This window comes from Lissotriton vulgaris, chromosome 4_1 (genome assembly GCF_964263255.1).
Source record: "Lissotriton vulgaris chromosome 4_1, aLisVul1.2, whole genome shotgun sequence".
NCBI classification, from domain to species: Eukaryota; Metazoa; Chordata; class Amphibia; order Caudata; family Salamandridae; genus Lissotriton; species Lissotriton vulgaris.
The window spans coordinates 869,011,310-869,083,398 of NC_141691.1; positions in this window are offsets into that span (position 1 = coordinate 869,011,310).

The window sequence follows — 72,089 nt, forward strand, 5'->3', positions numbered from 1 at the left end:
AAATATCCATGGAATCACTTACATTATTTTCTGAGAGAAGCAACTTCCAACATTAAAGGTATTATCTATGAAGGTTCAGAAAGTGCTTAAACGTAGAGTTGTGTATTTTTCTTTAGATGTTAAATTCAACATTGAATATGTGGGTGTAGAGATAGATTTGGAAGAACACTTCTTATTCTAGTGAATTGTGTGCCCAAGTAAAACTAAAAAATATGGCAGGAACTATTGGCTGTAAATAAGGTGATTTGATTTTTGATTTGATTTATCAATTTGTATAGCGTGCGATTGCCCATGGGCGTCTTGGCGCTGTGATATATCCTTCCATCCCTTGAACGGTGTCTAGAGTTTATGAAGAAAAAAGCCATGTTTTTACTTCCTTTCTAAAGGATTCTAAGGATGGGCAAGTTTTTATGGCAAAAGGTAGCTGATTCCAGGTGCGTGCCGCGTGTACAAGAAAGCTTCTACCGCCCCAGTTTGCTCGTCTGAATCTGGGAACGGTAATTAGTTTCAATTGGCCGGATCTCAAAGGTCTCGTTGGTTCGTATTGTTTCAGATCATGTCTCAAAAATTGTGATCCTTTTCCCTGAAATGCCTTAGAGGTTAGGCAGAGTGTTTTAAATTTCACCCTCTTTGCAACTGGCAACCAATGCAAAGTCTGTAGTTTGTGACTGATCGGCTCAAATTTGGGAATGTCTAGAACCAGTCTGGCGGCTGCATTCTGCAGACGTTGTAATTTGTTTGTGACTTTTGTCCTAGCTCCGGCATATAGACCGTTTCCATAATCCAGTCTCGCCAAGGCCAATGCTGTTACTACTGTTTTATGTGAGTCCTGTGGAAAATATGGAAATTATTTTTTTATCATTTTTAGGATGTACCAGAGTGTTGATGACAGCTTACTGGTTTGGGCTTCAAAAGATAGATTCATGTCAAGAGTGAAGCCTAAATTCTTCACTTTTTCTGATGATCCTGGACATCTACCTAAGTCTTTGGGCCACCAGGTAGGGGACCAGATGTTTGTGTCACCCCCTAGTATCATCACTTCACTTTTATCTCCGTTGAGCTTTAGGCAGTTTTTTTCCATCCATTGACTAACCTGTGTCATACAATGTTGGAATTTCTCCGCTGTTTCCTTTACTTCCTTGCTGATGGTCACTACAATTTGAGTGTCGTCAGCATAGGATATTGGGGTGAATCCACAGTTTCTTATTATTTCAGCCAGAGGGGCAAGGTAAAGGTTAAAAAGGGTAGGACTCAGCGAGAATCCTTGTGGGACCCCGCATGGTAAATTAAAGGATTTGGATTTTGCTTCGCCTACTTCTACTGAAAAAGTTCTATTGGCTAGATAGGATTCGATGAGGGTACATGCCGAGTCATTTATTTCTGCTCTTTTTAAACGATTTAGAAGAATCTCATGACTGACCGTATCGAAGGCCGCCGATAGGTCGAGTAGTATCAGGGCATCCTTCGATCCATTGTCCATCACTTTTCTGAGTTCTTCCACGGCTGTAATTAGAGCTGTTTCTGTTCCGTGTCCTTCGCGGAACCCGAACTGAGAGTGGTCCAGCCAGTTGCCATCCCTCAGATGGCGGGATAGCTGTTTGTTTAATAGTTTTTCTAATATTTTAGCGGCGAAAGGAATCCTGGCTATCGGTCTGTAGTTACTTGGTTCTTCACAGTCCAAATTTGATTTTTTGAGTAATGGTCTGATTGATATCTTCTTCCAGTCCTCCGGAAAAGTGCTAGTTTTGAGTATTTGGTCAAAGAATGATTCTAGTAGCAGGCTTAATTGTTCTGAACAGACTTGCATTATTTTGGGTGGACAGGGGTCATTTGGACTACCTGAATTAATGCTAAGTAGTTCTTTCTGAATTTGATCCTTTGTTGGGGAAGTAAATTGGAACGATGTAATATGGACTGACTGTTCCGTTAAATTTTCTAATTTTGAGGTAGTCTGGTCTAACTGATTAGCTCTTTCTATATTGTGGCTTTTGAAAGAATCGTATACTGAGGAAACTTTTTTTACGAAAAATTCTCCTAGAGTATTACAGAAGTCTGATGTCATTTCTTCTAGGGTATTATTTTCTATTTTTGAAAGTTTTTTGACAGTAGAGAAAAGAGTTTTACTTGAGTTTTTTGATTCATTAATTTTTTGAATGAAGTATTTACTTTTCTCTGATGTTATTAATTTTTTATAACTAGCTAAAACTGCTTTATATTCTTTTCTTTTCTCTGCGTCGTAATTGGTTCTCCACTTTTTTTCCGCTCTTCTACACGATTGTTTTTGTTCCTTCAAAGCTTCTGAAAACCATGGTTGTGATGGGGTCATTCTTTTAAAAGTAACTTTCTTTTGTGGGACTGTAAGTTGGACTGCATCTTCCAGCCACTTATTGAGTTGTTTACATGCTTTATTGATGTCTGCATCTAGAGTTGGATACGACGAACATAGGGTATCCATAAATGCCTGGGGTTGGATTTTGGATAGTCATGATATGTGTTTTTTTTATAGCTTCAACCGGTCTTCCTGTATCTTGTGCGGTTTCTAAAATGAATGAGACCATCTTGTGGTCTGACCATAGGACTGTAAGCGTATCAATTTTATTTATCTTCTGACATGATGTAAAAATACCATCCAGGGTATGGCCGGCGCAATGCGTTTCTAAATGTACTTTTTGTTTTAAATCAAAGTTTGTCATTTCATCTATGAAAGAAATTACCTTGGGGTCAGATGTTTTTTCCAGGTGCATGTTGAAGTCTCCTAGAATTGTATAATCAAGATTCATCACACTTGATTCTAGAAAAGGACTTAACAACTCAATTAAAGGCGTTTTAGCATTAGGTGGTCGATAGATCAATAGGCCATTAAATGTATAATTGTTGGTAATTTTTATTTGAAAAGTTAACGTTTCACAATCTGGGTTGCTTCCTTTGTCTGAGCTTTTGTTCATAAATTTCTCTTTAGCTATAATCGCTAAACCTCCTCCGCGTTTCATTCTTCTATCAGCTTTGTATATGGAGTAGCCCTTTGGAATCGCCAGGGTCAAATCGGCGTCAGATGCTTCATCTGCCCACGTTTCGGTAACAAATAAAAGATCTAGCTTTTGGCTTTCAATTAGCTCTGCTGTATGAATATTGTGCTTGACCATAGATCTAGCATTGATTAGACCTGCTTTAATAGTTGATTTTCTGTGGGTAGGTATTTTTGGTTGGTTATAGGTCATATTAAGAGCTCTAATTCGTGCGAAAGCAAATGTTTGTGAACACGATGGACAGGTCTTACCTTCCTCATGTAGATCAATCGTACTACATATGGCGTAAGGTCTTAATGATTGGAGCTCCTGGCTTGAATAGGTCCATCTTCTTCTATTGATATTAATTTGGTCAGGGGGCATGGCCCTGGGCCCGGTCCCGGCGCGGACGGGCGCAGACGGGCTTGCCCTAGGCGCTCCCATGCGCTTGTCCGCTGCGCGTCCGAGGATTGCACATGACTTATAGGGGGAGAAAGGTCAGCGGGGGGCGTGGCCTGTCGCTAGTGGGCGTGGCCTGGGGTGTTTGGGAAATGGCGGCAGTGTTCTTTCCCAGCCCGTGACAGCGTTAATATCCGCTGTGCGGGTATATCCGATGCGTTTTGTTCAGAGTTTCAGTGCTCAGGGAGGGGGGACAGTGCAGCTAAAAACACAGTGAGTAAATGCAGAAAATATTTTAAAATGACGAACGCTCTCCCGGCTTCCGCCTCAGGAGAAGGATCTATCTGTTTGCGCTTGTATTCAGGGCTCTTTTCTACCTTCGACGGGGGCGTGGCCTGTCGCTAGTGGGCGTGGCCTGAAGTATGCTGCATTGCATCTTAAAGACAATAATATGTACTATAAAGATGTAGATGTTCTTAAACATGTAAATTGCATGGAAGAAGAAATGATACCTTCAAGTGGACAGTTTGAAAAAGTGGATAGAAGAAGATTTGAAGAAACTTAAAAGCATTACAGTAGCCATCCGCTACATTCAAAAGAGGTTATGGGGTTGCTATTGGACTGTCTCGGGTGAAACCAGCTAATGGTATTCATATGAGTGTCTGGAGAATAACTTAGAGGCCCAGGGCCTCATTTACAATATTTTGACACACGACAGCTCAACAAGCCTTCTTGCTGCGCTGCCTCAAAAGAAAAGGACAGGATTGTGCTACATCTACAAGATACGGTGCATTCCTGTCCTTTTCCCTGGAACTGGCACACAATGGGCTGCCATGCACCAACGCAGGCACCCTTACATCAGTGTGAAAAGGTGTCTGCATTGCTGGGGTGATTTTTTTTATGCCGGAAGGGACAACTTCCTGCACACAAAGAATCACAAGAGGTGTTATCCTCTGTTTATGTATGTTGCAGAATACAGCACACATAGAAAAAGGAAACACAATGTATTTCTCCTTGTTGTGTGTGCATTACACCCCCCCCCTGGGGAGGCATAGGAATCTGAAGAATTTCCACGTTTACAAAATCTTGTATATCTGGGAAATTATCAGGTTCCATGGATGTTGCATGGGAAGACCCACAGAAACACCACAGAAACACACATGGAATGCCACTTTCACACAGGGTAATACATAAAAGGGGGCCAAATTCACAAGGTCATGAAAAGTCATGCAGGGTGGCTTTATGGGGCCTTGTAAATGTGAGCAGGCACACTGCTCCACCAATGCATTCAAAAACTTGAACACCCCAATGGCACAATGGGTTTGTAAATAAGCACCTAAATGGTTTCCTCAACTATTTCAAACTGGAGTAGGCAGACAGAATGATGACCACCATGTTCAAATACCTGCAGCAGGGTACAGGTCTACAAGATTGAATACAAAGGAACTTAGATTTCATATTCCATTTGTATTCCATCTGTTGTTTGAAACAAGTTGCTTATTCTCAGTTCTCTTTGAAATAAAAGAAAAAGTATAAAACTGTTAGAAACACCTCCTTAAAAAAAACAACACTTTCAACAAATTTGAATTTCCTCAATGATGTGATCAGTGATGTCAACGACCATGTCATGAACTAACTATACCAGCCGAATTTCTCTGGTTTTGTACGAGTGAAATGTCCAACTAACTATAACGTCCCCGCTAATTTCTAACTATGCCAACAGAAGTAGGACACGTGCAGAAAGAGGCAGAAAGGCACAGAAAGAAGCAAGAGAAATGCAGAAAGAGGCAACAGAAGTCCAGAAAGACGAAGAATGGTGAAAAAAGAAGCATGAGATGTACAAAAAGAACCAACAGAGGAGCAGAAAGAAGGCCTTGTAGCAAAGTCATCCAGTACCCCAATGTTTTGCTGAGGGGTACTGGTGGTATCTGGCTCTGCCTAACCAGGCTTTGAGACAATGCTATGCTAAAAGACACTTAGAATACAGTGAAAATACCTACATACACTAGGGAACACTATGTGTTGGGGTACCCCTGTGATTGGCAGGACCTCCTCTGTAAGGCCTTAGCACATATTAGGGCAAGGGGATTAAAACTACCTCTAAATCAGGGGTGCGGAAAGCTTGTTCTTTAAGTTGTAGTCACAATTGCAGAGTGGTGGAGAAAGGGTGCTGGGCCTCCAACCAGCACTCAGAAATTCCACTGCATAGGACTTACAGGAGGTACCAGGAGGACTCCCTTAAGAGTAAATTGGACTTCATCCCCCATCCCGTAGTCTGCCAGGCGGCTCGTTTGCAGAGTGGTGGAGAAAGGGGGGCATGTCCTCCGAAGACGTCTAAGCAATACCACTGTGTGGGACATACTGGAGGTAAAAAGAGGGGTAGTTGGCCCCCAAGGACAATGTTGGGGGCCAACTATCCCTCCTATTATATCCAATAAGTCCCACACAAAAGGATTGCTAATTTATCATAGCAGGCCACGCCCGCTTTGTCTACCACTCTGCAAATGTGCTCCCTGGCGTGCTTTTGGATGGGGATTGAAGTCCCCTTTGCTGCTGGGGGTCCTTTAGGGGCCAACTAGCCCTGTTCTAAGTTGGAGCATTACTGGAGGTACCTGGGGCTAGTTGGCCCCCAGGGACCCTCAGTATTCATGGGGACTTAATTTTCCAACTTACAATGCACCAGGTTTGCAGGGAGAGGGCGAAGCCTCCGGTGAGATGGCAGTTTTTTTTTTGTTATTTGAAGGGGGGTGGCCCCCTTCTTTTACTATTTTTGGGACCCTGGGAAACTACATCCCACAGGGCCTGACCCCTGTTTTACTTTAAAAAACGGTAAGGGGGTCATGCGTCCCCTCTCCTGAGGCCACCATTAGCCCCGGGGACCCCATCCCCTGGGGCCGCACAGCCGTTTTCTTTTTGAAAATATTAAATTGGAGGTAGGCCGAGTGGTCCCACTCCCAGGCAAACTCTGCCCCCGGGGCTAGCACTCAAGTTGGGGAACGTGGGGGAGCCCCAATGCTCCCTCAGTCCCGCCAGCTCCCCGCCTCCTATGGGAGCTGGCATTGCTTTTGTGAAAGGGGAGCTGCTAACATGCAGCTCTCCTTGCTCAGGTTTCCTGCTTTTGCTTCAAGAAACAAAGCAGAGTTTGCTATGACAGGGCAGGAGCTGTGTTCCCGCCCTGCCATAGCACAGAGCAATGTCCTGGGGTGGGCACCCCAGGATGTTGCAGGATCCAGCCCTGGGGGTGGCGGTTCCCATGGCCTAGGAGGGCTCCAGGAGGAAGGTTGCACAGCCCACCCTCCAAGCATTTAACGTAGCCCTGGAGAGGTAGTGTTTCCCGGGGCTTGGGAAACCCGCGAGGCCCTCTGCAAATAATTGAAGAAAGCACCGGGTGGCGGTCACCGGGGCTTTGGGGGGTCTGTGAGGCCCCCCACCCATGTTTGTATAAACAATTAATTTAAGCCCCAGGGAGGTGGCAGTCCCCGGGGCAGGGGCCCACGTTCCCCTGTGCATATTTAGAGAAAGACCCACAGAGGTGGTGGTCCGAAGGGCTTGGGGGGGCCTGGGAAGCCCCCTGCATCATATCAAGTAAGCCCCGGGAAGGTGGCGGTCCCCAGTCTGCAGGAGCCCCTGCGGCTCCCACTATTTATTTTGCCATTGCCCCAGACCTGGCCCACCCGGGAGCTTTACAGATAACGAAGCGCAGGGTTCATTTTTTAAAATTTTCTCAGCAGGATTCACGTACCTGTCGCGAATTGTGCTGATTTTTTTTAAAGCTTTTTTTGGGCCTGGGGGGCCCTCTGGGACCCCATGAGCAGGCCTAGGGGGTCAGGGGGTTTCTACCCTGCCCCCTTTTCTGTTTTTTCACCTTTTTTTCTAGTGATTTCTTGTGATTCCATTACCGAGTCACAAGATGGCTGCCAAACCTTCCTGGTTTGGAGTGTTGGCAGGCATCAGAAGTCAGCTTGTGCTCGGGTGGAGTCGCGACTACTCCTGGGTGCTCAGATATCGGTATTTTTCTTTTTTTATTTCCTCAGGAACTACTGAACAGATTTTCACCCTTTAAAAAAAGATCTCTTTCTGAACCAAGGGCTGCCTTTTTGCCAAATTTGATACAATTACATTCAGCAGTTTGGGCTGTAACCTGTTTCAAAATTCCTCTAGAAATTAACATGGGGAAAACATGTTTTGGGACCCCCTTTTATCTCGGCCCCCGCTTGACGAATCACCCCAAAACTTTAAAGACTGACCTGAGTGGAAAATTAGTTTCACAGCACCAAAGATATTGGCAAAAAAGCAATACTTTTTGAATAGAAACGAGGTCCTAACTGTAACTACCCACTTGCAACACCCAGTAGGATATATATATATATATATATATATATATATATATATATATATATATATATATATATATATATATATATATATATATATATATATATATATTACCTACTGGCGGTCACCAGTAGGTATATATAGTTAGGATTTTTTTCCTATGGGATTTTTGAAAATTCTATGTCGAATAACTTTGGCGTTTGTGGACGGAATTGGCTGAAATATTCAGGAAAATGGCACATTTTGTTTCTGAGCAGCCCCTGAAAATTTGGGGGGGTTTCGTCAAGGGGGGGCTGAGAAAAAAGGGGGGGTCCCAAAACGTGTTTTTCCCATTCATTTTTCCATAGGGCGGTTGGAATCACTTTTAGCTCGAACGGCTGAATGGATTTACACAAAACTTGGCAAAATTGTAGATATGGTTTGCCCGACGTGCCTTTGCTATGTCTCAATATATGTGCTCCAGTGGATTTTGAGAAATTAACGTTTTAAAAAACAGATATATCTGTAACAGCGCTCCGGTTAGCGCCCCGGTTCGAGTACCTGACGCGTAACGGAACTTCGCGAAGTGAAGCTGATTGGCTCTCTGGTGTCTGTCAACATTCTAAACAGTCCGGACCGGCCGCCATCTTGTCTCTCGGTAGGATCGAGAGACAAGAGGTGGAGAAAAACGAAGGGGGAATTTAATGAAAGGGGGCAAGGTAGACCCCTCCTGACCCCCTAGGAATGAGGTGGGGGTTATTAAAGGCTCCCGTGGGGCAAATAAAAACAATTCGATTTTTTGCGGTAGAAGCGCTACCCGGTACGCGAACCGGGTAGCGTTCCGGATAGCGTATCGGGAACCTAACCGGCAGCATAACGGGAGTCCGCCATCTTGTGTTTCGGATGAATTTAGACACAAGATGGAGGATAAAGAATGTTGGGATAGGGTATTAGGGGGCACGGGAGACGTATCCTGACCCCCTACGTTTTCTGATGGTGGCTGAGGAGGCTCATATATGTTGGAAAAAAAAATTTGCATTTTTCGCGCGGTTAGCTGCCGGTACGCGAACATAAGTGAAAATTTGTGAAAAAAGGTACATTCGAAATTTTAAAAGAGTAATTAGAGTTAAGGTAGCTCTGAAAAGAGCTTTTGGGTTCTGTGTAAGATCTAGGTACTTATAAGTAGGTACCAATACACAGTCTTAAATTTTGTATGAAAACTCTGTTTCCCTCATCTGAGAAGTGCACACCATCTCCTCTGTAGATATCTTGCATGTAGTAACGCAAGTTATTTTTGTAGATGGCGCCCATTCCATGGTCTCTCATATAAGCTGAAACAGACTTATTTACATGCTTCCTCGCTTTCTCCTCCATTTCTGTCTTTGGCATATATTGGAATATACCAAGGCAGTTTGAGGAAAAAGTGCCATTAATTGCTCAAAGGTGTCCTTTAAGAGCATTTCCAGACCTACCCCAGTCAAAGTGCCCAAATCATTTCCTCCACAGTGCACTATTATGAGGTCAGGGTTTGGCAAATGTAAGAAGGTTTTCACCAATGGTATCAATTGGTGACATCTCAATCCTCTTTGGCCAATCCATTTGATTTCCACATTTTGTAAATTGAGGTTGTGTAAATTTCTGTTATCAGCATACCTATGAGCCCAGTGGATGTAGCTATGTCCAAGAATCCAGACAGAAAACATGGTGAGAGGAGGTTCTGCAGCAGTGAGATGAAGTGTGGGAATGAGTTTGTAAAGAAAAAAAACTGTGGAGTTTCAGTGCTAATGTTTCACTAGCAGTGATTGGTGGATTTCCATTTCTGAAAACAGAAAGTTAGGGTGCATGGATGTGTTCTTTGAAAGATGTCATTTGAATGGTTAAGTAAAAATGATTTTAAGAAAGATTAAAGTGGATTAGCAGGTGCACTGAGAGTTCAGAGTTCATTTGAAACATTGTTGTGTGAGCTTGTAAACATGAGAGGTCTTTCAGGAGGTAGTTGCTATGGAAAAAGGGCAGAGGGGGGATGGCTGTTGATTTGAAAAAAGTGAGGGAAGAGTTTTGATTGGGTGACATGAGAGATATGTGTGATGAAATACAGCATTTCTGTGCCTTTGTTGGTTGCAGCCTCTGGAGTGCATACCTTTTGCCCTGCTAAAGAAAAATTGGTGTGTGTCTGAGACTGTTTTGAAATTCAAAAAGCATTTGCTAAGGTGAGAAAAAATTCATTTATTTTAGATAGAGACTAGTATAGTTTATGGAGAAAATAAAGAAGCCAGCTGTGCATTTAAAATGTTGTTTTGTGTCAATTATTTTCATTATTTTTTCCAAAAAGATTTTGCCTATTTGACAAATTATAATTATAGATAATGTGAAGTATTAGTACTGACAGGGTGTGCTTGTACATAGGAGGTGTGCTGTGTTTACAAATTATGACCAGAAAATCGTTTTTTAACAAAAAGACATGCTTTTTACATTTATGAGAAGGACAACATGGGGTGTGTTTTTTTAAATAAATATTTCACTTCCCAACATGAATATGGGAGAATAATTTGCTTGTTTGTTGGTTTAAAAACTCGTTTCTTGAAGTCATTTAGGTTTCCCAATATGTTCTGCAAGAGTTACATAGTCAACATGGGGGCATATTTACAAGGCTTATGAGACACATTCATGTCATTTTCCCCATTTTAAAAGTGACTTTAAAGGTGGTGCAAGGTCCTTGTAAATACACCCTCATGAGTGCTTTGCAAATTTAAGTAATTTTCCCCTGGTGCATGTGCCTTGTAAATACGCCCCTATGTGTGCTAGACAATTTTAAGGTACTTCTGCCATGAATCTGGGAGACTAATTTGCTTACATGATGTGTTTAAAAATCGTGCTAAGGTGAGAAAAGATTAATTTAATTTAGAAAGAGATTAGTATGCTTTTTGGAGAAAATAAGGAAGCCAGCTAGGGTGTGCTTGTACATAGGAGCTGTGCTGTGTTTTCAAATTATGACCAGAAAAAAATCGTTTTTTAAAAAAAAGAAATACTTTTCACATTTATGAGAAGGACAACATGGGGTCTGCTTTTTTAAATAAATATTTCATTTCCCAACATGAATATGGGAGAATAATTTGCTTGTTTGACGGTTTAAAAACTCGTTTCTTGAAGTCATTTAGGTTTCACAATATGTACTGCTAGAGTTTCATAGTCACTCTTGATAATTATGATATACATTTAGGACTGTTTAGGGGGCATGGATATGCTGAGGCTTCAGTAATTGTCAAAGGAGGAGAATTATGTACATTGCACTGCTGCATACAGTCCTCACCTTCCCTTCTGAGTACTCTTGGATATGCTAGACTATATCTGCTCAATGAGATACCTAAGCTGAGGAAACACAGGTGATGTGAATTTGAAATGAGCAAAAATATTTGCACGTTTTTCAATTACATCACCTGTGTTTCCTAACATTACTAATCACATTGTACAGATGAGGTTTAGGCCTGTCCAGGGAGACAGAGGAGGTCTGGCCTTTGTTCAAGTGTGCAGTGGACATGACTCACTTCATCTGTTGGCCTGCACATGTATTATGTCCTCTGTACTCTTCAACAAGCCAAACTTTTATCTGCAACCCTGAGTAGGCCTCACCTCAAACAAACTTTTGTTACTGCAAGACCTGCCTTTTTGCTCCTACATATTTCTTGGTTTTACCATGGCTGCCAGACAATCCAGCATACCTCTGGATAGGCCACACCTTATGCTGGTGCAAGGGCCTTGTAAATACGCCCTCATGTGTGCTTGGTAATTTTAAGTCACTTCCCCCTGGTGCAAGGGTCTTGTAAATACACCCTCATGTGTGCTTGGCCATTTCAAGTCACTTCCTCCTGGTGCAAGGGCCTTGTAAATACGCCCTCATGTGTGCTTGGCAATTTTAACCCTACTTCCCCCTGGTGCAAGGGTGTTGTAAATACACCCTCATGTCTGCTTGGCAATTTTAAGTCACTTTCCCCTGGTGCAAGGGCCTTGTAAATACGCCCCCATGTGTGCTTGGAATTTTAACTCACTTCCCCCTGGTGCAAGGGCCTTGTAAATACGCCCCCTTTGTCTATGTTGTTAAATTACTGTAGGTAGAATTGACAACTAGTGTGTTAATTGTTTGCCTACTGTTATTGGTTTACTGTTTGGTAATAGTGGTTAATAACAATTTTTTAAAAAAATTTCCACAGATTTAACTGAAGATATTTTGAAAATTTTAAAAATGCCCTCAAGGCAAAGGAAACAAAAAGAAGCAAAGCGACTTACACTCCACCTTGGTAAAGATTTGCAGCAGTCCTCTACTATAAAATTGTTTCAAGTCGCCAAAAAAGCTCCGGGTAAGAAAATGAGGTCATTTTTAAAAAGAATTTGCAGACAAAAAAATACCAGTATTGAACATGTTTTAGTGCAGAAGAAGAGAGACAATTTAAAGGAAAAGGAAAGGCCCATCAAAAAAGTTTCTGATAAAGCAGGAGATAACTCTGTGCATGGCAGTAGAAGGGAAAATCAATTCAGGGACATTCGTAGGCGAATGTTCCGCAACAGGATAATTGTCAATTTATTAAAATTTTTTAAGAAAGGCCAACAGAAAGTGGCATTTTATAAGAAAAAGAAAAATGTAGAGAAAATTATTGATCAGGCTTTCGAAATTAAGCGAAAGTTATTTATTTTGGTAATCAATAGAATTAGGAAACTAAACAAGGTAATTTATGATTTCAAATCAAATAGTAGATGGAAGAGAGTAGTTAATCATAGTAATTTTTGTGAAGTTTTCTCAGGAGAATGGATGCATAGTTCAAGTAGTGAGGCATTTTTCAATGAGGTGAGTTACTTCCAGGACAATGATTTGGTGCATGCAGTTGACACCAGTGGTCGAGCATATGAGGTGAAAGATGGTTGTCCGGTTGAAAAAGAAAAACTTGTGACTGCAGATGCAGAAGAGGTGTTAGGTAATGACGTTTTAGGGAGACGTCTTAAGGGACCAGTGTACACCTGGAAGTGTAGTACTATTTGCAGTGTGCGACAGGATTCCATCAATTTGCTTTGTGATTTTGTTCGTACATTTAATAAGAAAAGTTTAAAACAGAAAATGAAGTTGTTGCAAGAATTAGATCCTTGCAGAGTGAGAGAAGTAACAGGTATGCATGGGCATTCACTGGCTTGTCTTTTCAGAAGAGTATGCCAGAGTGTTTTTCATCATTTCAGGATGCTTGCAGTGCATCATAATAAAGTGAGGAAATTAGTGAGAATGTTGTATTATGCTAAGAGTCCAGCAATTATGCTTTAACAATTGAGCAGTGCTCTTTTGCATGGTTCAGAACTACACTACATGTGAAGAATATTTGTGAAGAAATTGAGTTCTGTTACTTTGCTAGTAAAGAGAACAATGTTGAAATTGACCCAGTAGAAGAAGGTAATGTCGAAGAGAGTGTACAGATTTCTAATATAGATAAGTTTCACAAGGAAATTTCCATCTTTCAGGTGAAATCAAGTGAGAGGCCTAATTTCACTTGTGTGTGTTGTCGACTGACTTATTATAAGAATCAGACTAAGTTAGTGGATTTATATGCAAAAAGTGAAATGGAAAACAATAGTGAATGGAAGGATTTTGCCACATACTTGATGGTAGAAAATTGTTTTGATTTGGGATCGGACCAACATATGTGTACTTATTGTTTTAACAAATTAAACCAAAACCGGATGCCTGCTAGAGCGGTTCATAATAATCTGGAATTGGTTAACGTTCCTTCGGAATTGAAGGATTTAAATACTTATGAATCTATTTTGATTCAAAGTGTGCATCCCTTTCAGGCTTTTGTACGAATGGAGCCAAAGACAGGGAAATTGCCTCCTTCAGATTTACAGAGAGAATTAAAGGGAAGAGTTGTTTATTTGCCTTTAGATTTGAAGAAAAACATTAATACAATTGGAGTAGAGAAAGTGGAAGAGGAACCTCTGGTTATCCTAGTTCATGGGGTTCCGACAAAGAGTAAGAAAATCTGGCAAGATTTAGTGGATGTTAGGAAAGTCAAAAAGGCAACATTGTATTTGATAAAAAACAATGAGTACTACAAGAATGTATGTGTTACAGAAGAGGAAGTAAGTGAAGAAGACAGCGAATTGTGTGCTGGACAAATTGAGACAGTAAAAGCCTCTAAAAATGAGGAAATATATGAACATTATAATGTTCATCCTTTGCATTCCAAGGAAGTCATGGGGAATGCTATTGAGTTGTTTCAAATGAAACAAGCCAAAGGGAGTCCCATTAGTGTTTGGGAGGAAAGTTTGGAAGCTCGGTCTTTTCCACAGTTATTTCCCACAGGTCGAGGAGGACAATATGATGAGCGACTTGATCAAATTCCTGCTTCTGAATACCGGACTTTACGATTGTATGCAGAAGATCCTATGTTTCGTCAATGCATTCCCTATTTGTTTCATCTACTGTTTGAAAGTGATCTGTCTGGACTGTCTTATGCAGTGAACCACATCCTGAAAAGTGGTGTACAACTGCGAAATATCTCAGCAAGGGACTTTATGGATAAAGTGAATGTGCAAGACAGTATTTTGGATTCTCATTAGATTAATCTGATGGCATGTCAGCGTGGTACTAATGAGTATCGGTACCGTCGTCATGGTGACTTCAAATGTATGCTGAGGAACATAGGAATTCAAGACACCCGGAGAACTGTGCTCTTTGGATCCAGTGAATGTATGCAGGTACTTCAATCATAGATTTGAAGCTATGATGTCTTTCATCACGGACAAGAAAAATCCACCTCTTGGAGAGGTGTTGGATCTCTTCTGGAGAAAGCAGTATCAAGCAAGAGGTGCTCCTCATATACATATGCTGCTATGGATCAAAGATGCACCCAAATTTGGAACAGATCCGGATGACTTAGTGATGAATTTCATAGAACAGTATTCTACATGTGCTGTTTCAAAGACAAAGGAAGACAAAAGTCTAAGAGAACAAGTTTTACGGTATAAGAGCCATCGTTGTGGAAAGTACTGTCATCGTAAATTCAGAAACAAGAACAAGTACTATACAAAATGTCGTCGGGGATTTCCACAATCGGTGATATCTAAAGGAAGAGTGAACAATTTGATGTCTTCGCTGCGACATAATGTGACAAGGAAATCACACAAAAATACATACAATTTGAAAAGAAACGAAGAGTCCAAGAACATCAACGACTACAACCCAGTGATTTTGTCCATGTGGAATGCTAACATGGATATACAGTTTGTGGCTGACAACTGTATGGCTGTGGCTCGGTATGTGACGTCGTACATCACAAAAAAAGAAAAGACAGAACTCAAGGATATGTGGGAGGACATTTCCCATGAAAAGAGCCTCAGTAAGAAGTTGTACTGTTTCAGTCTGAAGATGTTGTCGCATCGAGCAATCGGAGCTTACGAATGTTCTGGAGGATGCGGTTAACTTAGAAGATTTGGAAAGACAACTTAATGTTGAGCAGAGGAAAATATATGACGAAGTTACCAGCCAAATTGATCATGGATTATGTCATGAGAAGAAAGAGTGCTCATGTACGTCGTTGAAGCCTGTCCGACTGTACGTGAGTGGAGAAGCAGGAACTGGAAAAAGTTTCCTCATTAAAGCAATTTCATGTTATCTGCAGAAAAGGACTGAGTCATCGCTGTCTTGTGTTGTCACCGCTCCAACTGGACTGGCAGCAAAAAACATTAAAGGTATTACTTTGCATTGGCTACTGATGCTGCCAGTGGAGCATGATAACAAATTACAATACCACAAGTTATCAGGAGATGCTTGTTGTGAAGTATCTAGAGTCCTGAAGAAGATGAAACTTCTTATCATTGACAAAGTAAGCATGGTTTCCAATGTCATGCTTGCCTTGGTGCATTTGAGAATGCAGGAAGTTCTTAAAACAGAGTATGATGTGTTATTTGGTGGCAAACACATCATTGTTTTCGGTGATCTTCTGCAGCTGACACCAGTGAAAGGACAACCAGTGTTTAAACTGCTTACACATGAAGATACCAGGAAGTGCCTAGGGAGCATTGGCAACGTTAACATATGGTTAAACTTCAATTATGCTGAGCTGCGTGAAAATATGCGTCAGGCGAAGGATGAAGATTACAAGAATATTCTACAAGATGTTAGAATCAGGAAAGTGACCGAGCGTGGGAAAGAAGCTTTACATGCACGATTACTGTCAAATTTGTATCCAGAAGAAGACGTTCTGCCAGAGAATATTTTTCATAAAATTACTGAGAAGAAATCTGGAATATGTTTGATGCCAACTCTTGCAGAATGTTCCATCTTCAACAACAAAATGTTGAATTTAGAAAACCAAGAGATTGTGAAACTGGAAGCTATTGACAGAATAGAGCATATGGGAGCAACAATTATTTTGTCTGAGAATTTGAAATCTAAATTGGATTCATTAGAGAAGACTATATCTAAAACTGCTGGTTTTGAAAAGACTCTGAATGTGTGCTTAAATTGCCGTATCATTTTGAGAAGGAATTTACATGTTGAAAGAGGTCTGGTAAATGGATCAATGGGTAATGTTGTTGATTTTGAGAAATAAAGAAATAGAGATGGAATTGAATTTTTAAAAATTAAATTTGATGGCATTGAGGAAGTACAGCTAATTGGGCATTGCACAGCTAGGTTTTTGCTTGTAAAAGACTTATATGTTCGCCGTAAGCAATTTCCTGTTTGCTTGGCATATGCGGTGACAATCCATAAATCACAAGGTTTAAGTGTAGACAGTGCTTTGGTGAATATTGGCAGTTCTGTGTACAAAGAGGGTATGGCTTATGTAGCATAGTCACGAGTCAGAACTTTATCGGGATTGTACTTGATTGAGTGTGATGTCACAAACATTTGTGCAGATCTAGATTGTGTTAAGGAATACAATAGGTTAAGAAGAGAGTATGCGCCACATTTGCCTCAATATCCTTTGTTTGAGAAACGTGTGGTAGGCCGGAAACGAAGAAATGTCACCAATAGTAGGGAGGTTGTAGCAAAAAGACCAAAAGTCAATGAACCCAAAATTGTAAGCAGAAAGAGAATGAATTCTGTTGAAGATGCTGTTGGTTTTCAATTTACACAACTTATTTGAAGTCTGGAAATGGCTGGTCATTCTGCAATGATTTTGTTTTAACTTTCAAAAAAAGATTACCTTTTCACCTTAAGAATTCTTACCTGGTGTACTTACAACTAAAATTTTAGGGAAGGAATCTCGGGATTTGTTCTGAGGAATTTCAAGAGGTTCTAATGGCTCCTACACTATAAAGCCTTGTGGATAAGTGTAGCACTAAGCGAAAATTGTTTGTTTTAATAAGCTAATTCAAGCAGCAGTTCGAAACAAGGAGTAGAGGTAATGTAAGTCTGCAATGCTGTCCACATTATTTATAGAAACTTATGGGTGAAATGTCATTTTACAATTCCAACTATATAAACCGGATGTAAATAAGTTGTCAAGTCTAATTTAAAATGTTTTGGCTACACAGTCGTCAATTTCAGGAAGAACATTTGTAACTGCAGCTATTATGTGATATGATGGTCCTTTGACAACATCAGGATATTACACAGCTTATTTGAAATGTAAAAAAGGCTGGTCTTTCGGCAATGATTACCATTTGACTATGAAGCAATGTTGCCTTTTGACTTGTTTTCAGAAGTGAGAATTTAGGGTAGGTAACTGGACTATAATGATTCTAGGTGTTGCTGTAATTTAGTGTGCTGTTTTAAATTGCTTTCTATGTCACATTTTTGTTAAAACGATGGAGCTTATCTTTCAGAAAGTGGCGGGCAGAAAATAATAACAGCATAAGCTGTTCATAGGACATCCTTTGACGTCATGGAAAGTAAGTTACTTTTGAGGAGTTCTGATTTCTGATTGGTTATATTATATGGGATTTTTTAAACACAATCATTTTGATAGTGTTTTTTTTCCCCGCTGTTATATGATGAATACCTTCAACTCACTGTTTTTAGTGAAATTTGATATATTCTGAGAACAGCAAAAATAAACCATTTAATATGTATAATTAATTCTGTACTTTGAATTGTGATTTTTAATATGTACTCATCTTGTCTCATGCTCACTCATCTTTTACTACCTTCTATCAATTTTAAAATTTTTGTTCTTTCTTTCACAGATTGAAACTATAAAAATAACAAGTGCCTAAGTTAACGTCAATTATAAGGTAAGTGTTTAGTACTCTTTCCGTTACATCTCTATCACATTTAACTTTTATTAGTTCCACTGCTTCATTTCTTTAACCCTCAGTTTCCTGCCTTTGCTGCTTCCCTCATTCCTTTTCTCTCTGTTTCCTTCCCTTATACTCATTCTTCCTTTTTTAAATTTTTTTTTTTTGTTTCGCTTCCGGTTCGCGTACCGGCGCGCGAACCGGGAAGCGAATCAAAAGAAAAAGAGGTTGCCAGAGTGCTAAACATTCTAGCAATTTTTTATAAATGGGAGGTAGTTCTGAAAAGAACTTTTTTTATTGTTTTTGTTGTTTTAATTTTTTTTTTTCTTTTTATGAACATTTATTTACTTTTTTTGTATTTTAAGAACGGTTTTATATTTTTTTTTATTTTTTTGGGGGGGAAACGAAAATCATTCATTATAAAGCGCTCAACAGGAGCAACAAAAAAAAGATATTTTACTTTCTTGGCCGTTTAGAACATTTATGATTTTCATAAGCTAGGTTGATCAGAGTTATACTTTTCTCTCCATAAGAAATCAATTTGCCGCAAAAAATACAGGTATGCTTCATATCACCAAAGTTCATCTGTATGTTTGGGACCGTCTCCCTTGCCTCTGGTCCCGTCACTGCCTGTTGAGCTGATGTACTGGCCACAGGAGGGGGGTTTTCCTGTAGGTCACGTACCTGTGCAGCACTGTAATTAATAGGGTGCCATCTGTCCATATGGCGATGCATGGTGTAATTGCCATAGCTGTATTTTTTATCTGTTCCTCTGGATAGTTCTTTGTCACAGATCAAACATGTGACATATCGGGCATTAACTTTTTTTTGTCCCCGGGGATATATGAAGAATTGCCAGATGTAATTTACTTTCACATGGGACCTCCTTGGTTCTTCTTGCAAAAACGGTCTCCTCACTTGCTCCTCTTCCTCTTCTTCTTCCTCCTCTTGATTTATGAGGACCTGAGGAGGTGGTCCATCCTTTTTTGGTGGTGGTGGTGGTGGTGGAGGGGCTCCAGCAGCTGCAGCTACAACACTTGCCATTTTTCCAAATTTCGAAAGTAAGTCTTTCTCTCATAAAAATGAAAGTCAGAGTGAGGATAAAAGGTGGGGTTTTCATCATTTGTGAAAAAAAATGTAATAAACCAATGAAAAGTGTTATTTTCAGTTCATATGACCTAGCCTTACATCATTAGGAAACCAAAAGTAAAATGAACCAATGAAAAGTTTTATGAACAAGTCACATGACCTGTTATGCTTACGTTACGCGTCCCGCTACGCACCTGGAGCGCTTCCGGGGCGCTGCGCTTCACGCCTCGGTTCGTGCTCCGGAGCACTTCCGGGTGCGCTAACGCGGCGCGTCATAAGACGCATTACGCGGCAATGCAATATGTCGTGTTTACGCGATGCGTCACAATGTTGTTTTCTTGTGCGGCAGTTGCGCTAACGGTACATTTCCCTGGTTCGCGGACCGGGTCGCGGCACCAAATTGAGCTAACGGGAAGCTACCTGGTGCGCGGACCGGTAGCGAAACAAAAAAAAAATGTATACATAAAAAAATTATATTACAAACATATAAAATATATTTTTCCATTAAAATAAGAATACTTTTTACAGCTTTTGATATTTGCTATTAAAAAAACATTGAAATTCACTGAAAAAACCATAGGTTATAGACCATATATAGTTAGGAATTAGCATTTACAAAACCTTAAAAATTCTCTGAAAAAACCATAGGTTAAATAAGTGTCTTAATGGATGTTTTTAAAAAAAAAATGAATAGTTAACTGGCTTATTAAGTGTATCTTAGTGAATACATATATTAGCGAGTATTGTTTAAATATTTAAATGTTTGTATCAGTGTTTCACTTTGTGTATAAGTGGCTGCATGGGTTGGTGAGTAGCTACATGAGTAGCTACATGTGTGTGTATATGGGTTATTAGATGTTTTTTTAGTATCAGTATGAGTGTCTGTATGGTTTAGTGGGGGTGTTACTTAGCACATAGATGCATCAATGACTGACTCACTGTTTGTATGTGTTTTGAAGACAGCATATGTGCAGGACTGTATGGGTGGATGAGTATGTATATGTGTGTGTTAGTGAGTGAATTATTGTCTCACTATTGTCTTTATCAGTAACTACATATGTTTTAATCTAGTATATGTGAGTATTGATGTATATAAGTGAGTATATGTGAGAGTGAGCGAATGAAAGAGTTCTTGTTTAACCCTATTAGTGCCCATTGAAAATCCTTCAGTGCTAAGCCATTTAATGACTTTTTGGGGTGCTTTGCTTTAACGTGCTGTAGTTTGTATAATTATGATTATAATGTTGGGAAACTATACATTTTTGGTTTCAGTACTTCTTGAACTATTAATTTGCATATAAAACTTACATTTATAAAACACCCTGAAGTCACATGACTCAATTCAAGATGGCCGCCAGGTGACTGAGAAAATGATAAGTGTAAATGACCGCGTTGGTAGGGTAATAAAAAAAATAGTGTTTTCCAAAAGCAGATACTCAGAAATATTTATTAGTTTGTTTGCTCAATGGTAATAGGGCAGATTTTGATTTTGATTTTGTTTTTTGTGTTTTTTATGGCTCTTTGTCAAACTATGACATAGATATAAGCCACAAACATCTGTCATGTTTTTTCTATTGTTGTGCAGAATCTAAACTTATAAGCCTAGCAGAATTGGTTCACAGAAGTAAAATGGATGGTTCAGAGACTACCGTTAGTAAATTTATGAAAATACATATTTTTGCTGCTTTTGACAGCACTTTACATGCTACAAAATGGCCGACATGCTGTTTCGTCTGTTGGGGTTTTTCATATAATGATCTCAATCTTGTTATTGGACATATGTTCAACATCTCAAAATATATTTTCTGACTTTTATGCACAGTAGTGATGCATATTTTGTGAATGGTTGGCATATTATTTCATGCATATAACTCCTGAAGGTCACAATCCTTGACCTCTGACCCTAAATGGTAGCTACTGGAAGAGTGCAAAGGATATATCTATGTAACAGTGAATTTGTTTTTGCAAAGTGAGGTATCTTTGTAAAGGTCGTTGTCTGATCTCACAGGTCAGCTAGTCAAATTTTACAAGAGGTGAAAAAAACGTGACCTTTGACCCCTAGGTACACTTTTTTTTAAACCTTTTTTCTTTTTATTCTGTTACCGTTGGATCAATTTCAACAAGTGTGGCATTATTGGACTCGGCATGCAAAGTACTATGTTTTCCCTTGTTCAAATTATTGTAGAGGTCATAAAATTTGACCTTTGACCTCTATTTGCCCTTATTGCAGATGTATACGGAGTTTATTCCATTACGGTGAGACCATTGTTTACAAGTGTTGCGGTGTTTGAATTGTAATGATAATTACTTACATTTTTGTTCATTAAATTGGTGGGAGGGGGGTCATGTGGTTTGACCTTTGACCTCTATTTACACTGTTCTAAGTGTTTCATGGCCTTTAATCCATTACTGTTAGATCATTTGTAACAATTGAGGCATTATTGGAATTATAATGATGAGTGCCTGCATCCTCTTTAGTTATAGTGTTGGAGGAGGTTATGCTTTATGACCTTTGACCTCTAATTATACTTGTTTAGGTGTATCAAGGTCGTTATTGCACACTACTCTTCGATAATGTGTTACTAGTGTTGCTTTATTGTAATTGTCTTGATAAATACTTGTGCTTTCATTGGTTTCATTGGTGTCGGGGATCATGTCTGTTGACCTTTAACCTTTTTTTACACTTTTCCAAGTCTTTCAATGTCATTAATGCATTATGGCTGGATCCTTCCTGCCCATATGACCCTCTACACCTCTACTTACCTCTGCTATCATGGGTCTCTCGCCTGCAACCTCCGGTGCCACACCTGCAGACTTTTTGGCAAAAGAAGAAACTCTATTGAGAAGCATTGGGTGCCTGGAACTTAATTGGCAACCTGCACTTGGCCACCCCTGTGCCCCTGGTGATGTATGTTTGGTTCTACTCTGAAGCCCCCCCCCCCCTGTGCTTGTGCTAACCCCCAACGCTTGTACAAAAGGGGGTGGTGATGGACAGAGCATCTGAATCAATCAAACACTCACACCCAGTCAAATGATCTGGGTTTGATCCATCACCGTTCTTTTGCCCACTCTGCCACCCCAGTTCAGACATGGCTATATGCAAATCAGTCTGACCCTGTGCCTCATGGGAACAGTCCAGCCCGAACTGCCAAGCCATGTCTTCCCTGGACCGGAATCAAGCTTCCGAGGACCGGTTTCTGGCATTCCAGCCGTCTTCAGCCCGGCTTGCTTGAATCCAGTGGCAAAGTGAGCGAGGGACTCACGTCTGAGCATACCCTGCCACACTTATGGCGGCCAAAAGCGGTACAAAAGGGGGCCAAATTGCAGGCAGAAATGTCTAAGTATATGAGAAAGAAAGGGGTATTGGCATGCGCCTTTAGAGAAAAGAAAAGCCAACGCAAGCCTGTTCTACTGCTGTCCACCTCTAGCCTAGCAGATGATGTGACTGTACAGACAAGGTCTGGGAAGTCAATCATCAAACCTCAAGTCATTCTAGACTACAATAAAGGAATGGGTGGGGTTGATGTAAGCGACCGCAAAATATACGAATTCGCAGCAGAGAGATCAACACACAGATACTGGTCCAAGGTTTGGCGTAATCTGATTGATGTGTCGATCATGAATGCTTACGAATTGTATAAATTGAATACTGATCCATGCAATGTTCAGAGTCGCCACAGTTTTATAGTGAGTCTTGTAGAGGCACTTTGTCTACGGCAGGATGGTTTCTTTCAAGAACAAATACCTATAACACCACTACTTTCTCTTTGTAGTGAGGAGCACGGCTTTGCGCTGTTGCCTGGGCGAAAAGAGAGAGACTGTGCTGTGTGCTCTGACAGGAGTCAGCCTGGGGGGAGAAAAAGGTCCCGCCACTGGTGTCCTGCCTGTAAACTTGGTGTTCATGAGCAATGTTATCCCCAGTTAAGTCACTGTCATCCCTCTTCTAGTGTTCAGGAGGAACAGAACTAGCTTTTTGTTGCCCTACAATTTACTTCATAACTATCATAATATTTTACATTATTAGTACTATATTACCATTTTAAATATTTCAGTGTTTGCAGTTTATTTGAAGTAGTTGTAGGTTGAGTAAGTAACAGTTAAAAAAAATATCAAAAATAATAAACAAAAAAAATAAACATGTAAAAAATAAAAAAAGTGTATTCTTTTTTTGTTCATTCTTTATAGTTCAAACCTGTAGTATAGTATATGTAAAGATTTTTTGAGTACCTTTTACGGAGGTTGCCTTGAACCAACTGTACAAAAAGGTGCTGTGGGTCTCCTGCCACCAAAAGCACCTCAGTGAGGGCATTAGCACAAGGCAAGCTGCCATAAACCTACAAGCTGTCCCTAGGCTAAGCATGTGTACTTGACGGTTGTTGAAGACCCGGTCCACCTAGAGGGAAAAAAGAGAGAGAGCGTGCCTATAATCTGACCCTTTACTAAACATTGTTGGTACAGCCAGGATAAACCAAAGCAGACGTAGGTTGCCTTGAACCAACTGTACAAAGTGGTGCTGTGGGTCTCCTGCCACCAAAAGCACCTCAGTGAGGGCATTAGCACAAGGCAAGGTGCCATAAACCTACAAGCTGTCCCTAGGATAAACATGAGTACTTGACGGTTGTTGAAGACCCGGTCCACCTAGAGGGAAAAAAGAGAGAGAGTGTGCCTATAATCTGACCCTTTACTAAACATTGTTGGTACAGCCAGGAGAAACCAAAGCAGACGGAGGTTGCCTTGAACCAACTTTACAAAGTGGTGCTGTGGGTCTCCTGCCACCAAAAGCACCTCAGTGAGGGCATTAGCACAAGGCAAGCTGCCATAAACCTACAAGCTGTCCCTAGGCTAAACATGTGTACTTGACAGTTGTTGAAGACCCGGTCCACCTAGAGGGAAAAAAGAGAGAGAGTGTGCCTATAATCTGACCCTTTACTAAACATTGTTAGTACAGCCAGGAGAAACCAAAGCAGACGGAGGTTGCCTTGAACCAACTGTACAAAGTGGTGCTGTGGGTCTCCTGCCACCTAAAACACCTCAGTGAGGGCATTAGCACAAGGCAAGCTGCCATAAACCTACAAGCTGTCCCTAGGCTAAACATGAGTACTTGACGGTTGTTGAAGACCCGGTCCACCTAGAGGGAAAAAAGAGAGAGAGTCTGCCTGTAATCTGACCCTTTACTAAACATTGTTGGTACAGCCAGGAGAAACCAAAGCAGACGGAGGTTGCCTTGAACCAACTGTACAAAGTGGTGCTGTGGGTCTCCTGCCACCAAAAGCACCTCAGTGAGGGCATTAGCACAAGGCAAGCTGCCATAAACCTACAAGCTGTCCCTAGGCTAAACATGTGTACTTGACGGTTGTTGAAGACCCGGTCCACCTAGAGGGAAAAAAGAGAGAGAGTGTGCCTATAATCTGACCCTTTACTAAACATTGTTGGTACAGCCAGGAGAAACCAAAGCAGACGGAGGTTGCCTTGAACCAACTGTACAAAGTGGTGCTGTGGGTCTCCTGCCACCAAAAGCACCTCAGTGAGGGCATTAGCACAAGGCAAGCTGCCATAAACCTACAAGCTGTCCCTAGGCTAAACATGTGTACTTGACGGTTGTTGAAGACCCGGTCCACCTAGAGGGAAAAAAGAGAGAGAGTGTGCCTATAATCTGACCCTTTACTAAACATTGTTGAAAGGGTAAAAACTAGATCCGGATTCCTAGAGCGTATACCAAGATGCTTCCCAGGAGGTCAACCGACTTGGTATACCTTCTAGTCACCGACTTACCTGACAAATGCTTCTTTGGCAACATCCAACAGTCTTTCCAGCGTGACATGATTATTCATCTTCTTCACCTTCATCACAGACACTATCCAAGTGTTCTCATGAGTACGGTTTCCAGCATGTGAAGAAAAAACATGATTTAATGATTATGTACTACTAGTCACACATCCCCAAAATGCACAAATCCATTTATTTGATACTCGCCCTCTTACTATGCAGAGTTGGATTGGAAGTAGCATTTTCAGAAGCATCGCATCCCATCAGAAACTCTCATGCAGAACACGGTTGGTATTAGTGAAACCATGTAGTGCTAAACCAAGGGCAATCAAATCACTTCTAAAAAGTCATTGGTCACTCTCTCTCACCCCACATCAAATGTGACTGACTTTGCACTGGTTTATATCCACCCACTTGTCAGTCAAGACAATATGCTTCTCTTTATCCTTGCCTGATAAGTTAGACTGCTATTTATTATGCAGAGTAGAGCAGTTCTATTTACTCTGCACTGTCCGCAAGGCATGCAAGGCTAAGCTCATTATTTATCCAAGCTGAGATCAAAAGATAGTCACATAACAGGACCCTGCCTTCTAGACTAACAACCCATCTGACCATCCCCCTGCCAACAAGATACCAAGAGACCAAAGCTTGCTTCGGGTTCACCAAATGAGCCATGTAGCAAAAGCCCTATGCACGATATCAGATATCCATGTTATGTCATGTTATCCCAGAAGGGTATCCTGGTGCTGAAGCAGGAAATATTTTGGCCAAAGTAGGTGCTAGATCAAGAGTCAGGGCTTCACTTCCTAGTGGAATTCAAGAACTGAGGTGGTGGATCTGATGCACAGGGGCAGATCATTCCTGACTTTAGGAGGGAGGAGAGAGCATGACTGCCAGATCTGCCTCTGTATATGTAGGGGTGTGTGTGAGTCAAATGCCAAGGTTCACAAACACATAATAAGGAGTCGGGCCAAAAACTGAATTTCTAATGAGAGACTAAGTGTGGTAAACTGAAAAAGATAATAGTGAGTAAAAGACACAGAGAGAGCAGTAAGGTTGTTTATGCCACTGTAGGTAGAAGACAGTTGGAGAAATTAGCTGGTTAATTAGTGTGGTGCATGACTTACCTTGAGACTGTCTTTACCTGCCAATATGCCATCAGATACCCTAACAACGCCAACTCCTTTCACAGGTGGCCCAAGAGCAATACTGTACCAGCACTCCAAGAACTCTAAAATGCCTCTAGGCTCCCTCCACAGAATTCCAACCTATACTCGTCGAAACAAATGCTTCAAAACTCCATCAGGGGTAGCAAGGACTATATCAATGCAAATCTTTTTCCCTCTCTATCTCTCTCTGCTATTCTCCTCAATCAAAATAACTGACTAATATCCACCACTTAAATTACGTTCATATTTCACCATACTAATTATCCACTAATCCTTTATGGTTTCTAGAGTAGCGTGCTACTCGCCAAAAAAGCACTGGCTCCACCCGTCCCATTTTATGCCCCACTTTGCGGTTGAGGAAGGTTACATGGCCCGATAACCCACGCGACTTATGTTTTCATGACAGTGAAGGCGCGGGAGGGAGTTCCATCAACAGTGGATTGTACCGTCCTTGCATGGCACTAAATAGCCCGTAACCTTGCTGTGCAATCCCCTGCTGCAAGTAACGTGCGAAAGCATCTGCCGAAAGATGCTTGAAGACCTTAATTATTCTACTTGGGGAGACCTTTACATGGGAGGGCAATTTTGTACTAAAGAACAGTTCTTCACTACAAGTACACCGACCACAATGGATACATTCTTGTATATCAGGCTCCGACAGAGTGTGAAGGCTGTCACACCAGCATTTCCGGAAGGAGCCACCTACGTTGGAGCCTCTTCATGCTTTCTCACAGGCAAGCCCTCCCAAACATGCCATCTCCCTTCTGTAGAAACACACACAAGCTGCGACCCCATCTCGCCCTATTAGAGCCAGGAGAGAATGGGATAAAGACCTGAACACCCCACTGATAGATGACCAATGAGAACACAGCTGCGGTCATGCGGTTGCTGTCACTGGGAATAGCAGACTACGACTTGTCCATTTTACATTTTTAAATAGACTGTACTATACCCCGACCAGACTCCACCCGTTCCACCTCAGGGATAATGATAGATGTGCTCACTGTGGCGGGGGGGGGCGGCTTTCCTGCATTTGGCGTGGTGTTGCCCCCTAGTGGCGGAATATTGTACACATGTGTTTGGTTGCCTCTCGGGCACGTTGGGGTACAGCTGACACCATGCATACTAGTAGAGCTATTAGGCCTGTCTCATGACAACAACACGGCCCATAGAAAATTCCTTGCTATGAGGCTCCTTTTGGCTAAACGACCTGTAGCTTGTCGATGGGGGAGAGGACGTGCGCCTAAATTCAAATTTTGGATACACACAGTGTCTACTTGGCAAGAAAATCTGAGCTATTATGCAGAACTATTGCCCACTGAATCACACCCAAAAGATATTTGGGGCCCGCTCACCTCCTACTTTCTTGCGCAAGAGGCGGAACACGAGGGAGAGGCAGAAACTGAAGGCTTGGATGCTGGTAACGAGCCTGGGCCGTGAGGAACACATGGGCCGAATAGATGGGACTGGCTAGTTAAAATCTGGCGTGATATTGATGACAAAGGAGAAATTTGATGTTGATTTGGTGTGTTGATTTATCCGGATGTGTTGGTGGGGACGTACAGAGGGGCTGAAGAGGGGGTGAAGAGGAAATGTGTGAGGTTTCTGTGCTTCATTGGCCGGGATTACCTGCCTTTTGTATAGCACACTATTGTTGATTCTCTGCACTACACGACGTGATTACTGTTTGTTCCTATTAAAGTATGGATTGCGATGCTAGAAAGTTCGCCAACATCATGGACACTCGTGGGAGGGGGTAGTTGGGGTTTTAGATAGTTTGATGCGGGAAGGTGCTAATCTCTGTAGACTATACTGTAATGTACGACTCTCTGACTTTTTATTGCACTGATGTACTGCTTAATATTTCAATAAACCACACAAGATGAACGACACAACTGACAGGCGCACAATAAACGCAAAATGAAACTTTGTGGCAAATCAATGCAGAAGACAAAATCCATGTAAATCTTCCGATATGCAACTTCACCCTACTAGATACAATCATGTTGAGAACAATAAGGTAGTAAGGTTCAAGGCTCTGCACCGGTGCCTCCAGAAGGAAGCCTCACTAAATGCCACCTGTAGATTGCCACACTCCCAGGTCATTCACTTTTTTCCTTATATCTATCCAGATGCATAGGCAAATGCTGAAAGCTGAATTTCATTTGGTGCAGAGCATTGGGGATGGGCTAAAGACATTCAAAATTGGAAATCGTGAAATGACATTTCGGGCAGTCACATTCGATACCACCCATAGGATTCCTGACTCTCCTCCTGCAATCAGACACCCTGAATAGATGCCAAGTGGCATCAACACAATACAGCTTGAAAAGGCAGAGATTGGCAGGAATAAACCTGGTAGACAAGTCTGGAGAGAACAGATCAAGCTGCAACTCAACGTTTGCTGTCAAACAGGAGAGTGAAGCACACTATATTGCCATAATCTTGACTCCCCAAAATTTGAGAAAGTGATCCATATCCATTTTGTAAATAATTTGTAATACTTCAGATGGAAAAAACACTGCTCAAGAAACAAAATCAAGCGTCATCGCCTGGGAGCGTGGCTAGGACAGGGAGCGTGGCTAGAACAGGGAGCGTGACAAGGTAGCCACGATGGCCGCGTGTCGTGCAGGTGCACAGCTGAGCTCGACATTAACCTCTCAACGTGATGTCTGAGCAGTGCAGATGGCAAAAATTGCAATGTTTACTTTGTGAAAAGTAAGTGCCTCGGCCCTCAACAGGAGGTCACTGCAGCATGCATCACACATTGACCCTGCCATGCTTCCAATGATAGTACCAACACAACTACTAACCATCGCACTCCTATAAGTGTGACAATTCTGACTATTCCAGGCTCCAAAAGCTATGAGCAGTACTTGTGTGGCAGGCATCAGTCATTTTGAATTAATATGGAATTAATAAGCTACTGTTGGGCTCATTGCTAAATTCCGCAGAGTCCAGCAGGCGTGCACACTCTCAGTCCTTGGACACCAATTGACAGTTGCTCCGCCTAAACTGCATGCCTGGAACCTGGATCTGTTCCACATCACTGAGGCATATGGCAGAACCCTGGGCCTGGTGGAGACAGAGGTGACCTGGGGATGTAGGGCCTCTCTAATTATACTGGTGAGGTGCACCAACCTCCCCACCTGCTACTGCCTCCAATAGACTCCCATGCCCACCTGTGCTACCCGTCGTGCAGCCCTCAGTGTCCGAGCACTGGGATTAGACATGGAGGACACATTGCTCGGAGCATAGGAAAAGCTAAATATTACCCCAATCGCCTTGAAGACACTAAGGTCTCAGATGCCTCCTCACACTCTATATACAGTGTACTACTTCCTCTTCAGAATCATAACTGACACACAGCCACAGTTAGCTATACAAACATCTAGAGGCACCCTCATACATCCAAAATCACAAAGACTATTACCTCAGACATGACCCAACATCACAAACACCTAATATCCATATGCCTACCCACAAAGAGCAACACGGTCTATCACCAATCAGTACATATGAAGCAACACATCTGAATACTCTCACAATGGCCAATTTTATGAAAAGTAGCACATCACTGGTTGAAAACACCGATGCGTCACTTTTAATTGTCAAATCCTTGCAACACTATGGATGTGATGTATTTACACTACAGAGCTCCATGTATCAAGGATTCAACAGATACGTCAGGAATCCTGTCGTACTATTTGGCACAATAATGACGCATTGCTGGAGTCGGATACTTAACGCACCTCCAATAATGTGTCATTACAAAAGTCCCATGTGAAACGCCCTGCATCACTCCATAAGTCTGCTTGACGCAGGTGTGAGGATTGTTACACAGTCAAGTCGTAGGAGTGGTATAGTGAAATCTCATAGATTTCACTACGCCACTTCTACAAGGTTTTTGCAGGGAAACACCCACCCTCCATACATTATACTTGACGCAGGTATAATGTGGTGCAGGCATTTACAAAATGACGCATCTGCCTCGGAACGTCACTTTGCAAATAGGGTGCAGTGTGGCACATTGTTTACAACACCGGAGTGTCACAAAAAAGTGATGCAAGCCCTCATAAATAAGGTCCACAATATATATAACATGCTATTCATAATAAGAATCACCTCCGTCATAAGTGGAGAAAGAGGTTGATGGGAAGAGGTACAGGATTACAAAAAAATCACATGAGTGATAAAACCAGCTGAATTTTTATCAGACTATCTTCGCACACCACAGCCTTATGATTACACAGTTCCCTCCAACAAGGAGGTCAGCACATTTTAGCCTGTGAAGTGATAGCTAAGGATGTTTTTCATTTTTGCAAAATGATCAACTTCAACAATGATAAATTTTGAGAGCAAGAGAAAGGTGCCAGTCCAGCCTGATGCTTTCTCTTCAAGTAAAAATATAATAATGCAAAAACCAAATTGGGCTGTCCTTTTGTTTTTTACAATTTTCAAAGTGTATTCGTGCACTAAAATATGGCATATACCCATTTTTTTTAAATGAGGAGAAAATCAAGCTTGTCAAGAGTAAACAGAGGCTGGTTGATATTGCGGTCTGCAGTTGGGCCTTGGTCTGTAAATACTAGTGTGTCTTTGCATGATAGCAAAACATGTAATTTCGAATTATTAGGATAGCAAGCAATAACATCTAACAGACACACAAACAATACTCACATACGCTTACCTATGCCCCTATTCATCTGCTAAATGGTAGTTAATAGGAGTAAAGGTGTCTGCAGCGACACTGGTTGCGTCATGATGTTTTTTACAAGCAGATTCCTAGGTTCTGCTAAATGGTAAAAGCTTGTACTGACAGGGAGAAAGACATGTGAAGCGCTAACTCAAAAATTGGCTGAGCAAAGAGTGTTAGGGACATTGCACTGCTGCCTGTGACTGGATGCAAGACCCTTCGGAGCATATTTCATTGCTGCTGGTGAATGTCAGTCCACCTCCAAGCTTGTCAGTGTGCCTGCCCCCTTCCATCAAACCTCAACACAACTCTCCAAGAAAGTACAGGTCTTTTTCATAGCAAAGGTAATCTGAAGCCTATCAACAAAGATGGAAACACTGCATTCGTCAACCCATCCATCCAAAATGAAATAATCAAGTTAATTCCCTTCCCACATATTATTTATGTTGCTTACAAAAGCTGTAGAACAATGTACGTGGTACAACTTAGAAAAGTGAGCTGCTTCTCAAAACACAGACGAAACACACAAACACAGCTTCCAAACGATAGCCTTTCCTTTGCAAAGCTGTTTCATAGTACAGACAGTTACGAAGCAGTAACTTTTATTTTCATTTCAAGGAAATACATTTTCCATTGCATGAGAGACTTTTATCACATAAATCGTTTTATTGCAGCTTGTGAGGGCACTGTGAGAATTGAGTGAGGGGGAAGGCCGAAAAGATTGCAAAACTAAAAACATTACATTATAGTCAAGTTTATTTTCAGTCAGAAGAGTTCTGATTTCAAAGGCACCGTCTACTAAAATTCACCCATTGTGCATGAACCACAGGCCTCGTTATGGCCACTGTTACTTGCTCTCTTCATTTATTGTTATGAATTCCCTGCACGCTAGAATGCTTACATTTTCTCACTATATATTTTATAATATTGCCTGCACATGTGTGATAGATACTTCCTTCCTCCCAACCGTGTAAACTGCCTACTCACGTTATTTTCATCGTGGCATGCTCCGAAGGCCTGCTTTCAAGGCCTGCTTTCAAGGCCTGCTGCCACTGCTATGAGAGGAGAGAACGACCTTTAGTAACCGATCCCTGTCTAATAAAGTGTAAATAAGGGTGGAAGTATTTAGAGGGATCGGTTGAAAAGAGGAATGCAATACAAAAAAAGTAGAATAGGCAAAGTGAACATTTAATTTTGGAAACGAGTCGGAGAGTCACCCAAGATTTTAAAGTGACGTGCAATTTCTCATCAAATGAATCCTTTTGATTTTAGATAAAATAATTGGTACTGTGAGCCTTACCTGTTCTGGTTTGTGGATGTTTTCAGCCCGATTGCCAGAAGCTTCTGCAGTGCAACACTCCAGCTCGGAACTTGCTGCACTGTCTCTGGGGCTGCCGGCAGATTAGAGCCCTCTGCTGGTGAACAGGGGTTTGTGCAGCTTCAAGCAAACGCTCGTTTCCATTTCCTGAACCCGATTACTGCCTTACTTTTAGGTGAGGAAATATGTGTGATTGAGACTGAATATGGGCAAATACAGCTTTCACAAGAAAGATCAAAGTGTTCCAGATTGTTATTAGATGAAAATATTGATTTTCAAGCAACATAACTTGAAAGAAACCCCTGCCAAATGAGTGTCTGCTCTTGGGCCGATCAGATCGGCCAGAGCACTTTCACTTTTAACACAGGGCCGATTAGATCGGCCCGTGGCACTACTTAGGTTAAATAAGTAGGTGTTTCTATAAGTGATTGTTTAAGAGAGTAAGTATGTATAAGTTTCCTTAGAAGTAAGGTGGTAGTGTGTGTATAGCTGTATATGCAAATAAATGGATGTTCAATAGTTTATTTGCTTGTGTGATTATGTGTGTGAGTAACTTTTGGATGACTGTCGGTGTGTAACAGTATGCATAGATGTTTCACTACATATGATGAGTGAATATATGTATGAGTGACTATATAGAACTGTTGGTGAATGAGTGGATGTGTATATAGATGGTGGTATTACTGAATTGGTTGTTGTAACTGGTATGGGTATCTCTATTTTTTTCAAAATGTTTGTTTCTATTTTTGAATATGTGTTTCAAGGGTTACATTACACTGAAAGGAGGTCTGTCACTCTGTCACAAGGATGGTGTCATCAGTGATATCATGAATGATGTCACTGACCATGTCATGAGTGATGTAATATATGACGTCATCAGCAGTGAATTGCAGGCGCGCAAGTTATAGTGAGTCCAACTAACTATAACGTGGGAATTTCAATGGTTTTATGTCAGTAACATTTCCAGCTACCTATAACTGGTGTCAAACCTATGTTTTTTTCAGTGAATTTAATAGGTTTTTTAAATGCTAATTCCTAACTATAACTGTTGTGAAACCTATGGTTTTTTTCAGTGATTTTCATAGGTTTTTTAAATGATAATTCCTAACTATATAAGGCCTCAAACCTATGTTTTTTCAGTGAATTTCAAAGATTTTTTTAATGCTAATTCCTAACTATATAAGACCTGAAAGCCCACCAGGAATCTCTAGTATGCGCCAGGGGACTGCATTGCAGAGAGGTGTAATGAAGCCACGCCCCTTTTTACACCTCTCGCAACGCAGCCCCAGTGCATGTTTGAAGAGGGAGAAATAATTCTCCTTGCATACTGGGGGCCCCTGGGGGCCAACTAGCCCACCTGGAACCTCCAGTATGCGCCAGGGTGCTGCATTACAGAGGTGTAATGAGGCTATGCCCCTTGTTACACCTCTTTGCAACGCAGCCCCCTGCCGCATTTGCGGAGGGGGAACTAATTCCCCTTGCATACTGGGGGACCCTGGGGGCCAACTAGCCCACCATGAGCCTCCAGTATGCGCCAGGGGGCTGCATTGCAGAGAGGTGTAATGAGGCCACACCCTTTTTTACACCTCTCTGCAACGCAGCCCTGTGCATGTTTGAAGAGGGGGAACTAATTCCCCTTGCATACTAGGGGTCCCTGGGGGCCAACTAGCCCACCTGGAACCTCCAGTATATGCTAGGGGGCTGCATTGCACAGAGGTGTAATGAGGCTATACCCCTTTTTACACCTCTCTGCAACGCAGGCCACCGGCGCGTTTGCAGAGGGGGGACTAATTCCCCTTGCATCCTGGGGGTCCCTGGGTCATATCTGCTCAAACACCGATATTCCGAACGATTGAAAATGACTTTTCCTGAAAAACATTTGTATTTGGATTATCATGTCCTATACTTTGGAATTTTTGAAAGACTGACTTTGAGGATGCTATAAATTACTCAAGTCTGCCCCAATTGTGTGGGTAAAATTGATACCTAGTCACTTTGAATAAGAACGTACTTATGTCTCATCTAACATTTGGAAGAAATATCTAGTTATATGACAACAGGATACCGACATAACTTGAAGGAAAAAAGAACCCCCTCAAGAAGTTCTGTTGTACAGAACGAAACGTATCGGCTGGCTGTGGTACATAAACTTAAGGAAAATAAAAGCATTTGAATATACACCAAGATTCAGCGCTTCAATAAGGACTCTAAGTGATATGATTTTATTGGACTTATTGTGCAAGTGGTGCTGTGCCAAACTTTGGAATATTCTCCATTACTCTCTACTACTTACTCTCTCCTACTCCACTACTCTCAAATACTCACTCTCTACTACTCATTCTCTAGTATTCTACTACTCTCTACTACTCTCTCTTTACTATTCACTCCCTACTACTCACAATCTACTACTCTCTACTACTCATTCTCTACTACTCTCTCTCTACTACTCACTCTTTACTACTCACTCTCTACTACTCTCTACTACTCACTCTCTACTTCTCACTCTCTACTACTCTCTACTACTCACTCTCTACTACTCTCTCTCTCCTACTCACTCTCTACTACTCACTCTACTACTCACTCTCTACTACGAAAGGACCGCATCAACCAAACAGGAGGAGGAATCTCCATCGTTCATAAGAACACCATCCGCATCACGACCAGTTCCGATGACAACCTCACAACCGCCGGACACCTTCCCTTCCAGATACACACCGACAATAAGACCACACTCAGAAGCACCCTCATCTATAGACCACCCGGACCCCGCACACAATTCAGCGAAGACATCACTGACTTCATCAGCCCTCACGCCCTCCCCTCCGAGAACTACATCCTACTGGGAGACCTCAACTTCCACCTGGAAAAGAACAACGACAGCAACACCACCACCCTTTTGGACAACCTCGCCAATCTCGGACTCAGACAACTTGCCGGGCACACGTTTGACCCAATTTTCACCTCCAGCAAGCACATCTCCTTTAATCACACCACAGCTCTCCATTGGACGGACCACAGCTGCGTTCACTTCAACTACAAAAAGACTACGACCCACAACCACCCACAACCAATTCCCCGGAGAAACTGGAATAAAATTACCACCGACCAGCTCTTCACATCACTTCACCAAAACCCTCCTGCAAAATCAACGGACCCAAACAAACCAGCCACCAACCTCACACAATGGATCACCCACAGCGCTGACAAATTAGCACCCTTGAAAAACCACCAAATCAAGCAAGGCAGCAAAAAGCCCCCTGGTTTAATGATGACCTTAAGAAATCCAAGAAGACATGTCGCACCCTCGAGAAAGCCTGGTGAAAAAACCCAATCACTGACAACCTGACCACCTTCAAGAACGCCCCCCACAAACACCACCAACTGATCCGATCCACCAAGAAATCAGCATTCAAGGATCGGCTCGACAACAACGCCCACAACAGCAAAGAACTATTCAACATCATCAGAGAGTTTACCAACCCCACCGCCGGCACCAACGACATCACTCCATCCCAAGACCTCTGCGACTCTCTACCCTTGTTTTTCCACAACAAAATTGCTGACATACATAACAGCTTTGTAGACCAGCCCACCCCACCTACCTCCAAACTAAAACCCCCCTTCAACAACCTTTACGCCTGGAACCCAATCACCACTGAAGACACCATCCGCCTGATGAACACCATTCACTCAGGATCGCCAACCGACCCTTGTCCCCACCACATTTTCAACAAAGCAGACTCCATTATTGCACCCCATCTTTGAGACGTCATCAACTGCTCCCTCAACTCCGCCACATTCCCGGAAAGCTGGAAACACGCTGAACTCAGCGCCCTCTTGAAGAAACCTACAGCAGACCCCACTGAACTTAAGAACTACCGCCCCATTTCCCTCGTCCCATTCCCTGCCAAAGTCATTGAGAAATCCGTTAACAGTCAACTCGCCACCTTCCTCGATTCCAACAAATCCCTCGACCCTTCACAGTTCGGCTTCTGAGCCAAACATAGCACTGAGACTGCCCTCATTGCAGCAACAGACGACATTCGAACTCTACTGGACAACGGAGAAACTGCTGCCCTCATCCTACTCGACATCTCCGCAGCCTTCGACACAGTCTGTCATAACACCCTTATACAACGCCTCAGCAACGTCGGAATACAAGGAAAAGCATTGGACTGGATAATCTTGTTCCTCGCCGGAAGAACCCAGAGAGTCCGCCTCCCCCTTAAAGATCAGAGGCCATCGAAGTCATCTGCGGCGTACCCCAAGGATCTTCACTCAGTCCCACCCTCTTCAACGTATATATGAGTCCCCTCGCATCCATTACGCGCCAACACAACCTCAACATTATCTCCTACGCAGACGACACTCAGCTGATCCTATCCCTCACCAAAGACCCAAACACCGCCAAAACCAACCTACACGAAGGGATGAAAGAAGTAGCCGAGTGGATGAAGAACAGCCGTTTAAAACTAAACTCGGACAAAACGGAAGTCTTCATCTTAGGATCATCCCCCTCCGCCTGGGACGACTCATGGTGGCCACCGGCCCTGGGAACCGCACCCAGACCAACGAAACACGCACGTAACCTGGGCTTCATCCATGACTCCTCCCTCTCGATGACCAGACAAGTCAACGCCATCTCATCATCATGCTTCAACATCCTACGTATGCTCAACAAATTCTTCCATTGGATCCCCACCAAAACAAGAAAGACGGTCACCCAAGCACTGGTCACTAGCTGACTAGACTACGGAAACACCCTTTACGCCGGAACCACAGCCAAACTACAGAAAAAACTCCAACGCATCCAAAACGCCTCAGCCAGACTCATCCTAGACATCCCCTGCCAAGCTCACATTTCCAGTCACCTGAAAGACCTCCACTGGCTCCCTGTCAACAAGAGAATAACGTTCCACCTCCTCACCCACGCACACAAAGCTATCTACGACCTAGGACCCGAATACCTCAACACGTGCCTGTCCTTCTACACCTCCACCCGCCAACTTCGATCATCCAATCAATACCTTGCCTCAATTCCACGCATCCAAAGATCCATCATGGGAGGAAGATCCTTCTCCTGCTTAGCGGCCAAGACCTGGAATTCCCTCCCCACCCACCTCCGCCTCACACAGAACCACCTCTCCTTCAGAAAACAACTTAAAACTTGGATATTTGATAAGTAAAGCTCCCCCCTCCCTCAAGCGCCTTGAGACCTTCTGGGTGAGTAGTGCGCTATACAAATTTAAACTTGACTTGACTTGACTTGACTCTCTACTACTCACTTCCTACTACTCTCTCTCTACTAGTCTCTACTACTCACTCTACAACTCACTCTCTACTACTCTCTACTATTCTCTCTCTCTGCTACTCACTCTCTACTACTCACTCTCTACTACTCACTCTCTACTACTCTCTACTACTCACTCTTTACTACTCTCTACTACTCACTCTCTACTGCTCTTTACTACTCACTCTACTACTTACTCTCTACTACTCTCTACTACTCACTCTCTACTACTCTCTACTACTCACTCCACTATTCACTCTACTACTCTCTACTACTCACTCTCTGCTACTCTCTCTACTGCTCTCTACTACTCACTCTCTACTCTCTATTACTCACTCTCTACTCTCTACCTCTCTACCTCTCTCTACTTCTCTCTCTACTAGTCTCTACCTCTGTACCGCTACCTCTCTACCTCTACCTTTCTACCTCTACACCTCTACCTCTCTCTACACGCACACATATACACATATATATGCATATATATGCATATGCATTTATATATATGTATGTGTATGTATATATATATATATACACACATATATAATCTGTATATCTATATAAATACAAATATAAATGCATGCATACATATACATATATGCATACAGATGCATGGTATTTACATGAAAGTTTAAAAAACACTAATAAAAGCAAAGCGATAAAAGCCACCTCATTACAAACAGAATGGCTTTAACTTAAACGAGGGCGGGATATATTGCATTTTCAATGCTTGTTTACTTTGGTTCCATCAAGAAGGCATTCAGATGTGTCACACATTTGCCATAAATTGTGAATGTTAGCACTCTAGTTGCTCATTAGATCACTGTAGTAAAGCTACTGCTCACCAGGGAAGTCTGCTGCTGGTATTCAAAGTGCATGTTTCAGTCTGCCTGTCAGAATATTTTTAATGAAATAGAAGAGGATTTGAGAAGTCACTCAAAATGATCCCTAATTTTTCTTTCTGAAGCACTAATCATACTTTCTATGGCAAAATGAACCCCCTCATTTTGTTCCTTTTTAAATTAAATGTTTTCAGACTTACCACTTCATTCCTATCAAGATGGCTTCTGGTGTGCCATACTTTTGTCATAAGTTAGACCGTTAGCGCTCTAGTTGTTCTTTTTAACACTCTGGGACATCTTGGGAGACTGTATGTCAGAATTTTTTAATGAAATTGAAGAGGATTTGAGAAGTCACTAAAATGTGCCCTCATTTTTCTTTCTGCAGCAGTAATCATACTTTCTATGGCAAAATATACCTGCTTATTTTGTTCCTTTTTAAATTAAATGTTTTAAGAGTTACCACTTTATTCCAATCAAGATGGCTTCAGGTGTGCCATACCTTTGTAATAAGTAGGACTGTTAGCGCTCTAGTTGTTCTTTAGTACACTCTGGGACATTCTGTCATTGGGCTATACTTGGGCTACATCTGGGTGATATTTGGGCTACATTTGGGCTATTTTTTCTCTGGTGGCCATCTTGGGAGACTGCATGTCAGAATTTTTTTATGAAATGGAGGAGGATTTGAGAAGTCACTCAAAATATGCCCTAATTTTTCTTTCTGCAGCACTAATAATACTTTCTATGGCATAATATACCACCTCATTTTGTTCCTTTTTTGGTCGAGTAATTTATTATTAGAAACTATTCTTTTGAAACCAACTCTTAAAACCAAGGGCTTTGGGAGACGGATTACGCACAGTGCATGTGCCAGTGCACGCGCTTTTCTCTCGAGCCTCGGCATCACACTTCAAAGGAATTCCTTCCGCTCCTTATCTCCTCAGGCACTTAGCGTCTACGTGTGTCTCCCAGGCTCCTCACAGTGCCATATGTCCTCAGGGCATCACACTTCTAACGTGAACGACCGTCTGCTCCTTGGAATGCTGGCATGGTTGCCCAGTGCTGCCTGATCTTCTTCAAAGGCAGCTTGTAACCCGAGCTGCCCTCTGCCTTTGCATTCTGAACTCTTTCTTGGATTTCACACTCAGTCTATAGCGCTTCCTTCTACCTTTCACCAGGCACACACACACATCACCAGCCATCAGTGCACACTTTCACCAGGCATACACACACACCACCAGCCATCAGTGCACGCTTTCACCAGGCATACATACCACCGGCCGGGAGTGCACGCTTTCACCAGGCACACACACCACCGGCCGTCAGTGCACACTTTCACCAGGCACACACACACACCACCAGCCATCAGTGCACGCTTTCACCAGGCATACACACCTCCGCCCATCAGTGCACGCTTTCACCTGGCACACACACACACACCACCAGCCATCAGTGCACGATTTCACCAGGCATACACACCACCGGCCGTCAGTGCACACTTTCACCAGGCACAGACACCATCAGTCATCAGTGCACACATTCACCAGGCATACACACCACCGGCCATCAGTGCACGCTTTCACCAGGGACACAGACACACACCACCAAACATCAGTGCACGCTTTCACCAGGCATACACACCACCGGCCCTCAGTGCACACTCTCACCAGGCACAGACACCATCAGTGCAAACATTCACCAGGCATACACACCACAGCCGTCAGTGCACGGTTTCACCAGGTACACACACACACCACCAGCCATCAGTGCACACTTTCACCAGGCATACACACCACCGGCCGTCAGTGCACGCTTTCACCAGGCACACACACACACCACCAGCCATCAGTGCACGCTTTCACCAGGCATACACACCACCGGCCATCAGTGCACACTCTCACCAGGCACAGACACCATCAGTCATCAGTGCACGCTTTCACTGGGCACAAACACCACCAGCCGTCAGTACACGCTTCCACCAGGCACACACACACCACCAAATGGCAGTGCACGCTTTTACCAGGCACACACACCACCAGCCGTCAATGCATACTTTCACCAGAGACACACACTACCAGCCATCAGTGCACGCTTCCACCAGGCACACACACCACCAGCCGGCCAGGCACACACACACCACCAGCCATCATTGCATGCTTTCAACAGGCACACACACACCACCAGCCATCAGTGCACGCTTTCATTAGGCATACACACCACCGGCTGTCAGTGCACACTTTCACCGGGCACAGACACCATCAGTCGTCAATGCATGCTACCACCAGGCACACACCACCAGCTGCCAGTGTACACTTTCAGCAGGCACGCACACACACCACCAGCCCTCAGTGCACACTTTCACCAGGCATACACACCACCGGCCGACAATGCGCACATTCACCAGGCACACACACACACCACCAGCCATCAGTGCACGCTTATACCAGGCATACACACCACCAGCCGTCATTGCATGCTTTCACCAGGCACACAAACACACCACCAGCCATCAGTGCATGCTTTCACCAGGCATACACACACTGACCATCAGTGCACACTCTCACCAGGCACAGACACCATCAGCCATCAGTGCACACATTCACCAGGCATACACACCACTGGCCGTCAGGGCACACTTTCACCAGGCACACACACACACCACCAGCCATCAGTGCACGCTTTCACCAGGCATACACACCACCGGGCATCAGTGCACACTCTCACCAGGCACAGACACCATCAGTCATCAGTGCACGTTTTCACCGGGCACAAACACCACCAGCCGTCAGTGCACGCTTCCACAAGGCACACACCACCAAACGGCAGTGCACGCTTTCACCAGGCACACACACCAACAGCCATCAGTACACGCTTTCAACAGGCACACACACCACCAGCCATCAGTGCACCATTTCTACAGGCACACACACCACCAGCCATCAGTGCACACATCAATTGTTAACGCATCCACAATTAACTATTGTAGCAAGCGCAGTATGGCACACTTTACTTTTAAACATATTCATCTAAAGCGCAGCATGCCACCATTCCCTCACACTCAGCACCCTCACACACTCTGCAATGGAACATACACTCCAAATACCACTCAGTGCCACATAATTGCATGCCACATAATTACACTGCACTCAATGCAACATACACTTCAAATATCACTCAGTGCCACATGATTTCACTCCACATAATTACACTGCACTCAATGCAACATGCATTCCAAATACCACTCAGTGCCACATAATTACATGCCACATAGTTGCACTGCACTCAATGCAACATACTTTCCAAATACCACTCAGTACCACCTAATTACAAACCACATATTTACAGAGCACTCAATGCAACATACACTCCAAATACCTCTCAGTGCCACATAGTTATATGCAACATAATTACACTGCACACAATGCAACATACACTCCAAATACCACTCAGTGCCCCATAATTACACACCACATAATTACACTCCACTGAATGGAACAGACACTCCACACAATACCACTCAGTGCTACATAATTATATGCTGCATAATTATGCTGCACTCATGCAACATACACTCCAAACAATACCACTCAGTGCCACATAATTACACGCCACACAATTACACTCTATGGAATACAACATACACTCCCCACACAATACCACTCAGTGCCACATAATTATATGCTTCATAATTACACTGCGCTCACCGCAAAATACACTCCAAATACCACTCAGTGCCACATAATTACACGCCACATAATTACACTGCACTCAATGCAACATACACTCCAAATAACACTCAGTACCACCTAATTACACGCCACATATTTACAGAGCACTCAATGCAACATACACTCCAAATACCTCTCAGTGCCACATAGTTATATGCAACATAATTACACTGCACACAATGCAACATACACTCCAAATACCACTCAGTGCCCCATAATTACACACCACATAATTACACTCCACTGAATGGAACAGACACTCCACACAATACCACTCAGTGCTACATAATTATATGCTGCATAATTACGCTGCACTCATGCAACATACACTCCAAACAATACCACTCAGTGCCACATAATTACACGCCACACAATTACACTCTACGGAATACAACATACACTCCCCACACAATACCACTCAGTGCCACATAATTATATGCTTCATAATTACACTGCGCTCACCACAACATACACTCCAAATACCACTCAGTGCCACATAATTACACGCCACATAATTACACTGCACTCAATGCAACATACACTCCAAATAACACTCAGTGCCACATAGTTACACGCCACATAATTACACTACACTCAATGCAACATACACTCCAAATACCACTCAGTACCACATAATTACCCTCTACTGAATGCAACACACACTCCACAGAATACCACTCAGTGCCACATAATTATATGCTACATAATTACACTGCATTCAAAGCAACATACACTCCAAATTCCACTCAGTGCCACATAATTAAACACCACATAATTACACTCCACTGAATGCAACACACACTCCACCCAATACCACTCAGTGCCACATAATTATATGCTACATAATTACACGGCACTCAACGCAACGTACACTCCAAATACCACTCAGTGGCACATAATTACACGCCACATAATTACACTGCACTCAATGCAACAGACACTCCACACAATACCACTCAGTGCCACATAATTATATGCTTCATAATTACACTGCGCTCAACGCAACATACACTCCAAATACCACTCAGTGCCACATAATTACACACCACATAATTACTCTGCACTCAATGCAACATACATTCCAAATACCACTCAGTGCCACATAATTACACGCCACATATTTACACTGCACTCAATGCAACGTACACTCCAAATACCACTCAGTGCCACATAATTACACGCCACATAATTACATTGCACTCAATGCAACAGCCACTCCACACAATACCACTCAGTGCCAAATAATTATATGCTTCATAATTACACTGCACTCAATGCAACATACACTCCAAATAACACTCAGTGCCACATAATTACACAGCACTCAATGCAACATACACTCCAAATACCACTCAGTGCCACATAATTACACACCACATAATTACTCTGCACTCAATGCAACATACATTCCAAATACCACTCAGTGCCACATAATTACACGCCACATATTTACACTGCACTCAATGCAACGTACACTCCAAATACCACTCAGTGCCACATAATTACACGCCACATAATTACATTGCACTCAATGCAACAGCCACTCCACACAATACCACTCAGTGCCAAATAATTATATGCTTCATAATTACACTGCACTCAATGCAACATACACTCCAAATACCACTCAGTGCCCCATAATTACACACCACATAATTACACTCCACTGAATGGAACAGACACTCCACACAATACCACTCAGTGCTACATAATTATATGCTGCATAATTATGCTGCACTCATGCAACATACACTCCAAACAATACCACTCAGTGCCACATAATTACACGCCACACAATTACACTCTATGGAATACAACATACACTCCCCACACAATACCACTCAGTGCCACATAATTATATGCTTCATAATTACACTGCGCTCACCGCAAAATACACTCCAAATACCACTCAGTGCCACATAATTACACGCCACATAATTACACTGCACTCAATGCAACATACACTCCAAATAACACTCAGTACCACCTAATTACACGCCACATATTTACAGAGCACTCAATGCAACATACACTCCAAATACCTCTCAGTGCCACATAGTTATATGCAACATAATTACACTGCACACAATGCAACATACACTCCAAATACCACTCAGTGCCCCATAATTACACACCACATAATTACACTCCACTGAATGGAACAGACACTCCACACAATACCACTCAGTGCTACATAATTATATGCTGCATAATTACGCTGCACTCATGCAACATACACTCCAAACAATACCACTCAGTGCCACATAATTACACGCCACACAATTACACTCTACGGAATACAACATACACTCCCCACACAATACCACTCAGTGCCACATAATTATATGCTTCATAATTACACTGCGCTCACCACAACATACACTCCAAATACCACTCAGTGCCACATAATTACACGCCACATAATTATTATTATTATTATTATTATTAAGGGGCATTTATAGAGCGCCTGGTTACGCAAGAATGCGTGTCCCCGCGCTGAACTGAAGCACTCTGAGAAAGAAGTAGGGGAGGAGCCCACTTATTTAGAAAAGAGGTAAGTTTTTAATTTCCTCCGGAAACTAGATTCGGAGGGGTCCAGACGGAGATTAAGAGGTAAATTATTCCAATTTTTTGCCGCCAGGTATCGGAAAGATCTTCCTCCCATGCGGGCCTTTTTCACCCTAGGGACCTTAAGTAAGCCTCCATGCGAGGAGCGCAGTGCACGAGTTGGTGCATACCTTGTAATAAGGTTCTGGAGTGGTGCTGGCGCCTTTTTAGCGAGGATACGGTGGCAGGTACAGAGGGACTTAAATTCAACTCTGCTCCTCACTGGCAGCCAATGGAGTGACTGGAGGGCGGCCTTGGAGTTCGATCTTTTTGGGAGGTTTAAAATGAGGCGAGCTGCAGCATTCTGTAGCACCTGAAGTCGATTAATCGCTTTACAGGTAGCTCCCAAATAGAGTAGGTTGCCAAAGTCCAAGCGTGAGGTGACTAGAGCATGCACCAGCGTTCTGCGGGCGGCCGTAGGGAGGAGAATTAGGACTTTCCGCAGAGTTTTTAAAATGCTGAAGCACATGCCCGTCACCCTGTTAATCTGTGGTCCGAAAGACAGATCAGTATCTAGCCAGACCCCGAGATTTCTGACTTCTTTCCGAGGTGTGGGGGCCTCGCCTAGGCATGGTGGCCACCATGCCGACGTCCAGACAGATGGGCTGCCTCCCACCACGAGCACCTCAGTCTTGTTGCCGTTTAATTTCAGGCAATTAGTGGACATCCAGGTTGCAAGATCTTGCATGCAAGCCCTGAAACTGTCCATAGCAAGACCGGGTGCACGCGAGAGGGAGACGACCAGCTGAGTGTCGTCGGCATAGGTAACAATTTGTAGTCCGTGTCCCACTACAATTGGAGCCACTGGGGAGACATAGAGATTGAAAAGAGTTGGGCTCAGGGACGAACCCTGAGGAACGCCCTGACCCAATTCTATGTCTCGGGAATAGTGGTCCCCTTGACGGACCTGGAAACTTCTCCCCGTCAGGAAGGATTGGATCCATTGGAGTGCGGCTCCAGTTATACCTCCATCATTCAGACACTGTAGCAAGGTGGAGTGAGCTACAGTGTCGAATGCCGCACTCAGGTCCAATAGGATAAGGGCCATAGTGTGACCTTCATCCACCCCCTGCCGAAGGGATTCCACAGCCGTCAATAGTGCCGATTCCGTAGAATGGCGGGGGCGGAAGCCAAATTGTGTGTCGTGGAGTAAGGCAGCTTTGTCTATGAAATCCATTAGTTGGAGATTGACCGTTTTTTCTGCTACCTTGGCCAGATACGGTAAAAGAGAGATGGGCCGCAAGTTGTCTAATTTATCAAAGCTGATGGTAGGTTTTTTTCTAAGAGGAAGGACCACCGCTTTTTTCCATTCTTTAGGCACAGTCCTTGTCATAAAAGATACGTCCAGTAGATGCCTAATGTAGGGCTCCAAGGCCCCCAGGCTGTCTTTTAGGCGTTTGGGAGTGGTGGGATCCCGTGGGGAACCTGATTTTACAGAACTGCAGATTTTTAAGAGAGTTTCTGTGGGTGGGGTAACAAAGTTGGTAAGGGTGGGTGAGTTTCCCCTGTCCCTGGGTTTTTCCACAAACTCTATCCCATTCGTGGGTTGAGTTGGGAAAGCCGAGTAAATTCTAGATATTTTCTCGGCAAAGAAATCTGCGATTCTGTCACAAGACTCAGGTGAACAGTCATCAGGGACAGTGACGGATTTTCCACTAGAGAGAGTTTTATAAAGCTGAAATAGCTCCTTCGTAGAGTTACCAGCTTCGTTGATCTTAGTCTCATAGTGTGTGGTTTTCGCCTTTCTAATCAGTCCGTGGTAGACTCGCCTCTCTGCCAAGTAGACCTCTCTAGTATCTTTAGAGATAGCCCGACGCCATTGCCTTTCTGCTCTCTTCAATAAGGTTTTAGCATTTCGCAGTTCAGTGCTGAACCAGGGTGCGGTTTTTTGAGCACGATCACTGGGTTTAGTTTTAGATAGCGGGGCAGTAAGATCTAGTGCATTGTTAATGCGTTTGCAGAGATTGGAGTTAGCCGTGTCTGCATCATCCCCCCCTGGATCGCCTCCTTTTGTTAGTTCCTCACAGAACTTAGACTGGGAGAAGGAGGCCCATTTTCGCCTTAGATGGTACAGTGCAGTTGGATGACGGGCTCTGCCTTCAGGAGTTTGAATGGTAAACGGTACCAGGTGATGATCCGACCAGGGGATAGGAATGGGAGTCTTCGCTTCTACTTCCCCCCAGTTAACAAATATGGGATCTAGTAAGTTCCCTAACTGGTGGGTAGGCCCGCTTACAATTTGATTTAGTTGTAAAGCTTCTAATGCTTGGCAGAGGTTTTTACTAGCGTTGTCGGATGGGTTATTAAAATGAAGGTTAAGGTCACCAAGTACCATGTAATTATTTTTGCATATCGAGGTCTCTATAATGCATTCAACCAGGCTCTCCTCGAACCTAGCTGAGGGGCCGGGGGGTCTGTAGATTAACATTCCTTCCAGTTTATAGTTGTTATTCACTTTTATCGTAAAGCTCCCTGCCTCGCTGTCCAAGATAGGCACATGATTAAGCTGGCAGCGTAGACTTTCCTGTGCGACTATTGCAATGCCCCCTCCTCTGCCTATGGGTCTGTCCAGTCTGTATATTGTATATCCCTCTGGGAGTGCCTCTAGGGCGTCAGGCGTGGATTCCTCATCCAGCCATGTTTCGGTGAGAAATGCCAGGTCCCAATGTGTTTCAGTGAGTAGATCGTGTAGATCTAACTTGTGTTTGCGTAAGGAGCGGACATTAATCAGCCCGCATTGTAGAGTATTGTCCGTAGTGACCATACTCCTACCAGGATCATAGGAGAAGTGACAATGTTCGCAGCCTATGTTATCCTCTACTTTTAGTTTGTGCTTGCACAGCTCTGTAATGCTAGGGCACAGCGCTAGCAGTTCTAACTTACTCCACCGTGTATGGTTCACACGAGGGACATGGGGTATAGCCCTAGACCGCGTACGATCGCGGACGGGCGCAGACGGGCTTGCCTTAGGCGCGCCTTCGGCGCGCAAACGGCGCTCCCGCTGCGCTCGTCCGCTGCGCTTGCGTGGTACACACATTTATGGAGAAAGAGGGAGGGCGTGGCCTATCGTGTGGGCGTGGCCTCGCGTTTCCTAGCGATGGCGTCCGTGTGCCGATTCCCTTCCCTTCCCAACAGCGCTAAAATCCGCTGAAAGTGGGTGTCTGCTTGGCAGGGGAAATAGTTGGAGTGGCACTCAATGCAACATACACTCCAAATAACACTCAGTGCCACATAGTTACACGCCACATAATTACACTACACTCAATGCAACATACACTCCAAATACCACTCAGTACCACATAATTACCCTCTACTGAATGCAACACACACTCCACAGAATACCACTCAGTGCCACATAATTATATGCTACATAATTACACTGCATTCAAAGCAACATACACTCCAAATTCCACTCAGTGCCACATAATTAAACACCACATAATTACACTCCACTGAATGCAACACACACTCCACCCAATACCACTCAGTGCCACATAATTATATGCTACATAATTACACGGCACTCCACGCAACGTACACTCCAAATACCACTCAGTGGCACATAATTACACGCCACATAATTACACTGCACTCAATGCAACAGACACTCCACACAATACCACTCAGTGCCACATAATTATATGCTTCATAATTACACTGCGCTCAACGCAACATACACTCCAAATACCACTCAGTGCCACATAATTACACACAACAAGGGGTGGTGAGGGACAGAGTCTCTGAATTAAGCAGAAAACTCTCACCCAGTCAAGAGATCAGGGCTAGATCCAACACCGTTTTTTAGCTCACTGCACCATCCCAGTTTCAGAACCTGGCTGTATGCAAATTAGTCTGTTCCTGTCCCAGTGCATGATGGGAACAGGGCAAACCAAACTACAAAAGCCAATTCTTACACTGGGAAGGAAACAAGCTCCCGGGGACCGGTTTCTGGCATTACAGCCGTCTTCGGCCCGGTTTGCTTGAATCCTGATGGTGCAATGAGCAAGGGACTCATGTCTGAGTATACCCTTCCACGCTTAGGGTGGACAAAAATATTTACAACAAGGGGTGGTGAGGGACAGAGTCTCTGAATTAAGCAGAAAACTCTCACCCAGTCAAGAGATCAGGGCTAGATCCAACACCGTTTTTTAGCTCACTGCACCATCCCAGTTTCAGAACCTGGCTGTATGCAAATTAGTCTGTTCCTGTCCCAGTGCATGATGGGAACAGGGCAAACCAAACTACAAAAGCCAATTCTTACACTGGGAAGGAAACAAGCTCCTGGGGACCGGTTTCTGGCATTACAGCCGTCTTCGGCCCGGTTTGCTTGAATCCTGATGGTGCAATGAGCAAGGGACTCATGTCTGAGTATACCCTTCCACGCTTAGGGTGGACAAAAATATTTACAACAAGGGGTGGTGAGGGACAGAGTCTCTGAATTAAGCAGAAAACTCTCACCCAGTCAAGAGATCAGGGCTAGATCCAACACCGTTTTTTAGCTCACTGCACCATCCCAGTTTCAGAACCTGGCTGTATGCAAATTAGTCTGTTCCTGTCCCAGTGCATGATGGGAACAGGGCAAACCAAACTACAAAAGCCAATTCTTACACTGGGAAGGAAACAAGCTCCCGGGGACCGGTTTCTGGCATTACAGCCGTCTTCGGCCCGGTTTGCTTGAATCCTGATGGTGCAATGAGCAAGGGACTCATGTCTGAGTATACCCTTCCACGCTTAGGGTGGACAAAAATATTTACAACAAGGGGTGGTGAGGGACAGAGTCTCTGAATTAAGCAGAAAACTCTCACCCAGTCAAGAGATCAGGGCTAGATCCAACACCGTTTTTTAGCTCACTGCACCATCCCAGTTTCAGAACCTGGCTGTATGCAAATTAGTCTGTTCCTGTCCCAGTGCATGATGGGAACAGGGCAAACCAAACTACAAAAGCCAATTCTTACACTGGGAAGGAAACAAGCTCCCGGGGACCGGTTTCTGGCATTACAGCCGTCTTCGGCCCGGTTTGCTTGAATCCTGATGGTGCAATGAGCAAGGGACTCATGTCTGAGTATACCCTTCCACGCTTAGGGTGGACAAAAATATTTACAACAAGGGGTGGTGAGGGACAGAGTCTCTGAATTAAGCAGAAAACTCTCACCCAGTCAAGAGATCAGGGCTAGATCCAACACCGTTTTTTAGCTCACTGCACCATCCCAGTTTCAGAACCTGGCTGTATGCAAATTAGTCTGTTCCTGTCCCAGTGCATGATGGGAACAGGGCAAACCAAACTACAAAAGCCAATTCTTACACTGGGAAGGAAACAAGCTCCCGGGGACCGGTTTCTGGCATTACAGCCGTCTTCGGCCCGGTTTGCTTGAATCCTGATGGTGCAATGAGCAAGGGACTCATGTCTGAGTATACCCTTCCACGCTTAGGGTGGACAAAAATATTTACAACAAGGGGTGGTGAGGGACAGAGTCTCTGAATTAAGCAGAAAACTCTCACCCAGTCAAGAGATCAGGGCTAGATCCAACACCGTTTTTTAGCTCACTGCACCATCCCAGTTTCAGAACCTGGCTGTATGCAAATTAGTCTGTTCCTGTCCCAGTGCATGATGGGAACAGGGCAAACCAAACTACAAAAGCCAATTCTTACACTGGGAAGGAAACAAGCTCCCGGGGACCGGTTTCTGGCATTACAGCCGTCATGCACTGGGACAGGAACAGACTAATTTGCATACAGCCAGGTTCTGAAACTGGGATGATGCAGTGAGCTAAAAAACGGTGTTGGATCTAGCCCTGATCTCTTGACTGGGTGAGAGTTTTCTGCTTAATTCAGAGACTCTGTCCCTCACCACCCCTTGTTGTAAATATTTTTGTCCACCCTAAGCGTGGAAGGGTATACTCAGATGTGAGTCCCTTGCTCATTGCACCATCAGGATTCAAGCAAACCGGGCCGAAGACGGCTGTAATGCCAGAAACCGGTCCCCGGGAGCTTGTTTCCTTACCAGTGTAAGAATTGGCTTTTGTAGTTTGGTTTGCCCTGTTCTCATCATGCACTGGGACAGGAACAGACTAATTTGCATACAGCCAGGTTCTGAAACTGGGATGATGCAGTGAGCTAAAAAACGGTGTTGGATCTAGCCCTGATCTCTTGACTGGGTGAGAGTTTTCTGCTTAATTCAGAGACTCTGTCCCTCACCACCCCTTGTTGTAAATACATAATTACACACCACATAATTACTCTGCACTCAATGCAACATACATTCCAAATACCACTCAGTGCCACATAATTACACGCCACATATTTACACTGCACTCAATGCAACGTACACTCCAAATACCACTCAGTGCCACATAATTACACGCCACATAATTACATTGCACTCAATGCAACAGCCACTCCACACAATACCACTCAGTGCCAAATAATTATATGCTTCATAATTACACTGCACTCAATGCAACATACACTCCAAATAACACTCAGTGCCACATAATTACACAGCACTCAATGCAACATACACTCCAAATACCACTCAGTGCCACATAATTACACACCACATAATTACTCTGCACTCAATGCAACATACATTCCAAATACCACTCAGTGCCACATAATTACACGCCACATATTTACACTGCACTCAATGCAACGTACACTCCAAATACCACTCAGTGCCACATAATTACACGCCACATAATTACATTGCACTCAATGCAACAGCCACTCCACACAATACCACTCAGTGCCAAATAATTATATGCTTCATAATTACACTGCACTCAATGCAACATACACTCCAAATACCATTCAGTGCCACATAATTGCACACCACATAATTACACTGCACTCAATGCCACATACACTCCAAATACCACTCAGTGCCACATAATTACACTGCAATCAATGCAAAATACATTCCAAATACCGCTCAGTGCCACATAATTACACGCCACATAATTACACTGCACTCAATGCAACACACACTCCAAATACCATTCAGTGCCACATAATTACACAGCACTCAATGCATCATACACTCAAAGTACCACTCAGTGCCACATAATTACACGCCACATAATTACACTGCACTCAATGCAACATGCACGCCAAATACCACTCAGTGCCACATAGTTATATGCAGAAAGGTATAGGTGCCTTCAAGGGGATTTGTTTAACAAAATATAATTAAACGTGATTTAACTAACTGTTTAGGACAAGTCAATGGCCCTTTCAAGAATAAGGACCATTGACCTGTCCTAAAGAGTTAGTTGAATCATGTTTAATTATATTTTGGTAAACAAATCCCCTTGAAGGCACCTATACCTTTCTACTTACTCACCCAAGCCCTCAAGGGTATTTTGGGTTGCTCACTGTTCCTTCATCACATAGTTATATGCAACATACACTCCAAATACCACTCAGTGCCACATAATTACACACCATATATTACACTCTACTGAATGCAACACACACTCCACACAATACCACTCAGTGCCACATAATTACACACCACATAATTACACTCTACTGAATGCAACACATACTCCCCATATTACCACTCAGTATCACATAATTACACACTACATAATTACACTGCACTCAATGCAACACACACTCCAAATACCACTTAGTGCCACATAATTACATGGCACACAATTACACTCTACTGAATACAATATACACTCCCCATATTACCACTCAGTGCCATATAATTACATGCCTCATACTTACACTCTACTCAATGCAACATGAATACACTTTATCTATCTGTCTATCTAGTGAGGTAGTGTGGCTCACTGGTTAGAGGCGGCAGACCCGAGAGCAGAGGACGGCCCGGGACCAGAGTTCGATTCCCGGCGCGGCAGGTTTCTGGACCAGGGTCAGCGGACTCGATAATTCTCTCGCCTCGGTGCCCACTCTGATCAGCGATCACACTCGGCAACTCTGGGCATTAGCTTGCCTCATCTTCACTAACGGCCCCACCAGACCGCCGGGGATGCCTGGTCTCACCCTGGAGATACCCATTAAGGGACCATCTCTCAGGGAAGCCAGGAAGGGTTTTGCAGCGGTCGAAGCGAGGAGATACTCCCCCGGGAGTGATTCTAGCGCTATATAAACACGCAAATTAAATTAAATTAAATCTATCTATCACCCTTCTATCTGTCTATCTCTCTATCACCCTCTATCTATCTATCTATCTATCTATCTATCTATCTATCTATCTATCTATCTATCTATCTATCTATCTATCTATCTATCTATCTATCGCCCTCACTCTATCAATCTATCACCCTCAGTCTACCTATCGCCCTCCCTCTATCCATCTCTATCGCCCTCACTCTATCTATCTATCTATCTATCTATCTATCTATCTATCTATCTATCTATCTATCTATCTATCTATCTATCTATCTATCTATCGCACTCACTCTATCTATCTAATGCATCATCACAGCATCACTCAACACCACCAGAGCATCACTCAGGGGTACCACAACATCACTATGTGCTACCACAGCATCACTGAATGCCACAGCATCACTTGTCGCCACCACAACATCACTCCGCGCCACCACAGCATCAATTTTTGCAACCATTCAACAACTGGTTCAAATATGTTCTCTCAATGTTTCAAGCTTCATTACAAATGTCACAAAAATATGTTAATAGTTCACTTCTGTTCTTGGATTTTCATCACAATAAAATACAATGAACATAATCTTTACAAAAGTTATGTACAAAAGCTATTGCCATTATAAATTACAATAACTTTTATGTATTAATTATTAAAAAAATAAAAGCCATTTTTATTTGTAATATCAATACATCTAAGTCACGTAAATACAACACATATTGCATTACAAATGCTATAGGTGTCACATTTGCGAAAGTTAAAACTATTGGCATTGTAAATGACAAAGCTATTCAATTCACTATTTTCCAAACCAACACATAAATAAAATAATTGTCATTTACAATACCAATAGCTCAAACTTTCCTAATGCGAGACCTATTGCATTGCAAATGCTTGTTAAATTAAATCTTTTAAGAGTTACCACTTTATTCCCATCACAATGGCTTCAGGTGTGCTATACCTTTGTAATAAGTAGGACTGATAGCGCTCTAGTTGTTCTTTAGAACACTCTAGGAGGCTGCAGTAGAACACAAAGGAATCAACTGACAGTCTCTGTCCTTGTTGGATGTACATGTTTTACTGAGAATGTCAGACTTCATTCTCACATGACTGAGAAAGATAATGTGAATTTACAGAAAATATGCTTTCAGTTTAGCTTATAGATCCCCTTCCAAACCACTGTGGGAAAATCATGAGATATTAGTTTTCTTTCAAACATGATTCATGATTTCACAGCAGAAGGCTTTTTCACATGGTAAAATCACCTTTGAACACACCACAATTCCTAAAATGAGTTTGGTACCATCAACAAATGATTTATAATGTACTTCTTGGATGAAGTGCTGACAGCCAATCAGATCAGATGTGTGGTTAGGCTCCGCCCAGATATATATATTTTTTTTAACCTAAATTACTCAAAATCCACTGGAGCACATATCTTGAGACATTGCGGATTTCCTACAGAAAACAATCCTAACTATAACTACCTACTGGCGGTCGCCAGTAGGTAGTTATAGTTAGGATTTTTTTCAATGTTAAATCTCAAAATTCTATTTGGAATAACTTTGGCGCTGGTTGACGAATCTGACTGAAAATTTCCTCAAAATGGCCTCGCGGCGTTCCGTTCCTTCCCTGAAAGTTTGGGGGGCATTTGTCAAGCGGGGGCCGAGATAAAAGGGGGTCCCAAAACGCGTTTTCCCCATGTTAGTTTCCATAGGGCGGTCGATTTCACTTTTAGCCCGAACGGCTGAATGGATTTCCACCAAATTTGGCAAAATTGTAGGGACTGGTAGCCCGATGTGCCTTTGCTATGTCTCAAGATATGTGTTCCAGTGGATTTTGAGTAAGTTAGGTTCAAAAAAATATATATATCTATAGGCGCGCTCCGGTGCGCGCACCGGGGAGCGCACCAGGCGCGACACGCGACTTGCGCGCGGAAAGCTGATTGGCTCACGGGTGTCTGTAAACATTCGAAACAGTCCGGAGCGGCCGCCATCTTGTGTCTCGGTAGGATCGAGACACAAGAGGTGACATAAAAAAAGGGAGAAATGACTATAAGGGGGCAGGGTAGACCCCCTTCTGACCCTCTAGGTTTAATGTGGGGGCTAAAATTGGGTCCCACGGGGCATTTTAAAAAAATATTTTTTTTCGATTTGCGCGGGGGGAGCGCCTGGTACGCGCACCGGGAAGCGCACCGGGGAGCGAAGCACGGGAAAAATCCAGGACCTTATTTATGAAGGCCATGCGACAGTTTTGCGCCGCCTGTGTGTCACTTTTTGTGACGCACCAGCGGTGTAAAAAAATGCGCATCATTGCGCTATATTTAAAAAGTGACGCATCTAGGTAGATGGGTCACTTTTTAAAACCCTGCGCCACATTATACTTGCGTCAGGTATAATGTATGCAGAAGGGGCGTTCCCCCGCAAAAAGCTTGGTAATGGCGACGCAGTGAAATCTATGAGATTTCACTGCGTCACTTTTAGGATGCTGTTGCGTCAAAATCGTGCGCTTGCCTCACAGCAGGTGTAAGACTGACGCAAGACCATTCACAAGGTGCTTTCCCCATGTGAAAGGACTCATTACTGGAGTTGCGTCACTTTTGTGACGCACTCCAGCAATGCGTTACTTTTGTGTTTACAGATACGTCAGAAATACTGACGTATCTGTAACTCCTTGCGACATGATTCGTCATACATTAAATATGTCACATCTGGAATGTCATAAGAAGTGCGCACAGAAAAGTGACTTTTCAGAAATGAGGCCTCCAGTTTATTCACTGTGTCACCTCTACGACCCTTTCTTGCATCAATACGTCCCTTTTGCATACATTACACCTGACATAGGAATAATGTGGCGCAGGGGTTTACAAAGTGACGCATTTACCTAGATGCGCCACTTTGTAAATATGAATAAATAAGGTGCATTTTTTATTGGACTGATGCGTCACAAAAAGTGATGCTTTGGTGGCGTTAAAGTGACGCATGGCTTCATAAATGAGGCCTTCTGCCTTCAACTCCAGCAATGCATCTTTTCTTATCCTTCCACATTCCCCATATTCACTCTTCTTCTCCTTACTTTCTTTCCTAACACTCACCTTCTTTCAGTCCTCCTACTTCACTTCCTTTCTCCTCTCATACCTTTCTGTTCTTTCTTACTCATTTTCCTTTCCATTATCAATGTACTCTATTTCACTTACTCTTTTTCATTTTTTTAAGAATATAGCTCTTTGATGAGAATTGGAGGTAGTTCTGAAAATAACTTTTTGTTTTCTTCTTTAAAACAGGGAATGGAAACTGCTCAACAGGAGCAAAAAAAACCAAAAAAATTAGGGGTGGGAAGGGCAGCGATGGTTTTCTAATGCTCGAACCATGAGCTGTACACTTTGTTCTCCAAAGGTAAGCAGTTGATTGCAGTATCTGCATCTGAGGGCACCATGGTTAAAAGCAGGTTGAATGTTCGGAACCAGCTCTTGTGATCTCCCCCTCCCAGAAGAAGTTGCTCATCCGGTGGATGTAGAGGCCCCATCACTGGGAACCTCTTGTGCCAGAGCCCTGACACTTTCCCGGGCAAAATTCTGGGGGTGCTTCCTCTCCACATGTCGGATCATTGTGAAGTTTCCAAATGAGTATTTTTTTTAAGGGGTTACCCCGTGACAGCACTTCTTTGCAGATCCTGCACTCCACTTTTGGAGCATTTACCTTTTTTTGGTTAGGTGGGATTTAAAAAAATTTCCAAATAAAATGTTCCTTAACTTTTCGTTGAGGAGGCTCTTCATTGATAAATTCAGGCTCTTCATCACTGCTGGATTGTCTGGCAGCCATGGTAAAACTAAGAAATATCCAGGAGCAAAAAGGCAGGTCTTGCAGTCACAAAAGTGAAAGAAGAAGTGAAGGAAATGGGTGGGGATTTCATTCTTTGTCAAAAAAACTGTTAGCAACCAATGAAAATTGTTATTTTAAGGTCACATGACTTGGCACGCTTACGCTGCGTGCTCCGGAGCGTTTCCGGGTGCGCACACGCGGCGTGAACGTAGGCGCTTCCGGGGGCGCACACGCGGCGCGAACGTAGGCGCTTCCGGGGCGCATGCGTGGCGCGAACATAGGCGCTTCCGGGGGCGTACACGCGGCGCGAACGTAGGCGCTTCCGGGGCGCACACGCGGTGCAAACGTAGGCGCTTCCGGGGGCGCTTACGTTGCGCGCCGAAGTGACGTCATCATAGTTTTACGGAAATGCATAATCATTTTCCTTATAAAAAAACTTCTTTTATTTGTATGGTACGAAATGTTTTGCGTTATTATTAACTTTTCATTCATATTTTTTTCACGAACGAAAGTAGCGCTCTCGGTGCGCTTTCCGGAGAGCTTACCGCAGAGCTTACCGGAGAGCTTACCGGAGAGCTTACCGGAGAGCTTACTGGAGCGCGCACCCAGAGCGCCCCAGGAAAAAATGATATAAAAAAAAAAATCAAAAATTAATACTTACACAAAACAGCAAATTGTACAAAAAAACATTGGTTAGAAACTCGATATAGAAAGGAATTAGCATTCAATTAACCTATGAAATTCACTGAAAAAACCATGGGTCTCACACCAGTTATAGTTAGGAATTAGCATTTAAAAAACCTATTAAATTCACTGAAAAAAACATAGGTTTCACACCAGTTATAGTTAGCTGGAAATGTTATTGACATAAAACCATTGAAATTACCACGTTATAGTTAGTTGGACTCACTATAACTTGCGCGCCTGCAATGCACTGCTGATGACGTCACATATTACATCACTCATGACATGGTCAGTGACATCACTCATGACACCATCCTTGTGACAAAGTGAGAGACCTCCTTTCAGTGTAATGTAAGCCTTGAAACACATATTCAAGAATAGTATTTAACATTTTCAAAAAAGTGGAGATACCCATACCAGTTACAACAAACAATTCAGTAATTCCACCATCTATATACACATCCATTCATTCACAAACAGTTCTATATAGTCACTCATACATATACTCACTTATTATATGTAGTGATACACCTATACATCCTATTACACTTCGACAGTCATCCAAAAGTTACTCACACACATATTCACACATGCAAAAAAACTAATGAACATTCATTTATTTGCATATACAGCAATACACACACTACCACTTTACTTCTAAGAATACTTACACATACTTACTCTCTTAAACAATCACTTATATAAACACATACTAATTTAAAAAGGAACTCTTATAATCTCTCACTCTCACATATACTCACTTTTATAAATCAATACTCACATATACTAGATTAAAACATATGTTGTTACTGAAAAAGACAATAGTGAGACAGTCGTTTACTCACTAACATACACATATACACACTCATACATCCATATAGTCCTGTACATATGCTGTCTTCAAAACACATACAAACAGTGAGTCAGTCACCAACCCATACAGCCACGTATACACAAAGTGAAACACTGATACATACATTTCAATATATAAAAGTTACTTGCTAATATATGTATTCACTAAGATACACTTAATAAGGCAGTTAACCAATCAATTCTTTAAAAAACAAACATCCATTTACACACTTATTTAACCATTTATTCTTCCATCGTACTTTACAAATACATTAAAAAAAAATTATTTTCCAGAAAGACACACATTCACTGGATGGTGTCATCAGTGATGTCATGAGTGATGTCACTGACCATGTCATGAGTGATGTAATATGTGACGTCATCAGCAGTGCATTGCAGGCGCGCAAGTTATAGTGAGTCCAACTAACTATAACGTGGGAATTTCAATAAAATTTCCAGCTAACTATAACTGGTGTGAAACCTTTGGTTTTTTCAGTGAATATAAATATATATTACCTACTGGCTGTCGCCAGTAGGTATATATAGTTAGGATTTTTTCTCTATGGGACTTTTGAAAATTCTATGTCTAATAACTTTGGCGTTTGTGGACGGAATCGGCTGAAATTTTCAGGAAAATGGCACATTTTGTTTCTGAGCAGCCCCTAAAAATTTGGGGGGGGTTCGTCAAGGGGGGGCCAAGAAAAAAGGGGGGTCCCAAAACGCGTTTTTCCAGTGTTAATTTCCATAGGGCGTTTGGCCTCACTTTTAGCTCGAACGGCTGAATGGATTTGCACGAAACTTGGCAAAATTGTAGGGACTGTTAGCCTGATGTGCCTTTGCTGGGTCTCAATATATGTGCTCCAGTGGATTTTGAGAAATTAACGTTTTAAAAAATTTATATATCTGTGACAGCGTCCCAGATAGCGCTCCAGATCGCGTACTTTTCGCGTCACGGAGCTTTGCGAAGCGATGCTGATTGGCTCTCCGGTGTCTGTCAACATTCTAAACAGTCCGGAGCGGCCGCCATCTTGTCTCTCGGTAGGATCGAGAGACAAGAAGAGGTGAAAAACGAAGGGGGAATTTAATGAAAGGGGGCAAGGTAGACCCCTCTTGACCCCCTAGGAATGATGTTGGGGTTATTAAAGGGTCCCGTGGGGAAAATTAAAAAAATTTGATTTTTCACGGTAGAAGCGCTTCTCGGTTCGCAAATTAACGGCTGAATGGATTTGCACCAAACTTGGCAAAATTATAGGGACTGTTAGTCCGATGTGCCTTTGCTGGGTCTCAATATATGTGCTCCAGTGGATTTTGAGAAATTAACGTTTAAAAAACAGGTATATCTGTGACAGCGTCCCAGATAGCGCTCCAGATCGCGTACTTTTCGCGTAACGGAGCTTTGCGTAGCGAAGCTGATTAGCTCTCCGGTGTCTGTCAACATTCTAAACAGTCCGGTGCGGCCGCCATCTTGTCTGTTGGTAGGATCGATAGACAAGAGGAGGAGAAAAACGAAGGGGGAATTTAATGAAAGGGGGCTAGGTAGACCTCTCTTGACCCCCTAGGAATGATGTTGGGGTTATTAAAGGGTCCCGTGGGGCAAATAATAAAAATTTGATTTTTCGCGGTAGAAGCGCTTCTCGGTTCGCAAACTGGTAGCGAAACGTGAATTCGCCATTTTGTGTTTCGATTTCATTAAATTACTAGGTATAAGGGGGTACGGGAGACGTATCCTGACCCCTTTTGTTTTCTGAGGGTGGCTGAGGAGGCTCATATATGTTGATACATGTCTTCCAGCGGCTGGGCGTGAGCGTTTTTTTTTTTGTTGCGTGACGTCTGTTAACGTTCGATTCGATGGAAATCAAGAACTGTTGACCGCCATGTTGTCACTGCGAGTAAATATTTTGTTTTAAATAATTGTTATAAATTAATCCTTATTGATAAACATTGTCTGCGCCATCTTGTCTTTTTTGCAATGCCACACTTTTGTTGAGCACGGCAGCCATTTTAGATGCCTTGACCAGACCCACTCTCTGCACGCCGCCGATCCTCAGCATGGCTCCTCACCCTCGCAAGCATCTCCCCCACGCACTGGTCACCCCCGCTCTCTCTCTCATGCATGGGCCAGAAACCTCCTCCCATGTGCGCTGCTCTTCCCTGAGAATCACACCCTGTGCCCGCCCGACACCACCCTTTCACCCTATTCACTACCGCACCCTCTGACACTCTTCTTCCTCTGTGTCCGATTGTTCAGGCCGGTCCCAGGCTATCACCTATCCCTGCAGATGTAGTTTATGGCCCCAGCTGTAGAGAATCACCCCTCTTCAAAGGAGTTACAGTAGATCTGTCACACCACACGCGTTCCTACTATCTGATAACCATCCTGTATTGCGCTTGGGGAGGGGATTCTCACTGTGAGGGTGTGTGGGACCGAGCCTGAAGCGGAAGATTCCAGGGATGCCTCTTTGTACATCAAAGTTTTTACAATTATGTGTCACATTAAAAATATATAGTACTCCAACAAAGTAGGATTATAACACTTTAATAACTTTTAAATATATAGAACGCAACAAAAACAGTAAATACATTTAAACATTTTTTTGAAAAAAGAAGCAACAATGGTCAGTAGCTGTGTTTGTGCGAATAGTCCGAAGGCAGCACAACGTGCTGAGTTCTGGAGGGCACCCAGGTGATGTTACCTGGGTGCCGCACTGGTTTTTGGTATCCTACAATGCAGCTCCGAAAAACGGCATGGGGCGTCCCGGGGGGTGCGCGGGGAGGCCTCGTCAGTAGCGGTCTGTTGTGCGAATAGTCCCAAGGCAGCAGAACGCGCTGAGATGTGGATGGCACCCAGGTGATGTCCAGTAAGTTATCGCACTGGTTTTGGCATCCTACAATGCTGCTCCGAAAAACGGCGTGGGGCGCCCCGGGGGGGGGGGGAGGCGGCGTGAACGGGTCTCCCCAGGTGGAGGCTCGTCGGCTGTACTGGGGCGCCCCTTTACCGTTTCAGTTGCCATTCCGCCCGCTTTTGCTACACTGTGCCACATCTGCCATTCAGCTGTTTATCGCCCGCTCTTGCGGCTACAGCGTCTCGCTCACCATGTAGTTGAGTTGCGCCCACTCTCACGGTGCAGCGATAGGCGGCTGCCACAGGGCTCTTAAAATGGCGGACGGCTCTTCGGATTTGGGCCTGGTCCACTAACATGGCCCTGGGACACCTTGGAACTCGGACGTCCCCTGAGCCTTGAAGATTTTACAAAAGTCTTGGGGGCTCCCGACTCCTGCAGGCTTCCGGTGGGGAGCGGCTGCCATGATTGCTCGCGGAATGACCACGACGGAGCCACGAGATGGTGGTGCTCTCAGGCTGACGCCAGCTTTAGTCTGAAACATCTAGAAACAAGGTGGGGCTTTCATCGTTTGGGAAAAAAAATGTTTTAATCCAATGAAAAGTGATATTTTTAGGTCATATGATCAAGCCTTCCATCATTAGGAAACCAAAAGTAAAATGAACCAATGAAAAGTTTTATAAAGAAGTCACATGACCTGTTATGCTTACGTTACGCGCTGCTATAAAAAGCATAGAAAGTCCGTTGGCACGGGAGGCGGCGTCAGTAGCGGACCGATGTGCGAATAGGCCGAAGGCAGCACAACGCGCCGAGATCCGGATGGCACCGAGGTGGTGTCCAGCAAGTTGCACTGGTGTGGCCATCCTACAATGCTGCGCCGAAAGTCGGCGTGGGGTGCCTGTGGGGGGGGGAGGTGGCGCAAACTGGCCTCTTTCGCCTCCCCAGGTGGAGGCACCTCATCTGCAGTGCGGCGCCCCTTAGCGTTTCACTCGCCGTCCAGCAGAGTTGCGCCCGCACTTGCTGCTACAGTATGCCGAAGGCAGCACAACGCACCAAGATCCGGATGGCACCGAGGTGGTGTCCAGCAAATTGCCGAACTGGTGTGGCCATCCTACAATGCTGCGCCGAAAGTTCCATGGTCCGGCGGAACTATTTTCCTTTTCCTTTCTGCATCTTGTCCCACAATCCGTTTAACCTTTTGACACAACCAGGTCCCTGAATGTGTGCAGGGGGACGCTATTGATTGAATCAAAATGGCGGCTGTCTATGTTGTTAAATTACTGTAGGTAGAATTGACAACTAGTGTGTTAATTGTTTGCCTACTGTTAATGATTTACTGTTTGGTAATAGTGGTTAATACCAATTTTTTAAAAAAATTTCCACAGATTTAACTGAAGATATTTTGAAAATTTTAAAAATGCCCTCAAGGCAAAGGAAACAAAAAGAAGCAAAGCGACTTACACTCCACCTTGGTAAAGATTTGCAGCAGTCCTCTACTATAAAATTGTTTCAAGTCGCCAAAAAAGCTCCGGGTAAGAAAATGAGGTCATTTTTAAAAAGAATTTGCAGACAAAAAAATACCAGTATTGAACATGTTTTAGTGCAGAAGAAGAGAGACAATTTAAAGGAAAAGGAAAGGCCCATCAAAAAAGTTTCTGATAAAGCAGGAGATAACTCTGTGCATGGCAGTAGAAGGGAAAATCAATTCAGGGACATTCGTAGGCGAATGTTCCGCAACAGGATAATTGTCAATTTATTAAAATTTTTTAAGAAAGGCCAACAGAAAGTGGCATTTTATAAGAAAAAGAAAAATGTAGAGAAAATTATTGATCAGGCTTTCGAAATTAAGCGAAAGTTATTTATTTTGGTAATCAATAGAATTAGGAAACTAAACAAGGTAATTTATGATTTCAAATCAAATAGTAGATGGAAGAGAGTAGTTAATCGTAGTAATGTTTGTGAAGTTTTCTCAGGAGAATGGATGCATAGTTCAAGTAGTGAGGCATTTTTCAATGAGGTGAGTTACTTCCAGGACAATGATTTGGTGCATGCAGTTGACACCAGTGGTCGAGCATATGAGGTGAAAGATGGTTGTCCGGTTGAAAAAGAAAAACTTGTGACTGCAGATGCAGAAGAGGTGTTAGGTAATGACGTTTTAGGGAGACGTCTTAAGGGACCAGTGTACACCTGGAAGTGTAGTACTATTTGCAGTGTGCGACAGGATTCCATCAATTTGCTTTGTGATTTTGTTCGTACATTTAATAAGAAAAGTTTAAAACAGAAAATGAAGTTGTTGCAAGAATTAGATCCTTGCAGAGTGAGAGAAGTAACAGGTATGCATGGGCATTCACTGGCTTGTCTTTTCAGAAGAGTATGCCAGAGTGTTTTTCATCATTTCAGGATGCTTGCAGTGCATCATAATAAAGTGAGGAAATTAGTGAGAATGTTGTATTATGCTAAGAGTCCAGCAATTATGCTTTAACAATTGAGCAGTGCTCTTTTGCATGGTTCAGAACTACACTACATGTGAAGAATATTTGTGAAGAAATTGAGTTCTGTTACTTTGCTAGTAAAGAGAACAATGTTGAAATTGACCCAGTAGAAGAAGGTAATGTCGAAGAGAGTGTACAGATTTCTAATATAGATAAGTTTCCCAAGGAAATTTCCATCTTTCAGGTGAAATCAAGTGAGAGGCCTAATTTCACTTGTGTGTGTTGTCGACTGACTTATTATAAGAATCAGACAACGTTAGTGGATTTATATGCAAAAAGTGAAATGGAAAACAATAGTGAATGGAAGGATTTTGCCACATACTTGATGGTAGAAAATTGTTTTGATTTGGGATCGGACCAACATATGTGTACTTATTGTTTTAACAAATTAAACCAAAACCGGATGCCTGCTAGAGCGGTTCATAATAATCTGGAATTGGTTAACGTTCCTTCGGAATTGAAGGATTTAAATACTTATGAATCTATTTTGATTCAAAGTGTGCATCCCTTTCAGGCTTTTGTACGAATGGAGCCAAAGACAGGGAAATTGCCTCCTTCAGATTTACAGAGAGAATTAAAGGGAAGAGTTGTTTATTTGCCTTTAGATTTGAAGAAAAACATTAATACAATTGGAGTAGAGAAAGTGGAAGAGGAACCTCTGGTTATCCTAGTTAATGGGGTTCCGACAAAGAGTAAGAAAATCTGGCAAGATTTAGTGGATGTTAGGAAAGTCAAAAAGGCAACATTGTATTTGATAAAAAACAATGAGTACTACAAGAATGTATGTGTTACAGAAGAGGAAGTAAGTGAAGAAGACAGCGAATTGTGTGCTGGACAAATTGAGACAGTAAAAGCCTCTAAAAATGAGGAAATATATGAACATTATAATGTTCATCCTTTGCATTCCAAGGAAGTCATGGGGAATGCTATTGAGTTGTTTCAAATGAAACAAGCCAAAGGGAGTCCCATTAGTGTTTGGGAGGAAAGTTTGGAAGCTCGGTCTTTTCCACAGTTATTTCCCACAGGTCGAGGAGGACAATATGATGAGCGACTTGATCAAATTCCTGCTTCTGAATACCGGACTTTACGATTGTATGCAGAAGATCCTATGTTTCGTCAATGCATTCCCTATTTGTTTCATCTACTGTTTGAAAGTGATCTGTCTGGACTGTCTTATGCAGTGAACCACATCCTGAAAAGTGGTGTACAACTGCGAAATATCTCAGCAAGGGACTTTATGGATAAAGTGAATGTGCAAGACAGTATTTTGGATTCTCATTAGATTAATCTGATGGCATGTCAGCGTGGTACTAATGAGTATCGGTACCGTCGTCATGGTGACTTCAAATGTATGCTGAGGAACATAGGAATTCAAGACACCCGGAGAACTGTGCTCTTTGGATCCAGTGAATGTATGCAGGTACTTCAATCATAGATTTGAAGCTATGATGTCTTTTATCACGGACAAGAAAAATCCACCTCTTGGAGAGGTGTTGGATCTCTTCTGGAGAAAGCAGTATCAAGCAAGAGGTGCTCCTCATATACATATGCTGCTATGGATCAAAGATGCACCCAAATTTGGAACAGATCCGGATGACTTAGTGATGAATTTCATAGAACAGTATTCTACATGTGCTGTTTCAAAGACAAAGGAAGACAAAAGTCTAAGAGAACAAGTTTTACGGTATAAGAGCCATCGTTGTGGAAAGTACTGTCATCGTAAATTCAGAAACAAGAACAAGTACTATACAAAATGTCGTCGGGGATTTCCACAATCGGTGATATCTAAAGGAAGAGTGAACAATTTGATGTCTTCGCTGCGACATAATGTGACAAGGAAATCACACAAAAATACATACAATTTGAAAAGAAACGAAGAGTCCAAGAACATCAACGACTACAACCCAGTGATTTTGTCCATGTGGAATGCTAACATGGATATACAGTTTGTGGCTGACAACTGTATGGCTGTGGCTCGGTATGTGACGTCGTACATCACAAAAAAAGAAAAGACAGAACTCAAGGATATGTGGGAGGACATTTCCCATGAAAAGAGCCTCAGTAAGAAGTTGTACAGTTTCAGTCTGAAGATGTTGTCGCATCGAGCAATCGGAGCTTACGAATGTTCTGGAGGATGCGGTTAACTTAGAAGATTTGGAAAGACAACTTAATGTTGAGCAGAGGAAAATATATGACGAAGTTACCAGCCAAATTGATCATGGATTATGTCATGAGAAGAAAGAGTGCTCATGTACGTCGTTGAAGCCTGTCCGACTGTACGTGAGTGGAGAAGCAGGAACTGGAAAAAGTTTCCTCATTAAAGCAATTTCATGTTATCTGCAGAAAAGGACTGAGTCATCGCTGTCTTGTGTTGTCACCGCTCCAACTGGACTGGCAGCAAAAAACATTAAAGGTATTACTTTGCATTGGCTACTGATGCTGCCAGTGGAGCATGATAACAAATTACAATACCACAAGTTATCAGGAGATGCTTGTTGTGAAGTATCTAGAGTCCTGAAGAAGATGAAACTTCTTATCATTGACAAAGTAAGCATGGTTTCCAATGTCATGCTTGCCTTTGTGCATTTGAGAATGCAGGAAGTTCTTAAAACAGAGTATGATGTGTTATTTGGTGGCAAACACATCATTGTTTTCGGTGATCTTCTGCAGCTGACACCAGTGAAAGGACAACCAGTGTTTAAACTGCTTACACATGAAGATACCAGGAAGTGCCTAGGGAGCATTGGCAACGTTAACATATGGTTAAACTTCAATTATGCTGAGCTGCGTGAAAATATGCGTCAGGCGAAGGATGAAGATTACAAGAATATTCTACAAGATGTTAGAATCAGGAAAGTGACCGAGCGTGGGAAAGAAGCTTTACATGCACGATTACTGTCAAATTTGTATCCAGAAGAAGACGTTCTGCCAGAGAATATTTTTCATAAAATTACTGAGAAGAAATCTGGAATATGTTTGATGCCAACTCTTGCAGAATGTTCCATCTTCAACAACAAAATGTTGAATTTAGAAAACCAAGAGATTGTGAAACTGGAAGCTATTGACAGAATAGAGCATATGGGAGCAACAATTATTTTGTCTGAGAATTTGAAATCTAAATTGGATTCATTAGAGAAGACTATATCTAAAACTGCTAGTTTTGAAAAGACTCTGAATGTGTGCTTAAATTGCCGTATCATTTTGAGAAGGAATTTACATGTTGAAAGAGGTCTGGTAAATGGATCAATGGGTAATGTTGTTGATTTTGAGAAATAAAGAAATAGAGATGGAATTGAATTTTTAAAAATTAAATTTGATGGCATTGAGGAAGTACAGCTAATTGGGCGTTGCACAGCTAGGTTTTTGCTTGTAAAAGACTTATATGTTCGCCGTAAGCAATTTCCTGTTTGCTTGGCATATGCGGTGACAATCCATAAATCACAAGGTTTAAGTGTAGACAGTGCTTTGGTGAATATTGGCAGTTCTGTGTACAAAGAGGGTATGGCTTATGTAGCATAGTCACGAGTCAGAACTTTATCGGGATTGTACTTGATTGAGTGTGATGTCACAAACATTTGTGCAGATCTAGATTGTGTTAAGGAATACAATAGGTTAAGAAGAGAGTATGCGCCACATTTGCCTCAATATCCTTTGTTTGAGAAACGTGTGGTAGGCCGGAAACGAAGAAATGTCACCAATAGTAGGGAGGTTGTAGCAAAAAGACCAAAAGTCAATGAACCCAAAATTGTAAGCAGAAAGAGAATGAATTCTGTTGAAGATGCTGTTGGTTTTCAATTTGAAAATAGTTCTGGTGTCAACTGCTATGCTAATGTAGTGGTTAATGTTGTCTTTTCTCTAGAAACTTTAAAAGAACAGATTGTGATCAATTCGGAACAAAGTTTTTGCTGTTTGTTGAATTCTGTGTTAGAGAAATGTAGTGCTGATAGAACAAGAGTAGAAAGTGTGTCTGAAATTCGAAATCTGTTAGACAAATGTTCAGGTCAAACACAATTCTCTCAAAATATTCAGCAAGATTGTCAGGAGTTTTTAATGTATACGCTTAATGTATTGCAAGATGAAGGTGTAGATGTAGATCATCTGTTAGGCCTTTCTTATCAATGGCAGCATGACTGCGAGAATTGTACGTTATCAAGTACTACTGGTGTAGACTCAGAAAGATTTATATATTTAACTTTGTGAGATAGGAAATCAGTATCCTTTAATAAGCTAGTAAAGGCAGCCGATCAAAATATGAAGTGCAGCCAATGTAAGTCTGGAATGCTGTCCACGTTAATTTTACGAAGTTATGGCCAGTATGTCATTTTAATGTTCCAACGATGTAGGCCTGATGGAACAAAATTGACAACTTTAATTAAAAATGTTGTGGCTTCTCAGTTGTCAATATCAGAAAGGACTTTTCTAACTGCAGCAATTATATATCATGAGGGTCCTTCAACAACATAAGGACATTACACAACTTATTTGAAGTCTGGAAATGGCTGGTCATTCTGCAATGATTTTGTTTTAACTTTCAAAAAAAGATTGCCTTTTCACCTTAAAAATTCTTACCTGGTGTACTTACAACAAAAATTTTAGGGAAGGAATCTCGGGATTTGTTCTGAGGAATTTCAAGAGGTTCTAATGGCTCCTACACTATAAAGCCTTGTGGATAAGTGTAGCACTAAGCGAAAATTGTTTGTTTTAATAAGCTAATTCAAGCAGCAGTTCAAAACAAGGAGTAGAGGTAATGTAAGTCTGCAATGCTGTCCACATTATTTATAGAAACTTATGGGTGAAATGTCATTTTACAATTCCAACTATATAAACCGGATGTAAATAAGTTGTCAAGTCTAATTTAAAATGTTTTGGCTACACAGTCGTCAATTTCAGGAAGAACATTTGTAACTGCAGCTATTATATGATATGATGGTCCTTTGACAACATCAGGATATTACACAGCTTATTTGAAATGTAAAAAAGGCTGGTCTTTCGGCAATGATTACCATTTGACTATGAAGCAATGTTGCCTTTTGACTTGTTTTCAGAAGTGAGAATTTAGGGTAGGTAACTGGACTATAATGATTCTAGGTGTTGCTGTAATTTAGTGTGCTGTTTTAAATTGCTTTCTATGTCACATTTTTGTTAAAACGATGGAGCTTATCTTTCAGAAAGTGGCGGGCAGAAAATAATAACAGCACAACAGAGTATAAGCTGTTCATAGGACATCCTTTGACGTCATGGAAAGTAAGTTACTTTTGAGGAGTTCTGATTTCTGATTGGTTATATTATATGGGATTTTTTAAACACAATCATTTTGATAGTGTTTTTTTTTCCCCGCTGTTATATGATGAATACCTTCAACTCACTGTTTTTAGTGAAATTTGATATATTCTGAGAACAGCAAAAATAAACCATTTAATATGTATAATTAATTCTGTACTTTGAATTGTGATTTTTAATATGTACTCATCTTGTCTCATGCTCACTCATCTTTTACTACCTTCTATCAATTTTAAAATTTTTGTTCTTTCTTTCACAGATTGAAACTATAAAAATAACAAGTGCCTAAGTTAACGTCAATTATAAGGTAAGTGTTTAGTACTCTTTCCGTTACATCTCTATCACATTTAACTTTTATTAGTTCCACTGCTTCATTTCTTTAACCCTCAGTTTCCTGCCTTTGCTGCTTCCCTCATTCCTTTTCTCTCTGTTTCCTTCCCTTATACTCATTCTTCCTTTTTTTAAATTTTTTTTTTGTTTCGCTTCCGGTTCGCGTACCGGCGCGTGAACCGGGAAGCGAATCAAAAGAAAAAGAGGTTGCCAGAGTGCTAAACATTCTAGCAATTTTTTATAAATGGGAGGTAGTTCTGAAAAGAACTTTTTTTATTGTTTTTGTTGTTTTAAATTTTTTTTTTCTTTTTATGAACATTTATTTACTTTTTTTGTATTTTAAGAACGGTTTTATATTTTTTTTTATTTTTTTGGGGGGGAAACGAAAATCATTCATTATAAAGCGCTCAACAGGAGCAACAAAAAAAAGATATTTTACTTTCTTGGCCGTTTAGAACATTTATGATTTTCATAAGCTAGGTTGATCAGAGTTATACTTTTCTCTCCATAAGAAATCAATTTGCCGCAAAAAATACAGGTATGCTTCATATCACCAAAGTTCATCTGTATGTTTGGGACCGTCTCCCTTGCCTCTGGTCCCGTCACTGCCTGTTGAGCTGATGTACTGGCCACAGGAGGGGGGTTTTCCTGTAGGTCACGTACCTGTGCAGCACTGTAATTAATAGGGTGCCACCTGTCCATATGGCGATGCATGGTGTAATTGCCATAGCTGTATTTTTTATCTGTTCCTCTGGATAGTTCTTTGTCACAGATCAAACATGTGACATATCGGGCATTAACTTTTTTTTGTCCCCGGGGATATATGAAGAATTGCCAGATGTAATTTACTTTCACATGGGACCTCCTTGGTTCTTCTTGCAAAAACGGTCTCCTCACTTGCTCCTCTTCCTCTTCTTCTTCTTCTTCCTCCTCTTGATTTATGAGGACCTGAGGAGGTGGTCCATCCTTTTTTGGTGGTGGTGGTGGTGGTGGAGGGGCTCCAGCAGCTGCAGCTACAACACTTGCCATTTTTCCAAATTTCGAAAGTAAGTCTTTCTCTCATAAAAATGAAAGTCAGAGTGAGGAAAAAAGGTGGGGTTTTCATCATTTGTGAAAAAAAATGTAATAAACCAATGAAAAGTGTTATTTTCAGGTCACATGACCTAGCCTTACATCATTAGGAAACCAAAAGTAAAATGAACCAATGAAAAGTTTTATGAACAAGTCACATGACCTGTTATGCTTACGTTACGCGTCCCGCTACGCACCTGGAGCGCTTCCGGGGCGCTGCGCTTCACGCCTCGGTTCGTGCTCCGGAGCACTTCCGGGTGCGCTAACGCGGCGCGTCATAAGACGCATTACGCGGCAATGCGATATGTCGTGTTTACGCGACGCGTCACGATGTTGTTTTCTTGCGCGGCAGTTGCGCTAACGGTACGTTTCCCCGGTTCGCGGACCGGGTCGCGGCACCAAATTGAGCTAACGGGAAGCTACCTGGTGCGCGGACCGGTAGCGAAACAAAAAAAAAATGTATACATAAAAAAATTATATTACAAACATATAAAATATATTTTTCCATTAAAATAAGAATACTTTTTACAGCTTTTGATATTTGCTATTAAAAAAACATTGAAATTCACTGAAAAAAACATAGGTTATAGACCATATATAGTTAGGAATTAGCATTTACAAAACCTTAAAAATTCTCTGAAAAAACCATAGGTTAAATAAGTGTCTTAATGGATGTTTTTTTAAAAAAAAATTAATAGTTAACTGGCTTATTAAGTGTATCTTAGTGAATACATATATTAGCGAGTATTGTTTAAATATTTAAATGTTTGTATCAGTGTTTCACTTTGTGTATAAGTGGCTGCATGGGTTGGTGAGTAGCTACATGTGTGTGTATATGGGTTATTAGATGTTTTTTTAGTATCAGTATGAGTGTCTGTATGGTTTAGTGGGGGTGTTACTTAGCACATAGATGCATCAATGACTGACTCACTGTTTGTATGTGTTTTGAAGACAGCATATGTGCAGGACTGTATGGGTGGATGAGTATGTATATGTGTGTGTTAGTGAGTGAATTATTGTCTCACTAGTGTCTTTATCAGTAACTACATATGTTTTAATCTAGTATATGTGAGTATTGATGTATATAAGTGAGTATATGTGAGAGTGAGCGAATGAAAGAGTTCTTGTTTAAATAAGTATGTGTTTCTATAAGTGATTGTTTAAGAGAGTAAGTATGTATAAGTTTCCTTAGAAGTAAGGTGGTAGTGTGTGTATAGCTGTATATGCAAATAAATGGATGTTCAATAGTTTATTTGCATGTGTGATTATGTGTGTGAGTAACTTTTGGATGACTGTCGGTGTGTAACAGTATGCATAGATGTTTCACTACATATGATGAGTGAATATATGTATGAGTGACTATATAGAACTGTTGGTGAATGAGTGGATGTGTATATAGATGGTGGTATTACTGAATTGGTTGTTGTAACTGGTATGGGTATCTCTATTTTTTTCAAAATTTTTGTTTCTATTTTTGAATATGTGTTTCAAGGGTTACATTACACTGAAAGGAGGTTTGTCACTCTGTCACAAGGATGGTGTCATCAGTGATATCATGAATGATGTCACTGACCATGTCATGAGTGATGTAATATATGACGTCATCAGCAGTGAATTGCAGGCGCGCAAGTTATAGTGAGTCCAACTAACTATAACGTGGGAATTTCAATGGTTTTATGTCAGTAACATTTCCAGCTACCTATAACTGGTGTCAAACCTATGTTTTTTTCAGTGAATTTAATAGGTTTTTTAAATGCTAATTCCTAACTATAACTGTTGTGAAACCTATGGTTTTTTTCAGTGATTTTCATAGGTTTTTTAAATGATAATTCCTAACTATATAAGGCCTCAAACCTATGTTTTTTCAGTGAATTTCAAAGATTTTTTTAATGCTAATTCCTAACTATATAAGACCTGAAAGCCCACCAGGAATCTCTAGTATGCGCCAGGGGACTGCATTGCAGAGAGGTGTAATGAAGCCACGCCCCTTTTTACACCTCTCGCAACGCAGCCCCAGTGCATGTTTGAAGAGGGAGAAATAATTCTCCTTGCATACTAGGGGCCCCTGGGGGCCAACTAGCCCACCTGGAACCTCCAGTATGCGCCAGGGTGCTGCATTACAGAGGTGTAATGAGGCTATGCCCCTT